Genomic DNA, 72,089 nt, shown 5'->3' on the forward strand with positions numbered 1-72,089 from the left:
TCTTGATTCCCAACTTCCTTCTTTCACCTCTTTCAACATTCCTCTTGATTTTGATCATCCAAAAACCTATGTTACATCAAAACAAATTAAAATTAAAGCATTGAAATCAAAATTAAAACAAGTAATAAATAAAACAAAAAGATATGGACTAGCTAGTCTTTAGAAAGACTAAGTCCATCAAAAAATTTGATCCTGATTTAGCTTGCCCGGATCCCATATGAAGTTTGCATCTCTCACTTGAGACTTGGTTTGTATGATTTTCTCATACAAAGCTTGGGGGAAAAGTGGAGGCATGTGTTTCTTCGTCAATTCTTCCTTGATGACTATCCTCTGTGGTTCTTCATCTATATAGTCATCTTTCTCTATGCTTTTCCTCTTTTTCTTTCCTTTGATTTTCTCCCTCTTTTCTTTCTCTGTTTCACTCTCTACCTCATACTCTAGCTTGGATGTGGGCAGATTAACCTCTTTACCACTCCTCAAAGTGATAACCGTTTTAACTTCCTTCACCATTGAAGATTCTCCCTTTTGAGCTTCCACTTGATGGATACCCTTGGAATTTTGATGAGGTTGAGAAGGAAAGTTTCATTTTTCTTGCATTGTGTTGAGGTTGGCAAACCTTGAGATTGAATCTTGGAGATTATCTATCTTCTAAGATAGATCATTTTGCACTCCATCCATCTTTTTGTTCAATGAACTCTCTACACTGTCAATTCTTTGACTGAGATGAGCATTGATGGATTTTTGAGCTCCAACAAAGTCTCCCACGACCTTGCTAAGATTCACCATAGCTTGTTCAAGATTTGAGGCTTGCGAAAGTGCTTGAACATGTTGCTTGTACTGAGGTGGCTGTGGTTTCCAAGAGAAATTTGGATGGTCCCACCAATTGGAATTATAGGTGTTGCAATCACCAAACAATTCCCTCACCGCTGGAATGGTAGGACACTCTTCCACCAAGTGCTCAAAAGATCGACAAATGGAACAGGGCATAGGTTGCAATGGTGTCTGAAAGATGGCTTGCACTTCTTGCATCTTCTTCATTTTTAGCTCTTCCAATCTCCTTGCCATAGCTGCAATCTTTGCCTTCATGTCTATGCCATCATTTAAAATATACATCTCACCCATAGCATTAGGTTGAGACTTCATTCTTCCCATATCTCTAGCATTTGGTTCATCCCATCCTCTTGAAACTTTAGCCACATAACTCATGAAGTTCATGGCTTCCTTTGCTATCTCGTATTTAATATAGCATGCACAATTAGCAATTTGAGAATTAAAAACAGAGAAAACAAAAGAAAAGAAAAGAAAAAAAAAATTCTAGAGAAGAAAAAATTATTAAGATTAACTAAAAGCTATACTAAAATATGAACAAAGAAAAAGAAACAAATAAAAAGAGTTAGTAAAGATAAAAGAAAAGTCACCAAACTTGTGATGAAGATCACAAGTACTCTGAAAAGGTGATATCACTGTAAAGTGGCACCATCCCCGGCAACGGCGCCATTTGATACGTTCCCAATTGGTGTCTCAGCTCATTCATGTTCTCTCAATGGTCCCTGACAGTGGTACCATTTGATTCGTGTCCAACTGGTGCTCCTTGATTGTGGTCCTCAGAAGGGAGTAATCAACAAAATTTATAACCTATTCCACCATGTACTAGGATAGCCTTAGCTAGCATAGCATAGTGGCTCTAGGGTCGTTCATTGGGATGGGTTTTCACTTCACAATTGATATTAATTCAAAGCTGAATTGGTGCCTTTTCATTTCAAGGTTAGCTTTAAAAGAAAACATAAAGATGTTTGAAAAAAGATTGGTTTTAAGCTAACCAAAAATAGTAGTAACTGATTTTAATTACAAAGAAAAGTGTTTCTTGGAGTTTAGATCACTAGGCTCAGGTTCCTCATACAAAAAAAAGGAGTTCCGGTCACTTGTTTCTTTTCCTCGCATTAGAGAATTAACATATAGTTAATTCTCTAACCGGTGTGGTATAGATGCTTCCACTTAATGGGTTCAAACACTAAATCCCTCTCACTGATGCATCTTGCAATGGCTCATGCCTCTCACCTAGCATTTACCATTCAAGGTGATCTTTAACCTTGGATTACCCATCAAAAGCTCGCAAGAGATAACTAATGGATGTCTCCTTAGAGTCCAAAAGCTTACCAAGTGTTGGCTATTCTAGAAAATCCTACCTTCAAACCACCTCCCAAAGGCTCGTAAGAGATAAACTAGTGCATCTCAATGGACGGAGACCACTTGCCTTATCAAGTGTTGGCCCAGGTGATTTAAAGGCATTTTAAGTTAACTAAAAAGATAAAAACCATTAACAAGTCACACTTTCTCTTCATTAAAAACCAAAACAACAAAACTTCCAATTTATGCATGAGGAAACTTATCCGTCTTTCTTCACTCTAAGAGACGAAGAGCCTAGCCTCTCATCCTTTGAGGAAAAATCCTCAGAGTTTGATTGGCTAGAAAGAAAAATAACGAGAAAACAAAAACAAAAATATATGAAGGAAAAACAGAGCAAGTGCTCTGTAAAATATATTTCTTCCTTTTGGCCGATTACATGATGATATGTAAAGAAAATTATAAAACTATATATAAGAGGTTATTCACCCTTTGTTCTTACTTAAAGACTAAGGAATCCTATGATAGGTGGGTTACAAAGAGAGTTTGGGGATTTAGACATCAAATATCTAAAGCAAAGTATCTCAAAATGTCGGTCACAAATATGGGGAAGCTTCAGGAGAACACCGCAGCTGTGCGTGCAAGAGGGCTGCGAAATTTCGCAGCAAAAAGGATAACATTTCGCATCCTAAGGCTGATTTCACAACCGTGTGAAATTTGCCTTCAACTTGAAGTGATCGGCTTCCAATGGCTGTAACTCATTCATTTCAACTCCAAATTGTGCACTGTTTGAAGCATTGGATTGTCGACTTCCTGAGCTTCGAAACAACATATAGCATACATAAATTGAACTCCAGGAAGTGCTCCAAAAGTGGCTGACATGATTGTCATCTAGAATGCTTCATGGTAGATTTCTCTTTGCTTCCCCTCCTTGCATTCTAGATTTGCTTATGGCAAAGGATTTTAATGCTTCGGTTCTTCATGTTTCTGAGCTTTCCATTGCTTTGCCATGGATTCCAAATAACTCTCCTCAATCTTGGATTGCTTTGGTGACCAAATTACTAACAAAAACACCAAAACTTACACACTTTGATTAGAAATGATTGCAAAGGTCCTTAATATGTTAATTGGGTTAAAAGGCAATAACTACTACTCAAAAGTGTTTAAAAGAGTTAATTACAAGCTATCAAATAGCACTTGTTGAGTAGTAATCAGTAGGCATGCACGTGAAAAATGCGAGTCCACACTAGCCATCCCTCTAATTAGGAAGTTGTACACTACAACCTTGAATGGATTGCTTAAGCCCATAAAAGCAACTATGAACAAAGCATCTACTTGCAAGGAATCTATGACTTGGATCTTCTGTGCAAATCCTAATGCACCTAAGTCATGTATAATATAAGAAATGTTAGGTCAAAATGCTAATAAAGTATAACGCATAAAATAAAGATAGATAAAAGTAAACCTAGAATATCATTATATTAATAATGAATTCCAAACCTATTACATCATGCCATGCTTTTTAAGGGCTATCTTAACAATCTCTCATAGCCCTCAAAACATTATACTATCTATGCATACTAGATACTCATATGAAACCTATGCTATCCTTATGACCAATAAAGACACCCCTTGTCAATTTCATGGTTAAGGGATCTACTAGGTTGTCCATAGAAGGTATCTTTTCAACCCTTACATCACATCTTTGAACTATCTCAACACTTTGGAACACAAGTACATAATCTTTCATTCTTCTAAGATACTTGAGTATGTGCTTGAAACTTTCTAGTTTTTGGACCTATATTTGACTAATATCTACTCACCATACCTACAATAAAGTAAATATTTAATCTAGTACGTAGCATCACATATATAAGGCTACCCATTGCAGAGGCAAAGGGTACCAACTCAATGCAATCTTAGCTTTGAAATATTTTTAACCCCTGAAGTGTTTTTTCAAATCAATCTTATCACGACAGTTTTAATTATTTTTTATATTTTTTCTATATTTAAATAATCTTGTAGGATTTTTTTTTTTTTTTGGCTCAAAAATCATTTTCTAAGATTGTGAATTAATTTCATCCTTTCATGCTTGTTGTGTTGATCTAAACCTGAATCTACAATTTGTTCTTTGAAATCTAGGATAATTGATTTATTTTTAACGTGTTCTAAACATCTTGAACATGCTATAGGATATTTCAAATGAAAGAACAAAATCTTCATTTTTCATCAAGCATGATATTAAAAAATTCATAATACAATTTAAAAAGAAAAAAAAATCATTCATGTCATAAAATCAAAATAGTATATTCTATCAATCTCAAATCTTCAAAAATTCTAAAATATGTCAACATAGATATTCTTGTACAAGATCTTATGAAATGATATATATTTTCTAAGATATACCAAAAATAATACATATTTTCAATATTATAATATTCAAAATGAGATCTTTTCATATTAAATTGAGATCTTTTCATATTCAAATATGTATCTTGAAGATTCAAAAAAAGAAAAAACAAATACGTTAATGTGTCTAAAAGTAGACAAAATTTTAAAATCTCTCCTTATAAATATAATACTTTCTTTCCATATTATTGATAAATATTATCCATAAAAATGAAAATCACACCATAATAAATGATGTGTTATGAAAACTAAGGGCATAATTGTTAATTATTTTTAAAAATTATTTTATGTTTTTCAGAATGAAAAAATAGGAAAACATTTTTGGTAATAAAAAGTAGAAAACTTTTTTCTATTCTTATAAATATAAAGTGGGGTGTTTCAAATAACATCTTTTAGTTGTTTTGAGTTATTTTCACTTATTTTCTAAGGACTGTTTTAAAAAATAATATACAAGTATAAAAAATGATTAAAAATAAAGCACCATATATATAAAAATATTTTTAAAACATACTTAAAAACTTTAAAAAAAAAATGGGTTAAAATTATTTTAGGTTCCCAAACAAACATTTATTTTACAAAACATCAAAGACTTGATTTTTCATATAATTTTCAATATTTTTAGCATGTAATTTCAGTATCAAATTTTCAATGCATAAACCCAAACCTTTTTATTTTTTTATTTTTTTTCTTTTTTTCATTAGAGGAATTCTTATACATGCTTCTTAGAATATTTAAAAATGGAAATTGTGTACAAACAAATAAAAAGATATTATCTATAATTTTTTAAATGTAAGTATTTAGGTTATGAAAATCTCAACTTTCTATATGAATAACAAGCATATTTTAACATTACGAAAAAGTACAATATAAATTTATGATAAAATATTTTTCATATAGCTTCTAGCTATGAATTTTAATATTTATTAATTTACTTACCTTTTTTGCACAACATCAGGCTATGAATACTTCATATTTGAGTGATGTTGTAATAACATAAAACAATTTACAATTATATTGTAATATAACTTCTAATTATACAACAAAATTAGATATTGTCTCTATAACTTTTGGCATTTTTGTTTTGTACAACTTCAAATTATATAAGAGAATTAGAAATTGTAAATGTAACTTTTGGCTATAAAGTAATTGTCAATAGAGATTGTTTCCATCACTTTTGGTTATGAAAACAATATCTATGTAATTTTTGGTTATGACAAAATTAAAATATCAATGATTACAAATTTTTGGTTTGATTATATAAAACAAGACTTACGTGGCTTCCAACTATGAAATAAAGTAAATAAAAAATTATAAAAATTAAAATATAATACAATAACATACCACTTTTCAAACATCTTTTTAAATAAGAGTGTATGAAGAAAATAAGATTACCTACCTATAAAGATTCTTATAAATAAATTCTTCTCTTTTTCTACCCAAAGCATCATGTTAATAACATATTATAAATTAAAAGAATGAGAAGAATAAATAAGAAGAAAATAAATTGAAATGCTTGAAAAATGGAATTGTTATTTCATTAGTATGTCTCCTTTAGAGAGAGTTTAGAAAGATTTATATCAATATAAACGACCATTTATAAGCACCCAAAATCCAACAAATTCCTATATTTTATAACATTTTAATTGTTTTTTATGGACTCTTCATTAAAATAAATTTTCTAAATTTTTAAAAATTTCTCGTAGTAACTTATTAATGGAATTGTGAATTTTTAACATAAACACATAAATTGAGTGAAAATGAATTAATAAATAAATCTTAGCTTAGTTGTAACAGCATTGATGACAACGTTATTCAAATATTAACTCTTGTGGAAGTCTATTTCATTATTACTATCAAGAAGTGCTCCATTTAAGCTTATTTACTATTTATATTACAATTAGTTTAAAAATATGTCCCCATGCACCGAACAAATTCTTGGCTTGCCTGATCATCAATGAAAGGGAATAATAATTTTCTATTGACTGCTAAAACTTTTGTAGATGGGATGTATTACTTGACAACTTAAATTTATAAAAAAATAGATTTTAAATAATATGTATCTATTATTTTTAATTACTCAGTTATTGTATTATAAACATATGAAACAACAATTTTGTTATCTCAAACATTGAATTTCTTAGATATCATCAATCAATTATTTGCATTTTAAAATCTATTTGCTTACAAATAGGAGTTGCTAGGTAACGTTTTATTCATTTGGAGGATGATGAGATGTATTACTTAACAACTTAAATTTATAAACAAATAGATTTTAAATAATATGTATATTTATTTTTATATTATTTTTAATTGTTAAGGTACTGCATTTTATCACATAAAATAGCAGTTTCATTATCTCAAATTTTTACATTCATCTTAAATTAGAGAAAATATTAAATTTCTTAAATATCATAAACCAATTATTTGCATTTTAAAATCTCTTTGCTTGCAAACTTGAGTTGTTAGGTAAAGTCATATTCATTCGAAGTATATGATGGGATGCCTTACCCAACAACTTAAATTTATAAACAAACAGATTTTAAATAATGTGTATTAATTTTAATTATTAAGGTATTGTATTTTAAACATAAGAAACAACGGTTTCATTTTCACAGATTTTTACATTCATCTTAAGTCAAAGAAAATATTAAATTTCTGAAATACCATCCACTAGTTGTTCCCATTTTACAAACTTGAGTTGTTAGGTAAAGTCATGTGATGCATTACCTAACAACTAAAATTTATAAACAAATAGACATATGAAACAGTCTCATTATCTCAAAAAATTTATATTCATGTTAGGTTAAACATTGACTTTCTTACATTAATTAGCTCGTCATACCTTTGGATGAGGTTATAAAGAGAAGATATATAACTGTTGTGTTGGATGTCCATTTGATGAGTAGATGGGAGTTGAAAATAACAAGCACCTAAGCCTTTCGGCCTATTTATGGCACGTCTTGGAAGGGCCGGGTGGGTGGGGTTTCTTGTTACACAAACAGCGGACCTTGTCTTCTCATTCAGTGGACGCTTACCCTCTGAACCATTCACAAATCAATATACATATGAAAGCAGGATAACAATTTGGTCGGTCCAAATTATTTTCTGCATGAATTCCAGTCCCCCCCACCAAGTTTTCTTCAAGCGTGAGAATATGTAGGAGTCCATAATTTGCAACTGTAAATTTGACATAATGACTGAGTGAAGAATTGATGATTGTCTACTTCTTCTCCTCTTTTAAGCTGTTGGAATTAAATGTTGGTCCTATACATATACATATACATATAAATGAATGAAGTGAGCCAATTCATTGGGGCATTGAAAAAGGCAACCTGTAACTGGAAGAGGTAATGATGAGTTAAATCCAAATTCCTTGAGAAAAAGAAAAATAGTCCGGTACAGCTGAGGAAGCCAGCAAGGGGTGACCCGCAAATGAAGATTGGTCGAGTGAAGAGTAGCTGATGAGCAGTGGAGAGCCACGCACTAGATTAGCTAGGCATATGGTGGGTGAGAAGTTGGGGAGAAGTGGAAGCATTTGGTTCACAGAATATGCAGCACCTGTCATAACATCATCAACAACTGGGCATATGATATGTATTGATCTGAGGCCTTTTTCTGCATTGACTCTGTAGATATATGGTCCCAGAAAATACCGGTTTGCACATGGCCATGGTGGATCCAATCCATAAAAGTCACTTATATTTATGGGTTCAAGAACATTGACTTTCTTACAAATTTAAGTTGTTAGTTAATGTGAGGATAAGATGGGATGTATTACCTAACAACTTCAATTTGTAATAAGCAAATAGAGTTTAAATAATGTGTATATTCACTTTTATATATATTAAACAATGATTTCATCATCTCAAGTTTTTATATTCATGTTCGGTTAGAGAAAATATGCAGTCAACGGTTTTTGAAGCTTGAAACGGTTCGATTAGCAAATGGAATCCGATAGAAGACCGGTCAACGGTTTGTTTGGCCACTCCCATCCAAGTTTTATAAGATTGCTTATAACCTTATGAATTGGGAAAACGTGATGAAAAGATTATTAATACTCATCATTTCGGAGTGACTCCAAGCATGATTCAGATTTGAGACTCCTCCGGCAACCGGCACCAACCATATCTTCGTAAACCCTGTGGCATCATCATGCTTATGGGCAGCCTCAAATTATATTAAAGGGATTTTGCAGTGACTCTGGAACGCTGTACGAACCCCATCCCTCTCCAAAGACGCTCTCATGGCCGACACCAACCCTATCGACCAACAGGTACTCCAAGCTCAATTGTTCTTTCACTTGATCAGCAAAGACGACAAGAAGGTGACCCAACTCTGCAGTTCTCATCGTGAAGGCCCGCTACAGAGAATTAGTGTTTACAATGACACAGTCCTCCATATGGCCTCTCGCTTCAAACGAAGTAAACTGGTACGCGACTTACTGGAAATGTTGCCTAAAGACTGCAACCATGAACTTGCCGATACAGAAAACAACGCCGGCAGCAATATACTCCACGAAGTAGCCGCCAGTGATACTATGATAGATGTGGCGGAGTTGATGTTGAAGAGAGATCCAGAGTTGCTAATTGCGCGTAACGACTTAGGAGAGACGCCTATTTTTTGTGCAGCCCGCTACGGCCAAACTGAAATGTTTAAGTTTCTGGCTGGGGAAATGAAACTAATGGAACGAAATCCAGAAGATGGTAAACACTATTTGCAGAGGAATGATAGAACCACAGTTCTTCATATTTCCATCTTCACCGAGTGTTTTGGTGAGTTCTTCTCTCAATTCATCTGCAAGTTTTTTCCTATAATATCCATTTCTATTATTAAATATAGAAATCATAGGCTATCCCAAGTGTAGGTTAAGGAAGGCTAACCCCCAACCAATCTAGGTACGTTAGGTGAGGATGTTTCAAGTTCTTGCAAGATGTGACAAAATAGGAGGATGATGGAAAATATGTTTGAGATATGCAAAAATAAAAATAAGAAAAAGTCCAGAAAATAAAATTTTGAATAAATATTAGAAAAAAGGTTCGACATAATAGATTTTTCTTATATCATTCTCGCAATTTTTTTTTCTTCTTTCTCTCCTGTATATATAAACTTTAAATATTTTTCATTCTATTTTATTTTTTTGGCAAAATGTATTTTCATACTCAAATGAAAAAAACCATAAAATGATAATTCAAGTTTATAAAATATAAATTTCAAATAGTTATATAAAAATAATTAGTATTTATACACCTTTTGATCGAAGTTAGTATCTTTGACCATTCAGGTGCTACATTTTAATAATATAGATACTACTTTCAACCATCTTAAATACTACCTTTGACCCTTAAGTGCATAAAACTTGAATTATTTTTAGAGGATTTATATTTTATAATTATTTTTACATGAGTGTATGAAAACTTATTATTTTCTTCTTTTTTTCAAATTATTTTTTATTCTATTTTATTTATTTTTCATTATTTTCAAGATAAATTAACTTTTCATTTTTATTTTTATTTTTTCTACTATATTTTACAATCCAAACAAGTTGCAAAATTTTTAAAGATATAAGGTTCTATTTTTTATATAGAATTTATTACTATATTTTACTCTTAAAAAATACTAAAAATGTACCCGGACACTTAATGTTTGGTTACCAAATTTAAATGAAGTTATATATATATATTTTTTAAAAAAACTTTGAAAGAAATATTAGCTTCCCAAAGCCCTTTTTGGCCAAAAGTTACTATATTGTAACTTTTGCTACTTTTAAGTCTTAATATTTTTCTCCAAACAACTTCTTAAATGTAATCAAATGTACAACAAAAGAGTTTATTATTCAAAACCTCTTTTCATATTTAATTGGTTAAGCTTTAAAGGCATGTGATGGGATGTGATGGGTTTGTACAAAGGGAGTTTATACTTTAAGGGGACATGTCATATCTTGTCTTCTTTTTAAAGTTCAAAACATATATGTTACTTGTAAAAAAATATTAAGTTACACGTTTTAGATAATTTACATATACACTTTAGTCTAGGTGCATGCCATGTGGATCTTAGAAATGGAGAAAGTAGAAAGGAAAGAAAATAAATAAAAATCCAAAAAATAAAAAAATAAAAAAAAGTTAATAATAAGTTTAAAATCAATAAGCTTTACTTAAATATCATCTTCAAATTTATTTTTCTTTGTTTATAAGAATTAAATAGTTTATAAAAATGTATAAATTTTAAATAATTTTGATTTCATTTAATTAATCAAATAAGATAATTTATGTATATTTTCTTTTTCAAATATTTTTTTGGGATGCAAAGACAACATTAGTTTACTAATCTAACTTTTTTGTTTTTTGTGTTATCTCTTACAAAATTAACATGAAGTAGAATTGGCCCATTTTATTGCGGAGACCTTTTCCTATTTAATTGAAGAAAGAGATCAAGATTCAATGACTGCTCTTCAATATCTTGCATGCAATCCAATTGCATTTGAAAAGAAGAAAATAAAAACGAGACGAGGATTCATGGAGGAACTCATGATCTCAACAGTACCGACACAAGGACTCATGGAGATACTCATTAAATCCAGTATAGTACATTTAACTCCCTCATCAATATCTATTCTTCATTTACTGAATTACTCTTGTTTTTTTTATTTAGATAATAACATTTTTTTTAGAAATTGGGTATGGGCATTAACATAATTTTGGAATGCTAAATATAGTTTTATATATTTTTCACCTTTTTTTTTTTTTTGAAAAATATAGTTCGGAAACAAATTAATTAGCTATCTTATAAAACAATGTATGGTTTACATTCAAGCTTTCAAGTTAATCCAACTCAATTGAAAATATTTTAATGGATTTAATATTTATTCGCTCAATAAATAAAATAGAGCCCATGCATGGTGTAGAATGGAACTTGAGCAAGTAAAATTCAATGTCTATAATTTCTTCCATATTACGAAATGGGGCTCTAATGGATGTAAACTTTTTCCCCTCAAATTTTCCTGTCCAATAAAATAAGGATTTGGTCTGATGGATTTATTTAATAAAATTTGGTTCTTTTTTATATCCATTCACCATTAATTATTTTCCTCAACTTCTTATAATTGTTAAGTAGTGCTTCTTTCCTTTTCTGTTACATATGTTTTTTTTTTTTTTTTTTTTGCCTAAAAAATAGTGGCCTAAACATCTCACAATTGAAGTTCTTTTCCAGAGTGGCCCCCCAAGGATAACAGCAAGACAAGTGATGAAAGGTGAGATATGAAAAGTTTTGGTAAGCACCATACTTATTTATTTTGAAGGTTAGTGTTCTTAAAAGCTCTTGCATAAGAAATTTAAAATATAATTAGAAATTTAAATTTTAGTGCTTCATTTGGACATACTTCCTAAGTAAATAAGATTTTGTTTCAATTTAATGCATCTATCTAAGAGGAGGAAGAATAGGATCAGTCATTTGTAAAAATGCCTCATCCATGGTCTGGCCAAGAAAACCTCCTTTCTTGATTCAAATGTCAGTTTTAAAAATTATATCTATTGTAACGATCTCATCCCAATCGTGTAGATATTGTTTACTTTGGGCTTAAAGGGACTCTTACAACTTTAAAATATGTCTACGAGATTAAGAGAAACTCATATATATATTCCTCTATCCCATGTGAGATATCATAAATACCCCAATCCCTCCTCCATCATCTAGATACAATATCCTCGTTGTATCTCACGAGATTGTAGGGTCAATTAGAGAAACACTTCTTATGAAGCCAAAAGAAACCCTCACATAGGAGTCGAGGATCAACTTTGATACATCTGTAACGACTCACTTTCAATCGTGTAGATATTAACCACCATGGACCTAAAGGAGCCCTCGCGACTTAAAAATGTGTCTACAAGGTTAAAAGAAGTCTATATATATATATATATATATATATATATATATATATATATATATATATATATATATATATATATATATATATATGTATATATATATAATACTAAAAACTTTTTCCCTTATCCAATGGTAGGATATCACATTTATTATTTAGTGGCCTTGAAACCACCCACTATTTCCATTTCCTATATATATATATATAGATAATATGAGACATCTAAATAAAAAGTATAAACTTTAAAACAAAATGTAAACATATCTTATGTCTTTAAAAATTACTTTAATAAATTTTATAATTTGAGATAGTAAAATTTTTTATTATCTCAATTTTTCAATCAATTTTTAAATCCATAAAATATTCAATATAAACCTCTAAGAAATCCTATATTTTATATATATATATATAGAAACTATTACTATTTTCTACATTTAAAAATAAAAAATAGTAAGTGTATCCAATATACAATAAGGTGTAATTTGGGTAAACTTTTTGTTTCTCTTTTCTAAAATAGAATGTAATTATAATACCTCTATAAAATATAAGAACTCTTTGAAACTTAATTCAAAAATAGAATGATTTTTAAAAATTGTTAAAAAGATGAGATGTCAGAAAAAAAAAAATTACTACTTCAAATTTTAGAAAATTTAAAAGTAATTTTTTAAAATATAAGTTAAGTTTATATTTTTAAAAACATAAGTTAAGTTTGTACTATTTATATAAGAGTTATTGTATTTTATATATTTCATAGAAGTTATTATTATTTTCTACCCTTCAAAATAAAAACCAAGAAGCATATCTAAATGAGCACTAAGGCATCAATTGGATATACTTCTTATTTTTTATTTTTAAAATTAAAACATGGTAGTTATTTACATAGATTAAAATTTCTAGAAATATAATCAAAATTTCTAGAAATATAATCAAAATTTCAATATATCATACTAGCCTTGATACAAAAAAAAGAAAAAAAAAAAAGGTTGAAATCTTAGCTTGCCAAAAATTGGCCAATATTGTTGAATATATCAATAGAATATTAGTCCACCAAGAAAAAGACCAACTATTGATATTTATGATATTTCAACATCCCATGCAAAAAAAAGGAAATATTAAAATAAAACTTGATTAAATTAATTAATTTTAATTATTTTAACTTAATTAAATTGAGAAAATAAAGGCTAATCTTAATAGAGAAAAACATCCAAGAGGTGGAGTGAATTGGGGTTTAAAAATTCTTTTTCAAACATAATAAATTTAAACACAAGAAGCACGAATATAAATAGATAAGGTTAGAGAAAGCAAACTTAGATTTTATAGTGGTTTAACACTTCCTTGCCTATGTCCACTCTCTTCAAGCTCCTAACCAAGTAAGGGTTCCACTATACTTGAAACTTCAACTAAGCTTCTAATCACCTTTACACTTGGATTCCGGCTCCAATGGGCTCTTACACAATCCCTTCAAATCTCTACTCACTTGAAGCTTTTAACACTCAAATAATAAGCTTAAATCTCTCAACCTAACTCAACAAGGGATCAAATACAACCTGAAAGCTAAGAAGAATCACAAGGGTGCATTAAGGAATATGCAAATGAAGGTTTAATGCACCAAAGAAAGAATGAGAGCTTTTGCGGCAAGAACAAGTAGGTAAACAAATAAATGCAGGGAACTCCTGCTCATAAATGAAGTGGAGCTCTCAATTTATAGGTTTCTAGCGTTGGGAGCCAAAATGCCAAAAAGCAGCCTCAATCGGTCAAGTTAGGGGTCGACTGGTTCACTAGCCGTTGAGCATTAAATGCATGGTAGGTGACCATTAGGCCTTGACCGGACCTCGATTGGGAAGACATATTCCCCAACCGAAAAAGAAAGGCTACTGAAAGAGAGAGAAGATTTTTTGCATTTCTCGATCAAAACTCAACCAGGAAAGTGTAATCAATCGACTGGTACCTTAGTCGATTGAGCCGGCTGGTCATTGCCTCAACTGGTTCACTTTTTTTGGCCCAAAAACCTATCTTTTTTTTTTTTCTCTTCTAACACTTGGCAAGGTCTTTAGGTAAATTAATATGCCAATTTTGAAATCATTTGCCTAAGGTTCATTTGATAAAACTCGGGTTTTTGATGGAAATGTAACTTTAATGCATAAATCAAGTTTTTAAACATGCATGAAAAGATATGAAAATCCCAAGTGCACTCATGCATTCATCTTACATATATTTCTTATGATTAAAGGTTTTCCAAATGTCTTAATTTTGCATCCATTGAGTCCTTTGATGAATTTCCAAACTAACACCTGAAATTCTTTATAATTCAAACCAATTAGCCACTTAACCATGGTTTACTATCATCAAAAGATGATTAGGAGAACCCTTGGGCTAACAATCTCCCCCTCTTTATGATGAAAAACCTTGGTTATCTAGGAGGAAAATAATCTTGCCCTTAAACCAATCATGGATTAACAATCAAAATTTAAGAATTGAAAACAAAAAAGATCAAGACATGTTAAAGAGTATTGCAACAATAAACAATATAAGTCATCAAATATATAGGCATATCATATATCATAAGTCAAATGTATCAATCAGTACATCATATGTCCAATCAAACTAACATAACTAAAGATAAGCAATGTATTATCCAACAAAGATGATATGCATGTATGAGTCTCCTATATCTAGCCTCCTATATCCTAAAATATCTCCCCCTTTGGCAACATAAAAAAGGAACAAGGGGGGTGTCCAACAAATCAAGGTTGAGGAGGTGGAGATGGAAACATGGAATGCAAGTAGGCCACAATCTCATCATACTAATGCACCTTGTAATCCTTAATGCAATCAATCCTTTACTGGAGATACTCAAACTGAGAAGTGAACCCAATTTGATATTGTCCATCCTCCATAGAATAAAATCGTGTGTCACTGACCACTGCAAGCTCCTTCATGAAAAGTACCAAGAAAGCTAATCTGAGCAGATAAATCCATCCAAGGAGCATGGTCAAGAGTATAAGGTGCCTAAGGCTATGGTATCTCAGTATAGGTGGGCTTAGTGAATGTTGGTTTAGAGAAGGAGGGCTCGGTGTATAATGGTTGAGTAGATGGTCCATCTATAAAAGCCGACTAAGTCATCATCGGCTCATAGAAGGTGAACTCAAACTAAACACCCTCAATCTATGAAGGAATCTCTGTCTAAAGCGAGGGAATATCAAGCTTGGGCCCTCTCTGCTAGTGGCTACTCTGAGGGTCTAGTCCACCCTAAGGGTCTACTCTACTCTCCATCTCCCAAATCTTTGCCTCATTCTCAACTCCATGGTGTGTTTATCATTGTCCCCATAGCTATTCTCTCTCTGTTTTTCTGATCCAAAAACCATCTGGAGTCTTCTCAAATTTCATTCACCCCATGGACTGATCATCATATGTATCATATGTACTAGGAGCCTCAAAGTTCATCTCTTTACTAAGGTCAATGCTAGCATCCTTGAATACTTGGGAAAGGAAGCAGCCATAGGGGAGTACTCGAGTGGTGCTCTCGCAACATGCAATCATATGCATCATATAGAACATCATATAGACATATACTTAGAAAATGGTCAATTTTTTTTTACCAAAAATCAAAATTCCCTTGGCATTGGCCATAAAAATTTGGGGAATTCATTAAAAATCCTAAGTGCACTCATGCATTCATCTTACATATGTTTCTTATGATTAAAGGTCTTTCTTGGGCTAACAAATTTTATTTGTAAATTTCATTGCCTTATCATCCAAAATATAAAAACTATCATAATAATCTTCTTAATGAATATGTTTATATTTTTTGTGTAATAATTAAATATCAAAAAACTAAAATTTATAAAAAAAAATTATAAAAAAATTTAAATTAAAAAATTATACTATATCATTATTTCTCTTATATCCTTAAATATATTCAAAATAAATACTTCATAAATTTTATCATACATAATTCCTTAAAGGAAAAAAAATTAAAAAAACACACATGGGTAGCTTCTCACTACAATTTGTAACTACCAAAATGTTATTAATAGGTTTTGCAAATTGCTTCTCAAACTACATGAATTCTTTCTTGAGTGTACAACAATTCTTGATTGACCAACATCTGAAATGCTCAAAAGACTCAATACTCAACCCAAGCCTATTGCTACGCTAAAAAAGGCTTCAATTGTTCTTTTAGATTTCATAGAAGAAAAATTTAGGATATCGATTTATTATTTTATTAAATTTTGAATTTTAGAAATTAATGTGTATAGGTAAATCTAGACCATTGAATAAAGAAATGAAGAAACAACATTTAGTTATAGAAAGGAATGAGAGTTAAATATGTAAATCATAATAATCAAGTACAAAGTAATGATGTTTTCTAAACCATATGATGCCAACTTCTAATGGATGACAAAAAATCCCTCATAAATCTATATTTAAACTCAAATTTATTAAGTGATTATTGAAAATGGTAACTGAAAATTTTATAAGTTATATATATAATTTTTTGTTCAAAAATATTTGGTTCTATAAATTAAGTTATGCTAGGTTACATAAGTTGTATAAGAGATTATTCAATAATTTAGGTATATAACTTTCAGTCATGCTATGTGAAATTTTTGGTAGATAAATAATTATATGATTAGGAGTGACCAAAAGGGGAATCCTTCACATGCACACATTCTAGAATCCATTTTTATTTTACTCAGTGAAATAAGGAAAATTTAAAAAATAAATATTTTCATACAAAGATCACACTTTTAAAGAACAACTCTAGGTATAAACAAATAGATATCAGACTAAGGCAATGTTGAATAAATTAAATATGTATAAAAAAATTGATATTTCAATACAAAGGCAATGTAGAAAAGAAATGAAACTATTTTTCCATGTAACTATTTCTCCTTTTTGGCAATTACCCAATTTTTAATAACTTTAAAAGGCCTTTAGAAAGTATTAAAAAAAGACAAAAGACAAAAAGAAAAAAAAAATCTTCTTTATAGATCCATCTACGCACTACTTGTAAAAAAAATTGTAAAATATTCCTCACCCTTTATAATCGATTAAATTACAAATGTATTATTGAAAGCTATTGTGGTTGGACTAATATGTACTATTAGACTTCAATTACTCTCTTCAATATAATAATATTTCATATCTAAACATCATATAATACTAGATTATTTACTTGTGATACATTTTTGTATTTCAATATATTATGTAAAAGTAATCTAACATGTCTCATATTATTAAAAGCAGATGCTATTCACTTCAAGGACTCGTCAAGCTTTTGGTAAAGAATGATAAATCATGGCATGCTAGTGTTAATTCTCAAGAAGTTGGCTTAGGTGAGACTAAGGAGTTGGATATAGAAAAGGAAGAAAAACTATCCCAAGAAAAGAAAGGACAAAATTTCCAAGAAAATGAAGGGCAAAACTACCAAGAAAGTTCAACCAACTACAAGTACAAGAAGAGCAATGAAGCTCCATTATTTTTGGCAACAATATCAAACATTCAAGACATTGTTGAAGAAATACTGGTTTGTCATCCTCAAGCACTTGAGCATATTAATAAGGAGGGAATGAACATACTACATGTGGCAATCCTTTACCGTCATATTGAAATTTTTGATATAGTATCAAAATCTGAATTGCTTGCAAGAAGTCTATTATTAGCTACAGATAACAAAGGGAACTCCTTACTACATATGGTTGGCCTAAAAAGAAAAAGTCAAGCTAGTGAAAAGATGCAAAGCCCTGCATCCCAACTACAAAAAGAGTTGCTGTTGTTTAAGGTGCACTTCTACTTACCCATTAATGATAACCATAAACATTGTGCTCATGCATACACTTGTACCAAGTCATTTGATTATTAATCTTCATTACTACTACTACTACTACTACTAATAATAATAATAAAAATAATAATAAGTTATTAAGTAATGGATGAAAAATATGTATCCAAGTTAGGAAAATGATAAGGTACTTATTAGGTACTAAATTTCAAATTTGAGTCATTAATGTATTTAATAAAATTTAGATCATCATATTCCAAATAAAACCAAGGTACTAAGAAATAAAACCTAGAAGCAATAAATAAGTCTTAATTAAATAGTGTTAGGATTTTAACTATACCAACCTAAGATAATTGCCCGGGGGAGGGTGAATAAGGTGATGGTTGCTTTTAACAAATTTAAATATAAAGAGCAAGTGACAATTGTATGTAATAATATAACAAGTATAATGAAATGCAATTGCATATAAAGTAAAGAAAGAAAAGGAAAAGAGAAATGCAAACTTAAGATTTTATAGTGGTTCAAGCAACATAGCATACATCCACTCTCTTTAAGGTTCAATCCTAAGCTTTAGATTCCACTATCCCAAAGCTTCCAAATCAAGCCTTCAAGGTTTACACTTGGATTAATTGGCTTCAGTGGGCACTTATAATTTTCCTCAAGAAATGCTTTACTCTTGAAGATCCCCAAGAGATACCTCACACTTGGAAAACCTTAAGTGATACCTCACACTTAAATTTTTCCCTCAAGTGATACCCTACAATTGAGCCCAACTCACAAGGTATATAAAATAATATTCAATAAGAATAAAACTTCTAGTTTACAATTTTTGCATAATGGAATATAAGGAAAAGAAGGTTGAATGGTGCACTAAGATGAATTCTTTAACTACACTTTAAAAACACTCCTTCAAGCTTAAATAATATTTAATAATCATTTAAAACTCTTTCCCATTAATACAAGAATCTTGGAGCCTTTAAATAAGAGCTGGAAACCTAAACTAGTCATGCTTGTTAAGCATGGTTTAGGTTTAAGAAGTCAATGAACCAATCGACCAACTACTAGCCATTGCGATTATCGTTGGCCAATCGGCTCAACTATTTAAGGCTTAACCTCAATGGTTGAACACATGCTACTAAAAGAAACAAAGTGCAAGTGCACCTCAACTGAACATGTTCTTCCTTATCTCAACCAATTGCACTGTAAAGTGCATAAAAGACCTATTTTGAGGCTTGGAACCTCTAACAACTTATATTCAACTTCATAAATTTTTAAAAACAAGTTTAGAAAGAATTAGATTCATAGTTTTAATCAAGATCATGAAATCATTAAGTTTATAAGAGAATAAAATTGATTTAGATACTTAGATGAATTTATGTGCTTCAATAAAAAAGTAATGTAATATGAACCTAGTGCACTAACAACTTTACAAAAAGATCCTAGATAATAGGTCTTTATTCCTCTTCTCTTTGAAGTCTTCTCCTTCTTCTTGATTTTCCTTTGACTTGATATTTCTTTTATTGCTTCTTTAGATATCTTTGTCTAAATATACTTAGAATAAATCATTAGTGTCAAACTTTGTTTTATTATCATCAAAACCAAAATTAACCAAACTTTAGTTTCACAATCTCCTCCTTTTTGAGATGACAAAATCAAAGTTGCTCGAATACTTCCCCCTTGAATATATGCTCCTTGATTTTTAGAAAATGTTCAATTTTAAGAATCTTAAGGAGTATATTTAGGGTGCTAAAAAATAATATAACCAAATATTAACAACACAGAGAGCAATTAGCAATTGGGAAGATAACAAATAGGATGCATGCATGTATGTAATAATTGAAGTATGAAGCCTCAATATTCAAGATTGTTGAAACAAATATTATCATCCTAGTACTATAATAACTTATTACTAATTTTCCTCCTTTTTGTCATCAACAAAAAGTCTCAATTAAGTATGATAAGAGAATTTATTAATCAATCATAAATGATGTCACAAAAAATAAATAATAAGCATAACATTATTTTTCCTCTTTCTTTTCTTTTTCATTTGAAAATATATTTCAAATAAAAATTTTCTCAATCTTAGAGCATTTTCCAATTTAAAGCATTATTTGCTAAAAATGGAAAGGAATAAAATATTTTTCATGTAAAGTATATCGTTATTTCCCAACATATGCAATTTAAACGATGCAACACATAACATGCAAAATTTAATATCATTAAAACATGCAAGCATGTGATCATTTTATTTCACCTAAGGTTTTCATAAATGATGACTTCTTATTAATCCAAACCTTGGGATAGCAATTATGTCAATTATATTAAAATGATATTTCTTAGTATGATCAAAATTCAATACATTTTCAATTGTTCTTTATTAAAAAATTCAAACCAATACGATAAGATAGAAAAAACAATTTGAAGCATTTCTAAACTTCTTATGCCAAATTGATCATCCTTTTCATGATGATTGACATTGTATCCATTCCTTTAGAAGAGTTTTTGATTCTTTAGAAATGAAAAAAAATCCATTTAGGAATTTAATTCTGAATCTAATTACATCATATCATGCTTATAAGGACTCTAGTCTAGCAGATGACATATAGTTTTAGCATTTAATTATGCATTTTTCTTTTCTTACTCATTTCACTCATGGATTGACTTTGGAATGGACACCTCATTTTCAATTTTTGTTGGAATATTATATCTATTTTGAATGACTTTCCATAAATCAAAATCAATAGACTTTAAAAACCAAGTCATTTTTGTTTTTGAATACCTATAATCATGTCTAAAAAAGAATATGATATATATTTTTGTTTTCAATTTTGGTTGGAATCTGACATCTATTTTGAAACTGAGAAATCTCCCATGAGTAGAAACTTAGGTTGATTTTCTATTCCTTACAGATTATTAAATTTTAAGCAAAAGGCCTTACTTTGATATCAATTGTTATGATTCTAGTTATACCAACCTAAGGTAATCACCTTAGAAGAGAGAGGAAAGGGAGGGGGGGGAGGGAAGGGGAAGTTGAATATGGTGATGATCACTGTTTATAAATTTAAACTTACAAAGAAAGTGACAATTGTAGCAATTGCATATAAAGTAAAAAGAGTAAGGGAAGAAAGAAATGTGAACTTAATATTTTATAGTGGTTTGAAGCAACTCAACCTATATCCATTATCCTCAAGCTTCAATCCAAGCTTAAGGTTCCACTATATTTATGCTTCCAAACGAAGCCTTCATACTTTACTCTTGGATTAACTAGCTCTAATGGGCACTTATAATTTTTCTTAAGTGATACCTCATTGTTTAAGAGATGTCTCACTCTTAAAGATCCCCAAGTGACACTCCACACTTGGACAACCCTAAGTGATACCTCACACTTAAATTTTTCACTAAATTGATACCTTCTACAATTAAGCCTAACTCATAAGATGTATAAGAAAAAATTTGATAAGAATAAAACTTCTAGTTTACAATTTTGGTACAATGAAATACACAAAAACTAGAATTGAATGATGTACTTGTTAGGATTGAGCCTTATAAAGCATGACATAAAGTAACAAATTGAGATTAATTTATAAATTTATTTATTAATGTTTTTTGGTTTCCCATATGCATTTATTAGTCATTTGAGCATACATGCTCACATCACTTGCATTGTATATGACTTAAGTGCATTTGGAGTTGCACAAAAGATCCAAGTCATGGGTTCCTTGTAGAGTGATAAGTAGTTCACAATCGGTTCACGGATTTAGGAAATCCATGTGAGATTGTAGTGCACTATCTCCTAATTGGAGGGATGACTTGTCTTGGTTATCAGGATGGTTTTCCCATAGTGAGTGCACTAGTGTATGCAATGCACACTGGATAGAACTTATGGTGAATCATGATGTAAGACTATTAATTAATTATCATGATTCACCAAGCTACCATACTGCATAGACTCTCAACCTTGAGAAGGTATTGAGGCTTTAACCTATGGGTGAGACCCTAAGGTGGTCATATATCCTTATGGATAGGGTCACTGTTGATGGAGGCTAGTGGTGGTAACAGGTATTCTTAATAGAGGCACCATAATATCTTATGGGTTTGAGACAGTGTGTCTCCTTAGGTCATTCAAAGGACATGTGATCTAGAAGACTTTGGTCATAACATTTCCACTAGTGGAAATTAGACATATGCTTTTTGAAGGTAGAGTATGTCAATTAATCATATAATAGGTTAGATATGTAATTAAGGATTGGAAGGCCAATCTTGATAGGTGATATAACATTAACCTATTAGATTATGGACACCGGTTCATGGGGAGCACTCTACATGCAATGGATAGTAGGTCACAAATCCAAGCTTTGTCTTATTGTTATTTACATAGGGTACTGAAGTGAAGTTGATTCTCTATCATGGGATGTTGAATCAACTTCAAAAGTGAATTCTTATGGAATTAATTCTCTTATGGGTTCCCAATGGTCCCTGTTCAAGCTCATATACCTAGATGACATTGTCTATGAGAGTTGGATTAGATCTTGGTTCACTTTTATGCATACAAACATTTTGATAATTAGACAAGATTGCATATGAGTTAGTGAACAAGGTTTCTAAATTGAGTTAATTAATTAATTGTATAGCCCTATTTTATTAATTAATCAATTAAGAGCCTTTTTAGGCTAGATTAAGTGACCCAAGCCCTTAATGGGCTCTAGTCACTTAAGCCTATGGAGAACCTTATAAATACCCATTTAGGGAGGATTTCTAGAGAGTTGTCTTCCATCATCAAAGAAAGAGTCATAGCCTCTACCTTCCTTTTCTTACCATCGGTTGAGTGCCAAGGTTTAAGGAAGAGACATCAAGCGGAAGACGAGTCTATGAAAGTTCCAACGACTTCATTCAAATACTTCACTGCATGGATTTGATTTGAAAACATTCAAATTAAGTTAAAGTTTTCTTTTTTGATATCTAAATCATATTATTATTTAAAATTGATTTTTTTTACTAAGTATAAGATTTAGATAAAGCCTAGGAAAGATTTGCATGTACCTAAACTGATATAGGTATAGGGAACAGAGAAATATGGGTTTTCCTATAGTACTAAGATGAATACAAGTTTGAAAGCAAGTCACTCTGAAAACACTTTAACAAGGCTTAAATAATATTTAAGACTGATTTAAAACTTTTTCCTAATCAATATAAGAAATTTGAAATGTTTAAATAGGATTTAGAAACTCAAACTAGTTGTTAGACACAATCTAGGTTCAACCAATCAATTGGCTACTAGTTATTGGGGTTACCATTGTTCAATTGGCTCAACTGGTTAAGGTTTATCCTTAACCAATTTAGATTTAACTTTGATCGGTTGAATGTATACTTCTAGAAAAATAAAAAAATAAAAAAATGCAAGTGCACCAAGTCGAGCCTAACTGGCTTAATCAGTTCCTCTCTACTTCAACCAATTATATTGTAAAGTGTATAAAAGACCCTAGCTAGTTGGAGGACTGAAATTCTTAGAAACTTTTATTCAACTTCATAAACCCTTTAAAAAAGCTTAATTAGGAAGGATTAGATTCAAGAAAATAAAATCCATTTAGACATTTGGATGATTTTATGTACTTCAATAATAATGTAATGTGCTATGAACCTAGTGCACCAATAGTTTTACAGAAGAGATCCTAGGGAATGGGTCTTGACTCTTTTTCTTTTTGAGGTTTTTTTCCTTCTTTTTAATTTTTATTTGATTTAGAATATTTTTTATTATTTTTTTGAAAATCTTCTTACCTAAACATACTTAGGATAAATTATTAGTTTTAAATTTTATTTTATTATTATCAAAACTGAGATTGGTTTCACAAATAGAGATAAATAGAACCTTTTTAACAAATATAAATAAGATCATTATTACCACCTATCAATTTTTCTTTGGCCATCACTTTTGTGTATGATATGAAAATTAGCTTTTCAATGTTGTAAAATGATCCTTCAAGTTATCACTATAGCCTTTTTAGGCTTACAAAAGGTTAAATTAATGCATAGAGTAAATAAACAATACACCAACGAACACCAACGAGATTCAAACTCAAGACCCAGTTACTCTTACCATGTTTAAATCCACTAATTGACCTTAAAGTTTTTAAGTTATTAGAAACGTACTAAAGAAAGAAAAAAGTATTAAAAAAAATTTCTCATTTTTGTTTTAATATATAAAATAAAAAATAAAAAACAAAATACAATTAAAATTAATAGAAAAAAACTTGAATATTTTGAAATTATTTAATCTTTAGATAAGAGCTAAAATAAGTAAAATGAGTTCAAACTCATTTTTAAAAACGATTTTTGATTTTAAATCTTTTTTTTTCCTTCACTTGTTATTTCCTTATATTTTTTTCTCTCTATTTTTCTCCACTTCCCTCAAATTATTTAAGAATCATCTAAGAATCAAAGACAACCTAAAAGTTCATGAATAATTACTTTGAAGGTTTTTTTTCTTTTTTTTCCCTAATATTTTTAATTTAGTCTAATGATAAATGGAGGGATTAGAAAGAACAAAAATGTTTGTATGTGTTACATTAGAATAACGGTTCAACTTGTGATTGTATGTGTGGGTGCAGAAAGTGAAGTCAGCCTGTAAGATGCATTTGACCAAGCCTCTCAACAAAGATAACCAGACTGCTGAAGAATTATTTGCTGCTAGGAATGAGAGACTCCATCGAGATGCCAAGGAATGGCTAATGCGCACCACTGAGAATTGCACCATTCTTTCTATTTTCATAGCCACTGTTGCCTTTGCAGCAGCCTACACGGTACCAGGAGGTCCTAATCAAAACACTGGTATTCCAATCCTTAACTCTAAACCCTTCTTTTTGGTTTTCATATTAGCTGATGTGTTCTCCCTCACTTTGGCTTTGACATCTGTGGGTATATTTCTCTCCATCCTTACATCCTCATTTCCACTACAAGACTTCGAAACATATCTTTTTAAGAAGCTGACACAGGGAATTATATGTATGATCCTCTCGGTCTCAATGATGGCGGTGGCATTTGGAGCAACAATCATCCTGATCATGATGACACATAATTGGAAAAATGCTGTTTGGAGTGTGGTTGGATTTCTTCCTGTCCCCATTTTTTTTCTCTCATATTCACCTCTACGTTCAGCAGTCCTGGGACGTTGCACAGAATCTTCCAAATATTTTGTTGCAAAATTCCTCAAAGGTGTTGCCATTGGGGTTGCAATATTCGTCTTTGTCCTCTTTTATTGTTTATATCTAGCTTTCAAAGGACTGTTCTGGACCGTGAAAAAGGCTTTTGAGTTTATTATATGTAAACCTGTTCGTTGGATTTGTGGGAATAAATCCGATACCCAATCTCCACAGCCAACTGCAGCTCCTATTACTCAAGTTTGAAAGAAGAAACCAAATTTCGTTTCAGAACTCTTTTCAGAGCATGTTGTCCTCTCTTCTTTTTCTATAAAGTAACAGAACTTGCCTGTGTGAAGTTAATAATTAGCATATTGAGAGTGTAGTATTAGTTGCTGACTCATTCTGATGCATGTATGTTTTAAATTTTAATTTTAGAGGCTATATATATATATAGAGAGAGAGAGAGAAGGTTTTCTCACTCCTTCCAAGATTTTCTCTCAGCAAAATGTTCATTTGTTCATTTGCATCAAAACACCCTTTTAGTATCGAAAATACCAAAAAATTAAAGTTCATTTGTTCTAATTTTCTCTTCATTCTACCTATATATGACTTTTAATATTTTTAATATTTGAAAATTTTTATAATTCAAATGTCAGAAAAACTATAAATACTTTTCACAATTATTCTCAAATGCACTTTTACTTGATGGAAAGAAGTAGCTTGAGAGAAAACACGTGTAGAAGAGTTGGGAAGAAAAAAAACTAAAAACAAAAAACAAAAACAAAACCGAAAACGAAAAACAAAACAAAAAATGGATTGAAGCTGGTTTAGCGAACCTGAGCAGTCCTGCGCATTTGCTGAAGAGTGAGCATTTGCTGGACATTGAGTATTGTTGGTCCATTTTGATAAATGGCCTCGCCTTGGTTTGCAAGATTGACTTGGGGTAGAATTGGAACCATCGGGGGCGCAAGGTGGTTTGGAGGATTGACTTGGGCGAAGACTTGTGCAGGAACCCCTGGTGGCACAGGGTGGTGGTTCGAATGATTGACGTAGGCCAAGACTTCTGCAGGAACCACTGGTGGCACAGGGTGGTTCGAAGGATTAACATGGGGCTAGACTTCTGCAGTAATCACTGGTGGCACAGTAACAGAAAAGATAATGCTTAGCCACTAAGTGATAATGTCCATCTGTTGTAAACGTTTATTAGTTATAATGTTTATCCTTTTAGTTAAACTAGGAGTAGGAATGTTTATCCTTTTAGTTAAACTGAGAGTAGGAGTCTTTATGTAAATATCCACCTCTCTTTCTATGTAAGTCGTACGTGTTTCACATTCTGGATAATAAGAAAATTTTAGCCTTTATTCTACAACTTTTGTCATTGTATCAGAGCCAGATACCTGAAGAAAATATATCATGGCAGAAAAATCTTCGATTCACACAAAGATGATAGAACCATCTTCACCTCTTTACCTACATCCATCTGATAATCCAGGGGCTACCATCACGACATGTGTGTTCAATGGTGAAAATTATGATATGTGGGAGAAGGCTGTTAGAAATGCATTGAGAGCAAAAAAACAAGCTTGGGATCATTGATGGGACAGTAAACAAACCAAAAGGAGAAAATGGAAACGAATTGAATGCATGGGAAGCATGTAACTCGATGGTTATATCATGGATGTTTAATGTGATCGACAAGAGTTTACATTCGAGTGTAGCCTATGCGCAGACTGCAAAAGACATGTGGGAGGATCTCAAAGAAAGATATGCTGTTGGAAATGCTCCGAGGGTTCATCAACTTAGAAGTGAAATCGTGAACTTGAAACAAGAAGGAATGACAGTTGCTGCATATTATGCCAAAATAAAAGGCATGTGGGATGAATTAAATCAATACATCGAGATACCTGAGTGTACTTGTGGAGCAGCTCAAGCAATAATGAAAAGTAGAGAAGATGAGAAGGCACATCAGTTTCTCATGGGTCTAGATGAAACTACATTCGGGACTATGAGATCGTCTATCTTAGCCCTTGATCCCTTACCTACTTTGGGAAAAATATATGCGATGGTTACACAAGAAGAACACCATCGTAGCATGGCCAGAGGAGCTGATCGTGCTGAAATAACAGTTTTTACAGCAAAGACAGAGAAACATGAGGGACAAACAAATAAAAGTGGGAGTTGTACATATTGCGGAAAGACGGGACATGATGTTGCAGATTGCTAAAAAGATATCCCGACTGGTGGCTAACACGCCAGATGGGATGAGGAAGGGGATGTGGATGTGGCTACAACAGTTATGCTGGAAGAGGAGCAACTTCAGGACGCGTTCATTATGCAAATGCAGTTGCTGAAGCAGATACGCAAGAAAAAGGACAGTGCATTGGACATGATGTGGAACGTAGTATGATCCCAAGACTGAATGATGACAACTTCTAAAAACTCATGGCTCTACTCAGAAATGGAAGCAGTAATGCAGAAAAACTGACTGATAAGAATAAAATTATGGAAGAATGGATATTGGATAATGGTGCATCCATGCATATGACAGGAAGGAGAGATTTGTTCGATTGGCTACGTAAAAGGGAGATAGCATGTGTGGGACTGCCTGATGGAACAAAAACCATAGGAAATGAAATGGGATATGTGAAGCTCTCTAAAGATTGATGCTTAAAAGATGTTCTATACGTCCCTACCTTGAAATGAAATTTAATCTCTATAGGCCAATTATTAAAAGAAAAAGATTATCTAGTCACATTTACTAATTCGTTTTGTGTGATACAGGACCGTAATTCGAGGAATCCGATTGGAGTGGGTAAGCTAAGGAATGGAGTGTACTACTACAAGCCATTACAAGAAAAGAAGGTGAACGCAGTGAAAGTAGAAGAAAAGTATGAATTATGGCACAAGAGGTTAGGGCATCCTTCAAGTTGTGTTTTAGCTTCCATTCATAGTTTAGGAAATAATGTGATGAAGAGAATTGAGGACTATGTTTGTGATTCATGTTGTCATGGAAAACAAGTACGAAATTCTTTTCAGTTGAGTAATAAAAGAGCATCTGAAATTTTTAATCTCATACATGTAGATATATGGGGTCCATATCGAATTCCCACTACTTCAGGGGCACATTATTTTCTTACCATTGTAGATGATCATAGTAGAGGGGTGTGGATATATCTCATGAAAGAAAAGAGCGAAACCAAAGATATTTTACAAAATTTTTGTTTTATGACCAAAACGCAATTTGATAAACCGATTAAATGCATCAGAAGTGATAATGGATTAGAATTTTGCTCAGGACAAATGATGAGTTTCTATAAGAGAGAAGGAATATTAAGGGAGAGCAGCCTGGTAAACACCCCGCAACAAAATGGGAGAGTGGAGAGAAAACACCAACACATTAAATATTGCTAGGACATTGCGATTTCAAGCTTGTCTACTAATAGATTTTTGAGGAGAATGTGTTTTAACAGCAGCATACTTGATAAATCGAACCCCAACACCTATATTAGATGGAAAGACGCCTTATGAAATATTATTTGGTGAGAAACCGAATTATGAGCACTTGAGAGTCTTTGGTAGTTTGTGTTATGCCCATAAAAAGTCACATAGTAATGATAAGTTTAATGCTAGAAGCCGGCGATGTGTATTTTTAGGTTATCCCTATGGAAAGAAATGATGGAAACTTCACGATCTAGAAACTAAAGAACAGTTTGAGAGTAGGGATGTAATATTCCATGAAACAATTTTTCCTTTTTGTCAAAGCAGCAAGGGAGATAAGGAACAAAAATTCCAAAACAATGGGAACATAGAATCTTACATTGAAGATGATAATGTCATAGTAAAGAAAACATGTGAAAGAGAGAGTGAGAAAAATAGTGAAAGGAAGAAAGGGGAAGAAAATATGAAGACATGAGAGGATCAAAGCCAGGGGAAGATGCTTGGTAGGGGACATAGACAACACAAAGAACCGAGACATCTCCAAGATTATATATGTTATTCGGCTAAAAGCTTAAGTACACTTTGTTCCAAGGCAAGCTCAATCCAAAAGGTACCCTCAAGTGAGCCTTATCCTATTGCGAATTATGTGACTTATACAAAATTTTATGTTGGCCATCGAGCTTTTCTTGCAGCAATAAATATTGAAAAGGAACCAAGAACTTACAAAGAAGCGATTACAGATAACAGATGGAGAGAAGCCATGGCAAAGGAAATTGAAGCATTGGAGGCTAATCAGACATGGAAAGTAGTTGACCCACCGCCAGAAAAGAAAGCAATAGGATGCAAGTGGATATACAAAATAAAATACAACACAAATGGATCAATCGAGTGGTACAAAGCGAGGTTAGTGGCGCAGGGATTTACACAGATTGAAGGAATAAACTATCAAGAGGCGTTTGCTCCAGTGGCAAAAATGACAAGTGTAAGGTGCTTTCTAGCTGTTGTAGTGGTGAAAAGCCGGGAATTACACCAAATGGACGTAAACAACGCATTTCTACACGGAGACCTTGAAGAAGAAGTGTATATGAAGCTGCTAGAAGGGTTCAAGGCCACTGGAAAGAACAAAGTTTGCAAGTTACAAAAATTGTTGTATGGATTGAAATAGGCATCGAGACAATGGTTTGCGAAACTCACGACAGCTTTGAAAGAATATGGTTTTCAATAATCATTGGCTGATTATTCACTCTTTACTTATCGACGTGGAAACATAGTGATGAACCTATTGGTATATGTGGATGATTTAATATTGGCTGAGAATGACAACAAAGTATGCGAAGCTTTCAAAAACTTTCTTGACATAAAATCTGGAATCAAGAATCTGGGACAACTGAAATACATTCTTGGAATCGAGGTGGCAAGAGGCAAGGATGGATTATTTTAATCACAACGAAAATATGTTTTAAACATTATACAGGAATGTGGGCTGTTAAGAGCGAGACTAGTGGAATTTCCAATGGAAGAAAACCACAAACTAGCACTTGCTAATGGGAGATTTCTAAATGGCCCAGGAATGTACAGGCGACTTGTGGGATGATTGATATACTTGACTATAACAAGGCCAGACCTAACGTATGCTTTTCATGTTTTGTCACAATTCATGCAAATCCCACGAGAAGAACACCTAGATGCAGCTTATAGAGTCATTCAATATCTGAAGAAAGGACCAGGTCAAGGAATAGTTTTGAAAGCAGAAAATGATCTTCAACTTTATTGTTATTCAGATTCGGAATGGGCAAGTTGTCCATTAACAAGACGATCAATTAGTGGATGTTGCGTTAAACTTGGGACATTACCAATTTCGTGGAGGTGCAAAAAGCAAGGAACTATATCAAGATCTTTAGCAGAAGCAGAGTACTGTTCCATGGCAATGGCAACAAGAGAGTTAACATGGCTAAAATCTCTTCTTACATCATTAGGAGTGCTTCATGATAAGCCAATGAAATTATATTGTGATAATAAAGCTGCTTTACACATTGCAACAAATCCCGTATTCCATGAGAGGACCAAACACATCGAAATATACTGTCATTTTGTTCGAGAGAAGGTGCAATCAGGTGAGATAGTGACAACATATCTTCCTTCAAAGCTGCAGGTAGTAGACATATTCACCAAAGCACTTGGAAGACAACAATTCCTTTTCTTATCAAGCAAGTTGGGCATTCGAGATCTTCATGCACCAACTTGAGGGGGAGTAACAGAAAAGATAATGCTTAGCCACTAAGTGATAATGTCCATCTGTTGTAAACGTTTATCAGTTATAATGTTTGTCCTTTTAGTTAAACTAAGAGTAGGAATGTTTATCATTTTAGTTAAACTGGGAGTAGGAGTCTTTATGTAAATATCCACCTCTCTTCCTATATAAGTCATGTGTGTTTCACATTCTGGATAATAAGAAATTTTCAGCCTCTATTGCACAACTTTTGTCACACAAGGTGGTGGTTCGAAGGATTGACATGGGCCCAGACTTCTGTAGGAACCATTGGTGGCCTAAGGGATTCATCTGTAGTTGGGAACTTTGGTTGTGGAGGATAATAATAAGGAAAAACCCCATTTCCTGACATTTGAAGCTAACCTTCAACTGCAGGCGACATGGGTGGATAGATACAAGCAGAGGGTAGTGTTCCATGTCCAACTACAGCTCTTAAAATGTTCATTTGTTCATTTGTATCAAAACACCCTTTTAGTATCGAAAATACCAAAAAATTAAAGTTCATTTGTTTTAATTTTCTCTTCATTCTACCGATATATGACTTTTAAAAAGTGCACTATCATTTCCAAACCCAATATTGCTTGATACTTCCATTTAACTTTTACTCTTTGAATCAAGTACTAAATGCTACCCATTCCTTATTTTCGTCACTCTATTGGCAAACATATCCCCATAAGTTTTGTCCCTTCCGATCTTGTTATTAAGTTTCAATAGTTGAGCAAACAATCCCCAAACCAAATTTTTATATTCATTTTAGGTCAAATAAAAAATTGAATTTCTTAGATATCATCAATCAAATGTTCATATTTTAAAATCTAATTACTTACAAATTTGAGTTGTTAGGTATTGAATTTCTTAGATATAGTCAACCAATTGTTTTGCATTCTAAGATCTAATTTATTTGAAGGATAAAATAGTATGTATTATCTAACAACTTAAATTTATAAGCAAATGGATTTTAAATAATGTTAGTATTTATTTTTATATTATTTTTAATTATTAAGATATTCTATTTTAAATATGAAACAACTATTTCCTCATCTTAAATTTTTATATTAATCTTAAGAGAGAGATAACATTAAATTTCTTAAATATCATTAACTAATTGTTTGTACTTTATGATCTATTTTCTCACAAATTTAAGTTGTTAGGCAATGACCTATTCATTTGGTGGATGAGATGGGATGTCTTACCTAATAACTTAAATTTATAAACAAGTAGTTTTTAAATAATATTTGTATTCATCTTTATATTATTTTAATTATTGGTTATCTTGAATTTTTATATTCATATTAGGTTAAGCATTGAATTTCTTAGATATTGCCAATCACTTATTTGCATTTTAAAATCCATTTCCTTATAAAATTGAGTTGGTAGGTAACGTCTTATTCATTTGGAGGACAAGATAGGAGGTATTACTTAAAGGATGTACCTAGGGTTCCAAAGTTCTTTTATGAGTAGGGAACAACCTCTAATTATTTCTTAAAGATCCCTGAAGAAATAAATGAACCATGGGTAATAATATAGAGGTCCTGGTAGCTCATGGATTGGATGTACAAAATTGTTTTAAGGATGTGCCAAATTTTATGAACTATGTACCAAATTTTGTAAATGATGTACCAATTTGTCTTTAGGATGTACATTGGGTTCCAATGTCCATTTTAGGGTGGGGAATAACATCTAATTCCTTCTCAAGGGTCCCCAAATGAATATATGAACCATGAAAATGAAAATAGGGGTCTTGGTTCCTCTAAGAATGGATATACCTAGGATCCCAAAGTTCTTTTTGAGGTGGGCAAAGACCTCCAATTACTTATCGAGGGTCCCAAATGAATATATACACCATGATAAGTATGTAGTGTTTCTGGTTCTCCTAAGCATTAATTTACCTTTTTTTTTTTTTTAAGTATGTACCTATTTTTTATGAAATTAATATAAAAGGTTAAATACAATTTTTATGAAAAATATACTTTATTTTATATTTTATTTTTATTAAAAATTAAAGATTTTAACAAAAAAAAACTTAGATCCACAATCAATTTAAAATCATAAGAAAAATTATAAAAGCACCATCACTTATTGTGATTTTGATATGATAAATTTAAAATAAAAGTTAAAAGAAAAATAATGTAAATAATAAAATAGTATTACAATGATATTTTTACTTTTACATGTGATAGAATTTACAAAATAAATAAATCTTTTGTTTAGTATTAATATAAAAAATCTTATATTATAAACTTCTAAATAATAAAATGGAAATTTTAAATTTAAACCTTAATTTATAAAATTTATTATTATAATTAATATTTAAAATCATTATTATTTGTGGGATAATATTTTCATTTTTGTCCATTATATATATATTTTTTTATTTAATTTTTTATATTAATTATTTATTATATATTATCATTTTAAGTTTAATATGTCAAAAAAATAATTAAAATCAATAAATATAGACAAATTAGAGAGTAAAAATAAATTAAAATTAAAGAAGTTTTATGAAAAAAATGCACAAGCATATTAAAAATAATATAAATGAAGAAAAGAAAAATAATAATAAAAACTATAATAGGTGACAATGGATTATGGTGGCAGGAGAGGAAAAAAAAAGAAAAAAATGGAAATGTGGAAAATGGTAAGAGAGATATATTGATGTGATAAAAATAATAAAAATAAATGACACATGTACTTGTTAACAGATGGTATTAAATTGGTGTGTACTTTGTCCTTTACTTTTAAGAGTAATTGTGGAATAAATTTGAAAACACTATTGGAGTGCATGAATAGACAATATTTTTTCCCATTTTACACTAAAATTAAAAAGAAAAAAATGAAAGTTTCAAAATCTCTTTTTTTTTTTTTTGATAAGTTTGAGAGTTTTTTTTCTTTTTTTTCTTCAGGGAATCTCACTCGCAATCAAGTTCAAAAGACCATCAAAGAAGTTTTTTATTTCATGTTCTCGTTGGAAGACTCTTAGAGATCTAATTAACAATCAAGTTCTTACGATCATAGTCCAAGTATGTGAAAATTTTATTCTTTTGAAGACTTCTTTTGTGTATTGTTATGAATTCTAAAAAACTCTAAATTTAATCAATAAAAAATGAAGTGATATGCTTGATAAAGATGATTTTATTGAAGTAACAGTAGATAAATTTAATATCAAACAAGATATAAAAATTTAGGTTATTTTAATGTGCTAAAGAGGTTCACCTTTTCAATAAGATTTCATTATTTTGAGTTTTATAACTGATGTCGTTATTTTGAGGAGAGGATTAAGTAAAAAAATCTTCCTGATAATGTCTATTATCAAAACAAATCATTTCCTTATCCGTTAATAAATGAATTTAATACAAATTCTGTTAACTACCATCTACGATATAAATAAAACCAAAAATTAAGATAAATAATAATTATATATAAAATTATAAGAAAATACAAAAATAAAAATAAAACTAAGTGATTAAATAGGATGATGGAAGATATTGATCTATATTTAAAAATTTATCATTTTCTTAATAATAATATATGAAAATAATGAAACTAAAATGATAAAATAAATGTGTAACTAAAAGTAAAAATAAAAAATGAAAGAAAAATATAACAAATTAGGAATAATAATGATCAAATACACAATTATAAGAAAATAGAAAACTAAAAATAACGCTGAATGATTAATTAGAATGATATATGAAAATAATGAAATTACAAAGATAAAATTAAATATATAATCGAAAAAGAGATTAAAGAACAAAGAATGAAGAATATGACATGATTGTATATATTTATTGCAATAAATAATGACACCTTATTTACAAATAGTAGTCTTACACAAGTGTCACCTCACTAATTTATCTTTGGATGGCTATAGAGATTTATTTAGACCTTGAGAACTTAGTTGGGAGACTAAGAATAGAAATATAATAATACTATATAAAAAGTCTCCTAAATATCTTAACACATGAATAGGAATGTTGTAGTGTCATATCAAAAAATAAAAAACCAAACAAAAAGAAAATCTATTTTACTCTTGCAATAATCTAATTTCTTTTTATATTCAATTTTTAATCTCATGCTCTTATTTACAAATGAAGTAGTGAATCTATTTGATGCATAGCCTTTTATTTTGAAATCCCTAATAACGCACTCATTCATGCCTAGAAAAGTAACAAAAACAAAACCCATGCGATAATGCTAGCTTTAACACTCATTATTGATACACTCTTGTAGTCTTGTTATCGCCTTTTCTTTATGTTCTTATAGTCATTTTTACAAGAAACTTTTTTTCTTCATAATTTAAATTATCTTTAATGTCTATTTTCTCATTTAAAATATGTATTTATTTATTTGTAACACTCACATTTTCTAACATATTAAGGTATGAATGTGTTATTTGGCGATGGGCACAAAGGAAAATGCATGTGGTAGCCATTGGTACATTTGTTCAAGAAAGTGGTCCCAACCACCTAGTAGCTATTGATGTTGCTTATATTGTTGATGCCATGATCGATTCTCTTTGTTGTACCAAAATACTTAAGCCTTGAACATAGCAACTCTGGCCAAGAAAAACCAAAAAAAGAATCACCACAGTTCTTGTAGTATTCTAGGTGTTGTGCTTAGGGATTGGTTTGTGGAATTTGTCAATACTCAGATAAATGAGTTATTTTTATTTTTATTTTAAAGTGAAAAATAATATGTGAATTAATTTTTTTATGAAATGAAACTAAGTAAAGGAAACTAAAACAATAATAAAGTGAATACTGATTTTTAATTCAATTGATTCAAATTTGAGGCCTTCCATAATCCAACTTTAGGTATAAAAATCAGAGGGAACAAGGGTTTCTTAGGTAGAGTGATCTTAGGGGTTGGTATCCTCGGTCGCTCGCGATCAACCTAAGCTCTATAACTCATAATTGTATCTAAAAACTAATTTTTTTTTCCTTTTTAAAATAGATTCCTAAAACTATCAAATGAATGAGATTGATTAACGATTCAAGGTTTGGCTTTTTAACCCTTGCTACTCCTTATAGCTTTGTTTTGGGGTAGATAATGATAGAGAAGACCAAGATAACTAATGATTAAGAGTTACCAAGAATCACTAATATTAGGTAATAACCTACCATATCATTCCCTAAAATAACTAGGAAGGATAGGATTGAAAATTCATAAATTGTAACCTAACTATTAATTAATCTCATTGTTACAATAATTTACCCAATGTCCCTATAAGTTTTCTAGCCCTTAGGTTTTCATGCTTCAAGCCCCAAGTTGGCTTGGGTAATGTCACATTCACAATCCATAATAGAGTAAAAATCCATAATTTGAATATAAAAAAACTATAAACAATGTATTCAACAAAGAAGAAAAGAAACAAACCACCGTCTTTTTCCACCACAAATGTAAACAACTCGGAAGACAACTCTTAAACCTTAGAATTAAGAGAATTTATATAGTAAATTCAATAACCTAACACATGGCATTGGCCACTTATTACAAAGAAAAGTCATAAACAAACTAAAAAAAACTCCAAAAATTATGAGTTCTAAATGAGTATGATGCATTTTGAATTGGATAAGGCAATTCGAATTGGTTTTGACGTGTTTCGGAGCTCAAAATCAATCAACAGTGGTTGAGTTGAAAATTTTGGTGAGTTCCAAATCAATTTCAAACTCATAGGTGAGGGAAAAAATATCCAATTTGAAATCAACAAGGTAAGTTTGAAATTCATAGTGAATTTTGAACTCACCCACTATCCATGCGTGTTCGAAATGTTTTCAAGTTCAAAATGCGTGCTTCTTGTTCGAAACAGGTAGGAGGATTGAGTCACTATTGATAAAGGTTAGTAGCAACAGGTATTCTCAATAAAAGCATCATGAAATCTATGGCTACAGTAATACCTTTAGTAAAATTTGACATATGCTCCTTGGAGCTAGTGTATGTCAAGTAATCACATAATAAGTGGGATTTGTAACTTAAGGATTTGAAATTTAATTTTGATAGATGATAGCACTACATTGTTAGATTAGGGATACCAGTTTATGGGGAGTTTGTATGTAATGGATAGTAGGTCATAGACTCGAACTTCGTCTCGTTGTTATTTACATAAGGTACTCAAGTGCAATTAATTTTCTTTAATGAAATGTTGAATCAACTTCAAAATTGGATTATGAGAGATCCAATACTCCTATGAGTCCTAGTGGTCCCCGCTCTAAGCTCATATACCATGATAATATGGTTTTTAAGGGATGGATTGGCTCTAAATTCATTCTTGTGCATAAGGGCATTTGGGTAATTACGAAGGTTGCATAGGGAATAATGAACAAAGTCTCTAGATTGGACTAATTGATTAATTAGATGACCTTATGTGGTTAATCAATTAATTAGGACCCTTTTTAGGTTAGATTAAGTAACTCGAGTCTTGATGGGCTCAAGTCACTTAAGTCTAGTGGGTAACCTTATAAATACCCTATAGGGTTTCCTAATGATTTTCAATTAGTTGTCTTCCACTTTCAAAGAGAACGAAAAAAAAAAAAAAAAAATCCAAAGTTTTCTCTCTTCCATTGCCCACACTTTGGAGTGCCAAGATCATGGTTTGAGTCATCGAGTGAAAGATCTTAGGTGTACGAGACCTCTAGATTTTTTAGGCATGTTCTTCATCAAATAGATTTTAATTTAGGAATATCCATATCACAAGTATAAGTTTCAAATCTCTAGATCTTTATTCTAAAATGGTTTTGAAGCCATTTTTTTTTCTGTTGCATTAGATTTAGAGATCCCTAGGGATAAATGCATGCCCCCTATGAGATCCATGACATGGGAATGAAGTAATTCAGGGTTCCCAACAATATTTACCTAAACATTAGGCATAGTTTTTTTTTTTTTTTTTTGTTAGTTTTGGATTTATGCATTTCATCAGCTTATATTTCCATAATGTTGGGAAGTTTCTTCTACTAAATGATCGTATGTTATTGTATATACTTACTTGCTATTCGCCTATTATAAATGATTCATGTATCCATTACCTGATATCTTGTATTGATTTTCCAAATATCTTCTTCACTTTAATTTCTTTACATTCTATACTTTCTATAATTTATAGAATATTTTGGTAGTAACCATCAGTTGCACTAAAAGCTGGTTGAGCCCACTAGTGGATCACCCAATTCAACCAATCAAGCATGTTTGCATTTTAACAATTACTTATTATGTCTGTACCTCCAATGGCTAGCATACTGGTGAACCAGCTAAGGTTAACCGGTTGAGGTAAACCATACCTAACAGCTACTTTGACTTTCTATCCCATATGTAAGACCTTATTTAAGCTTTTATTCTTAGGAGAGCTTTATGATTTTACCACTCCTCAATCCAAAGACTTTCAACACCTTGTTTAAGTGCATTGCCTTCATTCTTGCTTTTCAATTCTGTCATGTTCAACTTAAACTTGTGCTAGGATTTTGTGACATTAACTTTATTAAATTATTACATTTTGAGTCTATTCAAGAGTGAGAAATGTCTTGAGGAAAAGTGTAAGAAGGTGCCTTGGAATCAAGAATCTAAGTGTAAAGAATTAAGGCTTGGTTGAAGTATTAAAAGCTAGTTTAATCCTTAACTTAGAGTTTGAGAAAAGTAGACATAGGACAATATAGGGCATAACCACTATAAATCTTATATTTATGAATTTCTTGCCTTCTGTTTATTCACTTTATTATATATTTAGTTAGTCATTGTTGGTAATTATATTCATTTGCATCCATTTCACTAATGATGATAATCAAGAAGGCAAATTAGAATGAAATTCGTGTTTAATAAATAGTGAAATTGGATTCTTATTGTTCATTGTTTAGTGGTCGATCATATGAATTTTTTTTTAAATTTATTTATTTATAATTTTGTTTAATTTAATGCAATTGAAGGCTCTTTGAGCTGCTCAAGTGACAGTGATCAAGCAACAAAAGGTTTAGCAGATGCTTCAAATGATGCTCCAAGATCGAGCCAAAGGCAGGATATTCTTGAGGAAGCCAAAGTTGTTCCACTTGGGTTAGGGATGGGAGGTTTGAAATTTCTGGTTTTGTTTCTTGTAAGTGTACATGGGATTTGAAGTGCTTATATTTGAATTGCATGGAGGTAGCAAAGGAATTCACCAACCTTTCTTATGTCTTATTGATTATTATATGTTCATATTTTCTAATATACATAAAATTGTGTGATGAGTAGCTAAACAACACTTTTATTTGTTGAAGATCTCTTAAAAATAAGCTACCAAAATCACAAGGCAAGAATAATGATTTTGGAACTTCTAGTGTCCTAGTGGCGGTGGCATGCAGTAGGGGAAAATACTAGACCGCAACCAATTAAAGTGGTTGACTGACTAATATACCCATTATCCACATAAAGTGATAGTGGTTAGCGGTAGAGAAAAAATTCGACCGCTCCTCACTAGCGGTTGGTCGGCTAATATGCTCATTGTCCACATAAAATGGCAGTGGCTAGCAGTAGAGAAAAACATTCAAACGCTTCTCACATGTGGTTGTCTGGTCCTGATTGAATGTTGAAGTTTTAAAAAATGCATACCCTAATGAGAATCTCCATTTTTTTTGAATTTTTTTTTTTAAAACAAAAATCACGTTCATATGGCTTTCATATTGTATAAATAAGCTTGTTAAACTTAGGTGGTGTTTGTTTTTTTGGCTTTTTGCTGAAAACCATTTAGTTTTAGAATTTAGGTTGTTTGTTTTTTTACTTTTTCATGACTTATTATAAACTTTTTACTAAATAGAAAAAACCAAAATATGTGGCTTTTTCTAAATAGAAAAAATAACACAATGGTGTTTTTTTACTTTTTAATACTTAATAGAAATAAAATACTACAAAAACAAACAACCTAACATTTAATACTATTAAGTATTAAGTTTCTATTTAGAATTAAGTAAAAAAACAAACACCACCTTAGTTGTCAAGAAGTTGAGAATTTTTTTTTCATATTCTCTATATCCTCCCAAATCTCTACTTCCTTGAATTTTTTATAATTTTTTAGATATGGGTTGGATATTGTTTAAATTAATTAATTACACTTAGAGGATATGAAATTGAGACCCAAAAAAAATCAAAATCCAAAAATACTTAAAAACTAGTAAGGATACGAAAAATATGAGAAATCCTCACCTTCTTCGCACCCTTCCAAATCTCCACTTCTTTTAATTTTTATTTTTTTTTAAATTTGGACCTCATATAACTTCTCTATTGTTTTAATAGGTTAATTACACTTAGAGGGAGTGGAAATGATGTCTCACATTCTTCATATCCTTCCAAATCTCCACTTTGAATTTTTATAAAAAAAAATTGACCTCATATGGGTTGAATATTGTTTAAATAAGTTAATTACACCTAGGGGGTGTGGAATTGATGCACAAAAAAAATTGAAATCCAAAAATAATAAAAAATTAGCAAATGTACGAAGAATGTGAGGAATGCTCACATTATTTGTACCCTTCTAAATCTCCTCTTTTTTGAATTTTTTTTTTTTAAAAAATTGGTTCTCATATGACTTGTATATTGCTTAAATATATTAATTACACATAGAGGGTGTGGAATTGATGCCCAAAAATATTAACAAATTAGCAAGAATGTGATAAATCATCACATTCTTCGTATCCTCCCAAATCACTACTTTTTTATTTTTATTTTTTTACCTCACATGGTCTCTATATTGTTCAAATAGGTTAATTACACTTTAGGGTTGTGGAATTGATGCCTAAAAGAAATCAAAATCCAAAAATACTAAATAATTAGTAAGGATACAAAGAATGTCAGGAATCCTTGCATTCTTTATACCCCTCAAATCTCCACCTCTTTGAATTTTTTTTAAAAAAATTTAGACCTCATATGACTTGGATATTATTTAAATAGGTTAATTACACTTAAGGTTCCCAAATTCAAGCCCTAAAAATTCAAGGACAAAAAATACTATAAAAAGAAAAAGATCCAAAGAATTCGTGGATTCCTCACAGTAATTGGTTATTGTAAAGATCATATATTTTTGTGTTTGTATGGGATTATTTCCTCGGCATGTGATTGTTGCCTGGTTGGTAACCTGGAGGATGAGCTTTTTTGTATTTTTTTTATTCACCTAAACCCCACAACGGCCACCAAAACCCAATGATTATGTCTACTTTCCCTTCTTCCATCCAGCTTCAAGGGCATGAGTCTTGCTTCGATAAAGACACAAAAGGCAACGATCATAATTGGGATCATTGGTATAAGGTTGTTGAACCATCAACATTCAACAAAACTAGAAGATTTTCAAGCTTCATTCGACAATGGCTCCTAACTTTGATGATGGCAATTCACTGTACAACTTTGTGGTCAGAGATGTCAATGGAGTCAAAGGCATGGTGGATCTTGGCCTGGAGAAGGTGCCAGAGCAATACATTCAGCCACAGCATGAGCGCATAGACAAGCTCAAAGCAAGTTCCTATGATCGACTGCCAATAGATTTATCAATGCTTGATGGACCTCAGCATAGCCAAGTGGTGGGATTGATATATCTATATACTAAAAAAGGAATGATAAACTTGCGAGATGGTAGAGTGGTCCACTTACATGGAGCACTTTTTAGACCTTGTTTATGATAAACTTCATGGCATGTAATTTATACATATTTTCCGTAGGAAAGTAGCGCTAGAGTTTCTGAAGGCATCCATCTCAATGGTGAGAAGAATACTAGAAGTGTTAATGGAGAAGCTTGGAGTAACACTAGAGGAATCAAGAATCGACGACCTCATTGGTTTAAAAATGGTGAACATGAACTTCTACCCCACCTGCCCCAACCCTGATCTCACCGTTGGCGTGGGACGCCACTCTGATATGGGCACGTTAACGATGTTGCTACAAGATGGTATCGATGGATTATACGTGAAAATGGAGGAAGACATCACGAGTGGTGGAAAGAAGGGAGAGTGGGTGGAGATACCACCCATACCAGGTGCATTGGTCATCAATGTTGGTGATACATTATAGGTTAGATTAATACTGATATACTTACAAAATTTAGTTATAGAGGTACATAAAATCATTCTCAAATGGACATTTCTTTGATATGAATGTATGCAAATTTTCAGATATTAAGCAATGGGAAGTACAAAAGCGCAGAACATAGGGTGCGTACCATAAGCACTCAATCTAGAGTGTCGATCCCTATATTCACCATTCCTAAACCAAATGAGAAGATCGGGCCATTGCCTTAAGTGGTTGAGAGAGATGGGGTTGCTCATTATCGCGAGGTTGTCTTTGAGGAGTACATGAAAAACTAGAGAAATAGTCACTACGGCTTTTGTAGTACTTCGGGTATCGTCCTCAGGGACAGACTTATGGAAATTGTTAATACTATAACAAATGAATTGCTTTTGTTTAAATCCTAAAATGAAAAATAATATGTGAATGAAGTGAAACTAAGTAAAAGAACTAAATTAATATTAAAAAAAACATAAATTGATTTTTAATTCAATCGATTCAAGTTTAGGGCTTTCCATAATCTAACTTAAGGTATAGAAATAGAGAGAACAATGGTTTCTTAAGTAAAGTGATCTTAGGGTTTTGGGATCCTTGGTCGCTCATGATCAATTTGAGTTCTATAACTCAAAATTGCATCTGAAACCTAATTTTTCATTTTTAAAAACAGATTCCTATAACCATCAAATAAATTAGATTGATTACTAGTTTAAGATTTGACTTTTTAACCTTTCCTACTCCTTATAGCTTTGTTTTGGGGCAAATAACGATAGGGAATACGAGGATAACTAATGATCAAGAATTATCATGAATCACTAGTATCGGGTAACCTATCGTATCATTCCCCAAACTAACTCACAAGGATAGGATAAAAGAAAATGATAAATTGTTACCCAACTAATAATTAATCTCATTGTTATAATAATGTACCCATTACCCCTATAGGTTTCCTAGCCCTTAGGTTTTCATGCTTCAAGCCCCAAGTTGGCTTTTTAGCCTCTCATGGAGGTGATGTCACATTTACAATCTATAATAGGGTAAAAATTAATAATTTGAATAAAAAGAAACTAAAAACAATATATTTAATAAAGAAGAAAAAGAAAACAAACCAAAGTTCTCGTCTTCTTTCACCTTCAATGTCAAACTCTCCGGAAAAAGATTCCTAATATAATATTTATATAATATTACCAATTACCTAATATGTGGCACACTCTCATTGGCCACTTATTACAAAATAATTACCTAAAAATGATTAAAATAATAATAAAATGGTGATTTCTAGTCGTGTTGTGTCCACTTAGGGCGGATAGAATGTCCTAGATGCAATTCCCGAGGTAAAGGAGGCGAAACATCAAAGTGACAGTAGGTGAATTTGAAATTGGGGTCATTTTGAATTGGATTTCAAATTCATAAGTTGAATTTTGAAATCATTTCGAATTCATAAGTTGAATTTCGAAATCATTTGGAAATGGCTCTTTAGATTTGCATAGTTGTCTTCAAATGATCATAACTTCTTCATTTCAACTTTGATTTACACATCGTTTGAAGCGTTACACTTCTGACTTCCCGATCTTCGAAATGATATATAGTATGTATAAAATGGACTTTGGAAAGTGCTCCAACTTTGTTCTCAAATTCAGAGTATATGTTGTCATCAGATTTTGAGTTATAAATTTCCATGCAACTAAATATTGCTTCATGTCTCATTTCTTATGTTTTCTTGCCTTCTTTCTTGCTCCATAATGGTCATTTCTCATCTTCCAAACTCATGATATCCTCTTCTTGCCTTTCCTCATGGTCCATGAGTCTTGGCTTACTTATTTCCTCATTTAACCATTTCTTGATCTTTCAAAATCTAAAGCCACTCAACTTGCACCGTTTTCTTCCCTTGAACCTGAGATAAATATTCAAAATATAAGTTAAACTCATGACTAGGGCCTTAGCATCGATTTAGGTCAAGGTGGGTGATTTGAATGTCCTTTGATGCATAAATCATATCGAATATGTGTCATTAGAGCACATATTTTGGCTCCAATTAGGGTGTGGAAATGATGTCCAAAAATATTGAAATCATAAAATACTTAAAAATTAGTCATCACATTCTTCATACCCTCCCAAATCTCCACTCTTTTTTTGTTTTGTTTTTTTTTTGTTTTAGACCTCACATGGGTTGGATATTGTTTAAGTAAGTTAATTACACCTAAGGGGTGTAGAATTGATGCCCAAAAAATTTGAAATCCACAAATACTAAAAAAAATTAGTAAGGGTACAAAGAATGTGAGGAATCCTCACATTATTCGTACCCTTCTAAATCTCCATTTTTTTTATTTTTTTATTTTTTTAAAATTTGGATCTCATATTGTTTGTATATTGCTTAAATAGGAGTTCATGCCAAAAAAAAAAATCAAAATCCAAAAATACTAACAAATTAGCAAGAATGTGAGGAATCTCCATATTCTTCGTACCCTCCCAAATTTCCACTTCTTTGAATTTTTATTTTTTATTTAATTTGAATCTCATATGAGTTAGATATTGTTTAAATAGGTTAATTACACTTAGGGGTTACGGAATTCATGCCTAAAAAATTCAATGATAAAAAATACTAAAAAAATAGAAATGATCCAAATAATTTGTGTCTTCCTCACATTTTTCTTACCCTCTCAAATATCTAATTCTTTGAATTTGAAAAACAAAAATTCACTTTCATTCTTTAAAAAGACTATTATACAATTAAAATTTATCAAAATGATGCAATTTATACAACTAAAATTTATGGAAATGATACAATTCATTTTTGCACTTCAAATACTAATTATATTATTTTTGGTATTTTCAATATTTTATCTAATATTTTTTATAAATAATTTTAAATTGTAAGAAATAATTTATTAATACAATTTTCAATCAATAATTAGTACAAAACCATTTTAATTTTTAACAATGTATACTTATTTTAATTTATTTACATTTTTTTAAAGTGTAATTATACTTACAATTAATTGAAATGATTCAATTTTTTTTCCACTTCAAATACCAATTATATTGCTTTTCACACTTTCAATATTTCATCTAATTTTTTCCACTCATAATTTGAAATTAAAATAATATAAATTAATTATGCAATTCTCAATTTATAAATTATATCACCATTTTAATTTTTAACCATGTATACTATATTAGTTTATTTCAAATTTAAATTTATTTTTCTTAAGGTCTTAAGTTTATCACTTTATATCCTACAAATTAAATTGTAACTTCTCTTTCACAAAATTTTTATTTTTACAAAATATTAAATATTTTACAACTTTTATAAAATAATTCCTGAAATTATATAATTGGTTATTGTAAAGATCATATATTTTTGTGTTGGCATGGGATTATTTCCTTGGCATGTGATTGTTGACTGGTTGGTAACCTGGAGGATGAGTTTTTTGTATTTTTCTATTCACCTAAACCCCACCACGGCCACCAAACCCCAGTGGCATTATGTGTACTTTCCCTTACTCCATCCAGCTTCAAGGCCCTGAGTCTTGCTTCGACACCACACAAAAGTCAACGATCACTAGACAATAATAATTGGGATCATTGGTATAAGGTTATTGAATCATCAACATTCAACAAAACTAGAAGATTTTCAAGCTTCATTCGACAATGGCACCTAACTTTGATGATGGAGATTCAGTGTACAACTTTGTGGTCAGAGATGGCAATGGAGTCAAAGGCATGGTGGATCTTGGCCTGGAGAAGGTGCCAGAGCAATACATCCAGCCACATCATGAGCGCATAGACAAGCTCAAAGCAAGTTCCTATGATCGACCACCAATAGATCTATCAATGCTTGATGGACCTCAGCATAGCCAAGTGGTGGGATTGATAGCTGAGGCAGCCGAGAGGGTTGGTTTCTTCCAAGTTGTGAACCATAGGGTGCCCATTGAAGTTCTGGAGTCGGTTAAGAGCGCAGCGCATGAGTTCTTTGGACAAGCGCCTGAGAAGAAGGCGGTGTATCGGAAGGGCGTGAGCCCTAGCCCATATGTGAAGTATGGGACGAGCTTTGTGCCTGAGAAAGAGAAAGCATTGGAGTGGAAGGACTATGTTAGTATGGTGTATACCAGCGATGGCGAAGCACTTGAATTTTGGCCTAATGAATGCAAGTAAGAATTTTCAACTGACCCTAATCCTATGATATTATATGTTATTTTGTGATAACTTGATAGATGTGTATACTACTCATGCCTCATGATTAAGTCCATGGTTTGAACGAAATAGACATAAAACTAGGAATGGCAATGGGGCGGGTTTGGGACGGGTCGCCCCCATCCCAACCCCGCCCCGTTTATTCAAAGCAATTCCCATTCCCATCCCATTTAAAAAATTAAATGGGGCGGAGCGGGGCTGATATGATAAATTCCCATACACGCCCGCCCCGCCCTGTTTAACTTATTTTCAGTTTTTTTTTTTTAAAATTACTTTTAAATTTTTTAATTACATTAAAATAAATATATTTTATAAATAATTAAATCATTATATTTTTTATAACTTATTTTATTAAAATTATTTTTTTACTATCTACATATTAAAAATAGTAAAATAAAATTTAAATTAAATTAATTTTAAAATTTAAATTAAATTAAAATTTAAAATTTAAATTTAATTTTATATATAATCGATGCGAGCCCAAACCCATCCCAAACTCGTTTATTAAAATTGAACCCCATTCCATTAGGGGAGGGGCAGGTACTCGAAAAAACCCGCCCCATTGTCATCCCTACATAAAACTTTGAATATGTGAGTCTTTCAAATTTTCACATAAAGTAAAAGTCATCTATATATATTATAGAAATATTTAATTAAAAGGGATAAAATAATCTTCAAATTATGAATCTAACCCTTCTCATGTTTTTTCTTGAAAAGTAACTTTTTTTTTATAAAAAAATAAATATCTTTTACCATTTCAAGTATTAACATGTAGGTTTCAAACCAAAATGTTATTTTTACAAGAAAATAATGAAAACAATTTTATCAAAATGAAATAAAAATAAAAAATTGACAAAGGGTTAAATTTCAAATTTTGGGTTTTCACTTACCCTTTTAATCAAATAGCCCTATATTTAACAGGTTGTTTCTTTGAAGTGTTAGAAACTTCTAACCATGCATTGTGGAATATTGTAGTAATCTTTTCATGCATCTTCATCATGACCCATGAATTTATGTGTGGCTTAATTACTATATTTTCGACTAAGAATTAATTTTGATATTATTTAAGTTCCATATAGCTTAATTATTATATTTTTGGCTAAGAATTAATTTTGATATAATTTATATCCCATATAAATATTATCTACTTTAAACCTACTAACCTTCGCAATTTGAAAAAATGGGTCTAAGCATGTTAAAGAGTCTTCTTTAGTAACTATTACTAGACCCTTCAAGTGACATACAACAACAAGATTCTTATATAAATGGTTCATATTATATAGAAATATTCATTGTAGTAATTTATGAAATGTACAAACAAATCTAACTCCAGATTGGTAGCTGATTAGATCTATATATCAATATACTAAAAAAGGAATGAGAAACTTGCGAGATGGTAGAGTGGTCCACTTACATGGAGCACTTTTTAGACCTTGTTCATGATAAACTTCATGGCATGCAAAATTATTCATATTTTCCGCAGGGAAGTAGCACTAGAGTACCTGAAGGCATCCAACTCAATGGTGAGAAGAATACTAGAAGTGTTAATGGAGAAGCTTGGAGTAACACTAGAGGAATCAAGAATGGATGGCTTCATTGGTTTAAAAATCGTGAACATGAACTTCTACCCCATCTGCCCCAACCCTGATCTCACCGTTGGTGTGGCACGCCACTCTGATATGGGCATGTTAACGGTGTTGCTACAAGATGGTATCGGCGGATTATATGTGAAAATGGAGGAAGACATCACCGATGCTGGAAAGAAGGGAGAGTGGGTGGAGATACCACCTATACCAGGCGCATTGATCATCAATGTTGGTGATACATTACAGGTTAGATTAACACTAATATACTTACAAAATTTACTTAGTACATAAAATCTTACTCTAATGGACATTTCTTTGATATGAATGTATGCAAATTTTCAGATATTAAGCAATGGGAAGTACAAAAGCGCAGAACATAGGGTGCGTACCACAAGCACTCAATCCAGAGTGTCAATCCCTATATTCACCACGCCTAGACCAAATGAGAAGATCGGGCCATTGCCTCAAGTGGTTGAGAGAGATGGGGTTGCTCATTATCGTGAGTTTGTGTTTGAGGAGTACATGAACAACTTTTTTGGGAAAGCTCATGAAGGGAAGAAGTCACTAGATTTTGCTCAGATCAATTCCTTTTGAAGCAAATAATAATCGCATATATGTTGTTATGGTTTTGTTTTTGCATGGTTGTTCATTCGAAACTGATTTGCCTCAAGTTCAAACAAATGTAGCATAAGGCTAAATAAATTCTCCTCAAGCATGTCTTTCTTTAGTAAATTAAGAATCCCTTCCCTTAATAAAGTTATGTGTTTTACTTGGGTCTTAGTTAAGTTCTTGTGGTTCCAATTAAGGTAATATCTTTGGAAAAAAGACAAATGTTTTCTCCCTTTTGATTAACATCATTTGCAAACAAATTGATAAAATGATCAAAATCCATTACTTATGGTTGTGTCTTCAATTTTTATGTTCACATTTAGCGGGCAAAAAATGCATGTTCAAAGCTTAATCCCTTATGTAGAGAAATTTCATTAGAAAGACAAAACTGTAAGTGTGCTCTCACTTGTAATATTTGCAAGACCAATATTGACCTAGACAACTATAACTCAATAGTCATTAGATTCAACATTGAGTCAATAGAATTAACCCATGCCCTCCTCATGGATTATGGGGTAGTACATCAATTAATTTTCTCTAATCTTGAGCAAACTTATGGGTTTGGAAGAAAATTAATAGTATGTATTTTAAATTCATTCATTCAAGGATTCAAATCAATTGAACTTATCATTGAGAGCAAGCCTCCAAAGTGGTCAAACGATGGAGGAGTTTACCCAACTCAATATATTATTTTCCTAACAACTCGTTCAAGAAAACATCATTTGTTTGGTACAAAGGTCTCTTGGCCCTATAAATTCAGTCGCAAAAAATAAATTCGACATTGGAGATCAAGAATGATTACAAAGATTTAGATTCTGATAATTATAGTTCTTCTAACTATAAACTCATTGTTGAAGACAATATTAAAAAAATCATTTCTACAAATGTCTTTCCTAAAGTCCATTTTCTTTTCCAAACTAAATTCTTCTATCTTGTGGATATGTACAAAAGAGAATACGTCCAAGAGAAGCAAGCTAGAAGAGAATGTGAAAAACCTTTCTTAGGAATGTTCAGCTAAAAGATTTCAAGAATCTTTTTGTGCAATTATATATTTCAAGAATCTTTATACATTTGTCTCCTTGTATTTATTCAATAAAAATAATCAAAAATCAAAAATCAAAAGGGGATATGACAAGAAAGTTTACTTTTGAAAAGTAACTCCCACTAGTCATTTGCTCTCCTGAAAGAGAAAACATGCCAAATGTTTTTTTTTTTTTTTTTTGAAGACTGCTTGAAGGTTCTCTAACAGCAAAGAATTTTTCAACCTTCAGCAACAAGAAAACAACAAGTTGTCTACTCCAATAATTTGTGGATTTCAACACGTTTCAATTATGCGAATTCCAACAAGTTTCAAGTCCTTCAAATTTCTCTATAAATAGAGTCATCAACTCATCAAGTTCATCATAAGGCAGAGACAATCAGAGTTAGCAATAGTGTTCCAAAAAATTCTTTTAGCTTTTTTGTAATTCATCTCCTTTCAAAAACCTTTCCTTTGTAATCAAAACCTTCTGTTGTCAAGAAGCTTGTAATCAAGATTCAACCTCTCTGTAATCAAGGTATAATTTTCAATACAAAGTTTATTTCAGATTCAATTCTATGTTTATTTTTTATGCTTTAACTTATATTTTCAGAATTTATCTTTTGATTTATGAATTGTTTTATGTCTTGGGTCAAAATGCTATCAGAGTCAAGTTCTACTTAAGAATTGAGTGATATTATGACTTGGAACAATCTATAATCATTGATTTATTCATGAGTTAGTTCAAATTGAATTTTCTGTAAATGGCTTGGTCAACCTAGATAGTGGTGTTTGAAGGGCAAAAGGAGAGTAAGTTCTATGTTGATCTGCTTGTGGTGGTCCTTGTTCAAAAAATTATTTGAATTAATCAAGGATAAGATTGTGATTATTTTCTATGACAATGAGTAATATTATAAGGAGATTAAGTAGATCTACTTCTTCCAAATCTCTAGTTTTGCTTCTCATGTAGCTTGGGTCTTTACTTTATCATCTATTTAAGGTTTTGTGGAAGATTTAAAATCTTTTGTCGATGAAAAGAAAATCTTGTTTTTTGATATTCTTGGCCTTCTTTTGAAAGTTGTAGAAATTCATTTTGAAAATATTGAAGAGTCTTTGAAAATATAACTTTTGACTCTTTACAAATTTTTCTTTGCTTCCTACAATTGAAATTTTCAAGATTTGTATCCATTGTGGTGCAATGTCTACTAGAACTTCAAGTGTTAGAAAATCTGTCTAAATTATCATTAATCTATTTAAAGTAAAAAAGATAACACATTTAAAGTTTCTAACTTTTGAATATCACTTCATGTACGTATTCGAGAGATTTTTAATCATGCACAAATACGATTACATTCCTTTTAATCATCTGATTCATCTTGATTTGATTTGACTCTTCACTTGATGTTTCTTGAGTTATTAATATTTGATTTTATTCTTTTATTTCATAGTATTCAATTGAATCTTCTTCTTCTTTATTAATCATTAATCCTATCGTTAATTTTTTTAGTTTATCACTTATTTCTAAAGAATTAATTTTGTTTTCTAGTTGACAATCTTTTAAATAATGACCTATTTTTCCACATTAGTAACATGTTGGTGTCTTCTTTTTTTAAAGTTGTTTTGTTGGAGAATTTTGATTTATTATTATTTTTTTACAAATTTCTTTTGAAATTTTGACTCAGTTGATGACTTCTTACCTTCTATATTATTTTGTTTATTTTTTCATTTTAAATGGGCTATTATAGTGTTGTGCCCATAATATGAACAAAATTTTCCTAATTCTCTCTACTACCATGTTTTTCTTTTTTCATTTGACTCTTTAATTGATAAAGGTAATTAATTCTCCATATGTTAATGACTCATAAGGAATTCTTCCATTATAAACATTTCCAATTCTTTGTCTAACTTTTTCAGCAAATAAAATGGGTAAACCTTGTATAAATTTTTCTTTCCAATAATGACTTCCACAATCAAATCTGGTCAGGACCTTGACTAAAAACATATCTTTATACCACTTAAAATCTTGAATTTTTAGACACTTAAGATTATCATGAATTTTAGAAGTTCTTTCTTGAAAGATAAACTGGATCTCCTATAAAATGTTTTGTTATTACAAATATTAAAGTATTGACAACATTTTCTTCATAGGTTTGGGTTCCTTCTTCTTTAATTATTGTCTTTTTTGTATTTAATATATATTCTTTATCAGTTGGACTCAAATAATGATCCCACCATCCTTTAAGTAAACCAAGGAACCTTATTACCAATACACCAACAACATGAAAATCAGAATTATTAGTCTTGATTCTATAGGCATTAACAGCCATCATCATTTCATGAAGTAAATTAATAATTTGATGTTCACTCAGTCAATCTATATTCCATTCATAAAAGCTACTATTATCATAGTTTGCAGCTAATTGATAATTTCATTCTTCTAATTATACATCAAGAAAAGAAGGGTTTGAATAATGATTTTTTCTACTTACAAAATTATTAGATATTGCATTAACTGTGCAAGGGGGTGTAATTATTGAATTTGAAGACATTTTGAGTTGTTCTTTTATTTTATTAATTTCTTATTTATCTTTTTTTTATGGTTTGAATTTGATTCATATTTTGATTAATACCATTAATGTTTTAGTTTATCTAATCTAAGTTGTATTTCTTTTAACAATATTGTTTTTATTAGAGTAAAGAGTTGTATTTTTTATTTAGCAACATTTATGGGAATAATGAAATGTTGGTCTTAAGACTTTGTAGAAGATGATGATGATGATGATGATGATAAAGTTGAGGAAAAGTAATTTTTTTATAATTTTTCTTATAAATAATATTGACTTGAGAAGGACACATATTAGAATGAGTAGGAGACATAAGTAGGAAATTCTTGTTGTTGATAAACATGAATAGGAATATTTGAAGCAAAATTGACACTATTTAAATTTGTACTTGAAGTAGAAGATCTGATAGAGAGAAATTCTTGAGTAAATGAATATCTTAAAGCTAGACTAAATTCTATTTGAACAATATCATCCATATGTTGTATAATTAACGAAAAAAAAAAACGTTTAAAGTTGTAAGACATGATGTGAATAGTAGAAAAGTGATGTAAATAGTAGAAAGGTGATGTGAATAGTTTTTTATGACAAAAAATCCAATATTTTTAAGAATTGTTCAAGATTCTTGATAAACTTCAAGATGTAAGAACTGCAACAAGAAACAACAAGTTGTTTACTCAAATAATGTTATGGATTCAAACAAGTTTCAATTCCATGGATTTCAACAAGTTTCAAGTATGTCAAATTTCTCCATAAATAGAGTCATCAAATTCTTTGCAAAACAAAGGTGAACAAGAGACGATAAGAGCTAGCAAGAGTGTTCTCAAAAAATATTATTTGCTTTTTTATAATCCCTCTCATTTCAAAATCTTTCCTGTGTAATCAAAATCTTCTATTGTCAACAAGCTTATAATCAAGACTCAATATCTCTATAATCAAGGTATAATTTTGAACACAAAGTTTATTTCAAATCCATTTTATGTGTCTATGTTTATTTTTATGCTTTAAATTATATTTACAGAATTTGTTTTTTGAACTTAAATTTATAAGCTAATAAATTTTAAATAGTATGTATATATTCATCATTATAGATATTATTTTTAATTTTTATGGTATTGTATTTTAAACATATGAAACATGTGCGATTTCATTATCTCAAATTTGTATATTCATATTAGGTCAAACATTGAATTTCTTTCGAATCATCGATTAATTATTTACATTTTAAAATCCATTTGTTTACAAAATTGAGTTGTTAGGTAATGTCTTATTCATTTGGAGGATAAGATGGGATGTATTACTAAACAACTTAAATTCATAAGCAAATGAATTTTAAATACTATTTATATTATATATATATATATATATATATATATATATATATATATATATATATATATATATATATATTAATTGTTAAGGTACTATATTTTAAACATATGAAACAACGATTTCGTTATCTAGATTCATCTTAAGTTAGAGAAAACATTGAATTTATTAAATATCATCAACCAGTTGTTCACCTTTTAAAATCTATTTGCTTACAAATTTGAATTGTTAGGCAATGTCTTATTCATTTGGAGGATAAGATGGAATGTATTATATAACAATAATATCATTATCTCAAAATTTTATATTCATATTAAGCTATAGAAAACATTGAATCTATTTGCTTAAAATTTTGAAATGTTAAGAAATAGGTCGATTCTTATCCATTTGGAGGATAAGATGGGACGTATTACCTAACAATTTAAACTTATATAATAAGCAAATAGATTTTAAACAATGTGTATATTCATTTTTGTATTATTTTTAATTATTAAGGTACTATATTTTAAATATATGAAACAACATTTAAGGTTTCTTAAATGTAATTCAATTATCAAATTTCTATATAATTTTTTTATTTTTCAGTTTTTATAATAATAAAAAAAAGGTTTTATTTAAGCTACAAAGCAGCTAATCATCTTATTGTTATAAGTTTCATGACCTTATTTTTCATACACCATCTTCAATCATATGCATGCTGATTTGAAAAGCCTATAATTTCACTGTTGCTTACAAGTCTCATATGGATAGTCAAGAGAATCATAAACAAGAAGTTCTTTAATTCTTATCAATAGACCATAAACATTTATTTTGCTTCAAAACATTAGCGTATCGTTTCATAAATGCATTAATGGACAAGGAGTACAAAAATGTAACCCATCGTACTTGAACTTCTTGAATAGAGAATTTGTATTTGCAACTCATTTAATAGAAAAAATTTCAACACTAAATTTGGTATAAAATACTCAAAATAATTAGATAGTAAACATGTTCCTTAGTTAATAATAATAATAATAAATGGAAACAAAAAGATTATTTATACATTTTTAAAAAGCTATGTACATCTTTTAGAATTCATTTTAAATAAAATATTATTAATCGGTATTTTTTTTTAGAAAAATTATTATTTATTTTAACAAAAAAAATATAACTTATATTTTTATTAAAATATTAACATTCATTTTGTATACTCTTGGTTCTCACTACACTATTGAATTGTGCAACATATCAAAATTGCAACTAATCAAATTGCACCACATGTGCATAGATCCCATTATTTTGAATTTCTTATTGTTTTATACATTTGTTTCATCCTTTAGTACTTCAATTTCATTGTTTGTACCCATTTCTGTTCTTTTCTACTTAGGTTTTTTTATTTATTAATTTATTTAACAATTTATATTTTATCATATATTTTTATTAGTTTGGATTAAATATATCCCATAATTATTATTATTATTATTATTATTATTATTGTTGTTGTTGTTGTTGTTTTATTGTATCTGGAAAATATATTTAGAAATATTGACAAATTGGCCTCAAGCAATTAGGTTACCAATTTTTTCTTCTTTTTAAATAGTCAATTATTACCTTATGAATTGGAAAATTGTGACGAAAAGATTATTAGTACTACTTAAAGATGAATGGGTCAAAGCATGGACTAACACTAGTCCGACAACATCACCAACCCAAGGTTTGAAATATCGGTAAATACTGATATATCGGACTTGAATTTTACGGATATATAAAAAATATTTTAACAAAAATATCGATTAAACATAAATAGTTCAAAATTCATTAAAATACTTAAAAACTTAAAAAAAAAATGATAAAATAAAGAATACATATTTTAAAGTTATTTTGTAAATGTAATTGACAAGTATGATTAAAGATAATATTTATCAAATTTTTATAAAAAAAAAAATAGCTTAAATTTCTTTAATATATTTACATTCATTTATTTAAAAATTTTAAAAATATTTTTATTATACCATGTTTTATTACATTTAAATAAAAAATTAAATTGATTTATATAATATATTTTATTTGAGATTTAATTTCTAAAATTTTATTACAAATCTTGTGGTGATAACTTTTTCTATTAACACTAATTTATTTAAATAATTAAAATTATTAATAATTTATCTTATTAAATTAATTTTAATTTATAAAATATTAGAATTTCATTATTTTTTTTATATTGTAGTAATTTTTTTAAATTATATTTTTTATTTTTTAAAACAAAAATATGTAAATTAAATAAAATTAAATTAAAACGATAAATATAAAAAAAAAATATTAAGATTGAAGTGATAGTAATTTTTTTTAAATAGAATTAATGAGATAAATATGGAAAATAGTTAAAAATAAAAGAATAATATAAAATAAAATGATAAATTAAAAATGAATAATTAAAAAATTTTTAAAATAGGATAAATTAAAAAAAAAAAAAAAAAACTGCCGCCCATTTATCGATGATTTTTTGACACTGCCCCATCGCCCACGTGCGCATTGCCACACGTCCCGACTTGTCGATAGCCGATTTTTCAAACACCTTATAAAACCGATGTTGGAAATTGCCCAAGCTAAATGGAAGGGCATTTCATTTACAGCCATCTGCTAAATTCATGATTCCACCAATATTATCTACAGGATGAATAGAGTTTGGCCATTGCATTTTATCTTGGGTTCATTAGGTAATGTTAAATCACATTAAAAGATGCTCCAAATTTTAAAATAAATAAAAAGGGGATTTTTCTTGTGTCTATTTGAAGAATCAATTCAAGTAACATTTTTTTTTTTTTTTAATTTATAGCATCAGCATATAGGTAAACTAAGATGTTTCCAAAATGGTAGAATGCATGGACTCCATGATTTATTCTTTCAAGAAAACATAAGGGATTATTCCAAGTTCTACACAAATATGAACTTCAAAAGAATCACAAAGAAAGTCTATGGTCTTTTATATAATTACTTAAAAAATAAATATAATACAAATAGAGTTTAAACAAGTTTACAATCAAAGGAAATAAAAAGAAATGACTAATTTACCTTTATTCCTAAGAAGAAAGATAATAATTTTAATATAAAAAATAAATAACTCTTAACAAATAAATAAGTCTAACATCCTCTCACAAATTCATGATGCAGCTACAAGAAATATCGAGAGTTTGCCAATCAAAACCGAAAATGTGGAAGTGGGGTGTAACTTGGTAAACAAGTCTGCAATCTATAGGGAAGATAGAACAAAAAGCGAAGTAAGAGTGTCATGATAAAGGAGATGACAAGTAAGGTGGCAAACAATCTCAATATGTTTGATCCTTTTATAAAAGACAAAGTTGTGTGCAATTTGAACAATACTCTTGTTGTCATAGTAAATAGGAGTGAGACAAGGAAGAGAAATACTCGTATCAGTAAGTAACTGATATAATCAAACTATCTCACAAGTGGTAGATGTCATAACACAATATTCAACTTTTGTGGAAGATAAAAAAATGATAGCCTATTTCTTGCTCTTCTAAGAAATAAGAGAATCCCCACAAAAAAAAAAAACACATACAAAATCTAACGGTAGACTTGCAATCTTTGAGATCACTGGCCCCAATAAGTGTTAAAATGTGCATAAAGCTCCAAAAAAGAAGTGGATGGAAGGCAAATACTCTAAAATAGAGTGCCCCAAAGATACAACAAAATAGGAAGAGCAACAACCCAATAAAATGTGGTAGGAGAAGTAACAAACTAACTAACAATATGAACAACATAAGTAATGCTCATACTTATAATGGTGGGATGAACTAAGCTGCTAACAAAAGTATGATATAGTGCAGGGTCTGGTAAGGGGTTATCATAAGAACAAGATTATCAAACATTAACTTGAATCAACAGTACTTTTAGTATCAATAAGGTGAGCACGATCAAGAATATCAGTTGTATATACTTAGACTACAAGAGAAGATAACCTTTTGGAGAAAAAGTTACCTCCCAAAAAGTATCGTAAATAACCTAAATTCTTTATTTCAAAATGAAAAGCCAAATATGATTTATACAGAGAGTAGAATAAAACCAATAGTAGTGTATTTCAGAAAGAATACATGATCATGATGATTGGGATGAAAACCAAGAGAAGTAAACACAAAAGAGAACTTTTCAAATCAAGCTTGAAGTACTTGTTTGAGACGATATAAAGCTTTCTTGAGCTTGCAAACTTCTTCAGGGTTAGGAGAAAGATCAAAAGAGGGTACCATGTAGAATTCTTCTTAAAGATCATGATTCAAGAAGGTATTTTTAACATTCATATGAGATATATGTCACTAACAAATAGAGGAAACTGCAATAAGAGTACAAATAGTAGTCATCTTTATAACAAAGGCAAAAGTCTCCTCATAATCCATACCATACTGTTAAGAGAACCCCTTATCAAATAATCAAGTTCTATACCACTCAATTGAACCATTAGAATTATTTTTAATTTTATACCATACTGTGTAAAGCAGAACTTAGACGTAGTGCACCTGTGTTGTTGCTATAGAGCTGGTATACTTGAGTTATTTCTGTGGGGCTAGTACTGCATCTCTAACAATTGGCATGGAGTGAAATTGATGTCCCAATCAATAAATCTCCTCTTTTCACTATCTTTTCCACCATTTGAACTTCAGATTTATCCATTAATCTCAATATTTTGAATTATATTTATATATTATTTTAGAATGGTATGGAACCATGGAGATACTCATTAACTCCAGTATAGTACATTTAACTCCTTCCTCATCAATATCTATTCTTCATTTACTCAATTACTCTTGATTTTTTATTTAGATAATAACATTTTTTTAGAAATTGGGTATGGGCATTAACATAATTTTGGAATGCTAAATATAGTTTTATATATTTTCTCCTTTTTTTTTTTTTTGAAAAATATAGTTTGGAAACAAATTAATTAGCTATCTTATAAAACAATGTATGGTTTACATTCAAGCTTTCAAGTTAATCCAACTCAATTGAAAATATTTTAACGGCTTTAATATTTATTCGCTCAAGAAATAGAATAGAACCCATGCATGGTGTAGAATGGAACTTGAGCAAGTAAAATTCAATGTCTATAATTTCTTCCATATTACGAAATGGGGCTCTAATAGATGTAAACTTTTTCCCCTCAAATTTTCCTGTCCAATAAAATAAGGATTTGGTCTGATGGATTTGTTTAATAAAATTTAGTTCTTTTTTATATCCATTCACCATTAATTATTTACCTCAACTTCTTATAATTGTTAAGTAGTGCTTCTTTCCTTTTCTGTTACATATGTTTTTTTTTTCCTAACAAATAGTGGCCTAAACATCTCACAATTGAAGTTCTTTTCCAGAGTGGCCCCCAAGGATAACAGCAAGACAAGTGATGAAGGGTGAGATATGAAAAGTTTTGGTAAGCACCATACTTATTTATTTTGAAGGTTAGTGTTCTTAAAAGCTCTTGCATAAGAAATTTAAAATATAATTAGAAATTTAAATTTTAGTGCTTCATTTGGACATACTTCCTAAGTAAATAAGATTTTGTTTCAATTTAATGCATCTATCTAAGAGGAGGAAGAATAGGATCAATCTTTTGTAAAAATGCCTTATCCATGGTCTGACCAAGAAAACCTCCTTTCTTGATTCAAATGTCAGTTTTAAAAATTATATCTATTGTAACGGTCTCATCCCAATCGTGTACATATTGTTTACTTTGGGCTTAAAGGGACTCTTACAACTTTAAAATATGTCTACGAGATTAAGAGAAACTCATATATATATATATTCCTCTATCCCATGTGAGATATCATAAATACCCCAACCCCTCCTCCATCATATAGATACAATATCCTCGTTGTGTCTCACTAGATTGTAGGGTCAATTAGAGAAACACTTCTTATGAAGCCAAAAGAAACCCCCACATAGGAGTCGAAGATCAACTTTGATACATTTGTAACAACTTGCTTTCAATCGTGTAGATATTAACCACTATGGACCTAAAGGGGCCCTCGCGACTTTAAAATGTGTGTATATATATATATATATATATATATATATATAATACTAAAAACTTTTTCCCTTATCCAATGTAGGATATCACATTTATTATTAATGGCCTTGAAACCACCCACTGTTTCCATTTCCTATATATATATATATAATATGAGACATCTAAATAAAAAGTAGAAACTCTAAAACAAAAGGTAAACATACCAGCCTTGATACAATAAAAGAAAAGAAGAAAAAAAGAAAAGATTGAAATCTTGGCCAATATTGTTGAATATATTGATAGAATATTGGTCCACCAAGAGAAAGACCAACTGTTGATATTTATGATATTTCAACATCCCATGCAAAAAAAAAGGAAATATTAAAATAAAACTTGATTAAATTAATTAATTTTAATTATTTTAACTTAATTAATTTGAGAAAATAAAGGTTAATCTTAATAGAGAAAAACACCTAAGAGACGAGGTGAATTAGGGTTTAAAAAATTCTTTTTCAAACACAAGAAGTACAAATATAAATAGATAAGGTTAGAGAAAGCAAACTCAGATTTTATAGTGGTTCAGTACTTCATTACCTACGTCCACTCTCCTCAAGCTCCTAATCGAGTAAGGGTTCCACTATACTTGAAGCTTCAACCAAACTTCTAATCACCTTTACACTTGGATTTCGGTTCCAATGGGCTCTTACACAATCCCTTCAAATCTCTACTCACTTGAAGCTTTTAACACTCAAATAATAAGCCTAAATCTCTCAACCTAACTCAACAAGGGCTCAAATACAACTTAAAAGCTAAGAAGAATCACAAAGGTGCACTAAAGAATATGCAAATGAAGGTTTAATGCACCAAAAAAGGAATAAGAGCTTGTGCGGCAAGAACAAGTAGGTAAAGAAATAAATGCAGGTACCCTCTTGCTCATAAATGAAGTAGAGCTCTCAGTTTATAGGTTTCTAGCATCAGGAGCCAAAATGCCAAAAAATAGCTCAATCGGTCGAATTGGGGGTCGATCGGTTCACTAGTCGTTGGGCATTAAATGCATGGTAGGTGATCATTAGGCCTCGACCGGACCTCGATCAGGAAGACATATCCCTTGACCAGGAAAGAAAGGCTACTAGAAGAGAGAGAAGATTTTTTGCATCTCTCGATTGAAACTCGACAGGGAAAGTGTAACTGGCCGACCGATACCCTAGTCAATTTAGCCGATTGGCCACTACTTCAACCGGTTAACCTTTTTTGGCCCAAAAACCTATCTTTTTATATTCTTTTCTCTTCTAACACTTAGCAAGGTGTTTAGGTAAAATAATATGCTGATTTTGAAATGATTGGCCTAAGGTTGATTTGATAAAACTTGGGTTTTTTTTTTATGAAAATGTAACTTTAATGCATAAACCGAGTTTTCAAAAATGCATGAAAAGATATGAAAATCCTAAGTGCACCCATGCATTCATCTTACATATGTTTCTTGTGATTAAAGTTCTTCCAAATGTCTCGATCTTGCATCCATTGAGTCTTTTGATGAATTTTCAAACTAACACCTGAAATTCTTTATAATTCAAACCAATTAGCCACTTAACCATGGTTTGCTATCATCAAAACATGATTAAAAGAACCCTTGGGCTAACAATCTCCCTTTTTTTATGATGAAAAACCTTGGTTATCTAGGAGGAAAAGAATCTTCCCCTTAAACCAATCATGGATTAACAATCAAAATTTAAGAATTGAAAACAAAAAGATCAAGACATGTTAGAGAGTATTGCAACAACAAACAATACAAGTCATCAAATATATAGGCATATCATATATCATAAGTCAAATGTATCAGTAGTACATCATATGTCCAATCAAACTAACATAACTAAAGATAAGCAATGTATGATCCAACAAAGATTATATGCATGTATGAGTCTCCTATATTTAGCCTCCTAGATCCTAAAATATCTCCCCCTTTGGCAACATAAAAAAGGAACAAAGGGGATGTCCAAGGAATCAAGGTTAAGGAGGTGGAGGTGGAAACACGAACGCAAGTAGGCCATAATCTCCTCATGCTAACACACCATGCAATCCTTAATGTAATCAATCCTCTACCGGAGATACTCAAACTGAGAAGTAAACCTAGTATGATACTGGTCGATCATATCCTCCATAGAATAAAATCGTGTGTCATTGACCACTGCAAGCTCCTCCATGCAAGTACCAAGAAGATAATTTGAGCGGATAAATCCATCAAAGGAGCATGGTTGAGAGTATAAGGTGCCTGAGGCTGTGGTATCTCAATATAGGTGGGCTCAGTGAATGCTAGTCTAGAGAAGGAGGGCTCGGTGTATAACGGTTTAGTAGATGGTCCATCTATATAAGCTGGCTAAGTCATAATCGACTTAGAGAAGGTGGACTCAAACTAAACACCCCCGATCTATGAAGGAATCTTTGTCTGAAGTGAGGGAATATCAAGCTCGAGCCCTCTCTGCTAGTGGCCACTCTAAGGGTCTAGTCCACCCTGAGGGTCTACTCCACTCTCCATCTCCCTAATCTTTGTCTCCTTCTCAACTCCAAGGTGTGTCTATTGTTGTCCCCCTGGCTATGCTCTCTCTGCTTTTTTGATGCAAAAACCATTTGAAGTCTTCTCAAATTTCATTTGCCCATGGACTAATTATCATATGTATCATATGTACTACGAGCCTCAAAGTTCGTCTCTCGGCTAAGGTCAATGCCAACATCCTTGAATACTTGGGAAAGGAAGCAGCCATAGGGGAGTACTCAAGTGGTGCTCTCGCAACATGCAATCATATGCATCATATAGAACATCATATAGACATATACTTAGAAAATGGTCAATTTTTTTTACCAAAAATCAAAATTCCCTTGGCATTGGCCATAAAAAATTGGGGAATTCATAAAAAAATCCTAAGTGCACCCATTCATTCATCTTACATATATTTCTTATGATTAAAGGTCTTCCAAATGTCCTGATCTTGCATCCATTGAGTCATTTGATGAATTTCCAAACTAACACCTGAAATTCTTTATAATTCAAACCAATTAGCCACTTAACCATGGTTTGTTATCATCAAAACGTGATTAGGAGAACCCTTGGGCTAACAAATTTTATTTTTAAATTTCGTTGGCTTATCATCCAAAATATAAAAACTATCATAATAATCTTCTTAATTAACATGTTTATATTTTTTGTATAATAATTAAATATCAAAAAACTAAAATTTATAAATAAAATTATAAAAAAATTTAAATTAAAAAATTATACATATATCATTATTTCTTTTATATCCTTAAATATATTCAAACTAAATACTTCATAAATTTTATCATACATAATTCCTTAAAGGAAAAAAAAAATTAAAAAAACACACATGGGTAGCTTCTCACTGCAATTTGTAACTATAAAAATTTTATTAATAGGTTTTGCAAATTGCTTCTCAAACTACATGAATTCTTTCTTGAACATACAACGATTCTTGATTGACCAACATCTGAAATGCTCAAAAGACTCAATACTCAACCCAAGCCTATTGCTAGGCTCAAAAAGACTTTAATTGTTCTTTTAGATTTCATAGAAGAAAATTTTAGGATACCGATTTATTATTTTATTGAATTTTGAATTTGAGTCATTAATGTGTATAGGTAAATCTAGACCATTGAATAAAGAAATGAAGAAACATACTTAGTTATAGAAAGGAATGAGAGTTAAATATGTAAATCATAATAATCAAGTACAAAGTAATGATGTTTTCTAAACCATATGATGCCAATTTCTAATGGATGACAAAAAATCCCTCATAAATCTATAATTAAACTCAAATTTATTAAGTGATTTTTGAAAATGGTAATTGAAAATTTTATAAGTTATATATATATATATAATTTTTTTGTTAAAAAATATTTGGTTCTATAAATTAAGTTATGATAGGTTACATAAGTTGTATAGGAGATTTTTAAATAAATTAGGTATATCTCTTTCAGCCATGCTATGTGAAATGTTTGGTAGATAAATAATTATATGATTAGGAGTGACCAAAGGGGAATCCTTCACATACACATATTTGAGAACCCATTTTTATTTTACTCAAAGTGAAAGAAGGAAAATTTTAAAAATAAATATTTTCATACAAAGATCACACTTTTAAAGAATGACTCTGAGGTATAAACAAATAGATATGATACCAAGGCAATGCTGAATAAATTAAATATATATATATAAAAATTATATTTCAATACAAAGGCAATGTAGAAAAGAAATGAAACTATTTTTCCATGTGACTATTTCTTATTTTTGGCAATTACCCAATTTTTAATAACTTTAAAAGGCCTTTAGAAAATATTAAATAAAAAAAAAGAAAAAAAATTCTTCTTTATAGATCCATCTACGCACTACTTGTAAAAAAAAATTGTAAAATATTCCTCACCCTTTATAACCAATTAAATTACAAATGTATTATTGAAAGCTATTGTGGTTGGACTAATATGTACTATTAGACTTCAATTACCCTATTCAATATAATAATATTCCATACATAAACATCATATAATACTAGATTATTTACTGGTGATACATTTTTTGTATTTCAATATATTATATAAAAGTAATCCACCATGTCTCATATTACTGAAAGCAGATGCTATTCACTTCAAAGACTCGTTAAGCTTTTGGTAAAGAATGATACATCATGGCATGCTAGTGTTAATTCTCAAGACGTTGGCTTAGGTGAAACTAAGGAGTTGGATATAGAAAAAGAAGAAAAAATATCCCAAGAAACTGAAGGACAAAACTCCCAAGAAAAGAAAGGACAAAATTTCCAAGAAAATGAAGGGCGAACCTACCAAGAAAGTTCAATCAACTACGAGTACAAGAAGAGCAATGAAGCCCCAATATTTTTGGCAACAATATCAAACATTCAAGACATTGTTGAAGAAACATTACTACTACTACTACTACTTATAAGGAAAATAAGGTTGAATGGTGCACTAAGATGAACTCTTTAAGTACACTTTAAAAACACTCCTTCAAGCTTAAATAATATTTAAGAATCATTTAGAACTCTTTCCCATTAATACAAGAATCTTGGAGCCTTTAAATAAGAGCTAGAAACCTAAACTAGTTGTGCTTGTTAAGCACAGTTTAGGTTTAACAAGTCAATGAACCGATCAACCAACTATTAGCCATTGTGATTATTGTTGGCCAATCACCTCAACTAGTTGAGGCTTAACCTCAATGGTTGAACACATGCTACTAAAAGAAACAAAGTGCAAGTGCACCTCAACTGAACATGTTCTTCCTTACCTCAATCGATTGCACTGTAAAGTGCATAAAAAACCTAGTTTTAGGCTTAGAACCTCTAACAACTAATATTCAACTTCATAAATATTTTAAAACAAGTTTAGAAAGAATTAGATTCATAGTTTTAATCAACAACATGAAATCATTTGGTTTCTAAGAGAATAAAATCGTTTTAGATACTTAGATGAATTTATGTGCTTCAATAAAAAAAGTAATGTAATATGAACCTAGTGCACTAACAACTTTACAAAAAGATCCTAGATAATAGGTCTTTATTCCTCTTCTCTTTGAAGTCTTCTCCTTCTTCCTGATTTTCCTTTGATTTGATATTTCTTTTATTGCTTCTTTAGATTTTTTTTTTGTCTAAATATACTTAGAATAAATCATTAGTATCAAATTTTAGTCATCAAAACCAAAATTACCAAACTTTAATTTCACAATCTCCTCATTTTTTAGATGATAAAATCAATGTTGCTCAAATACTTCCCCCCTGAATATATGCTCCTTGATTTTTAGAAAATGTTCAATTTTAAGAATCTTAAGGAGTACATTTAGGGTGCTAAAAAATAATATAACCAAATATTAACAACACAAAGAGCAATTAGAAATTGGTAAGATAACAAAGAGGATGTATGCATGTGTATAATAATTGAAGTATGAGGCATCAATATTCAAGATTGCTGAAACAAATATTATCATCCTAGTACTATAATAACTTATTACTAATTTTCCTCCTTTTTGTCATCAACAAAAAGTCTCAATTAAGTATGATAAGAGAATTTATTAATCAATCATAAATGATGTCACAAAAAATAAATCATAAGCATAACATCATTTTTCCTCTTCTTTTTCTTTTTCATTTGAAAATATATTTCAAATAAAAATGTTCTCAATCTTATAGCATTTTCCAATGTAAAGCATGATTTGCTAAAAATGGTAAGGGAATGAAATATTTTTCATTTAAAGCATATCATTATTTCCCAACATATGCAATTTAAAAGATGCAACACATAACATGCATAATTTAACATCATTAAAACATGCAAGCACGTGATCATTTTATTTCACCTAAGGTTTTCATAAATGATGATTTCTTCTTATCCAAACCTTAGGATAGCAATTCTGTCAATTTCATTAAAATGATTTTTCTTTGTATGATCATAATTCAATACATTGTCAATTGTTCTTTATGAAAAAATTCAAACCAATAGGATAAGATAGAAAAAACAATTTGAAGCATTTCTAAACTTCTTATGCCAATTTGATCATCCTTTTCATGATGATTGACATTGTATCTATTCCTTTAGAAGAGTTTTTGATTCTTTAGAAATGAAAAAATTTATTTTTGAATTTAATTCTGAATCTAATTACATCATGTCATGCTTATAAGGACTCTATTCTAGTAGATGACATATAGTTTTAGCATTTAATTATGCATTTTTCTTTTCTTACTCATTTCACTCATGGATTGACTTTGGAATGGACACCTCATTTTAAATTTTAGTTGGAATATTATATCTATTTTGAATGACTTTCCAATAATCAAAATCAATAGACTTTAAAAACCAAGTCATTTTTGTTTTTGAATATCTATAATCATATCTGAAAAAGAATATGATATCTATTTTTGTTTTCAATTTTAGTTGGAATATGACATCTATTTTGAAACTGAAAAACCTCTCATGAGTAGAGACTTAGGTTGATTTGCTATTCCTTACAGATTATTAAGTCTTAAACAAAAGGCCTTACTTTGATATCAATTGTTATGATTCTAGTTATACCAAACCTAAGGTAATCACTCTAAAAGAGAAAGGAAGAGGAGGGGAGGTTGAATAAGGTGATGATCACTTTTTATAAATTTAAACTTACAAAACAACTGACAATTGTAGCAATTGCATATAAAGTAAAACGAGTAAGGGAAGAAAGAAATGTGAACGTAATATTTTCTAGTGGTTTGAAGCAACTCAACCTATATTCATTCTCCTCAAGCTTCAATCCAAGCTTAAGGTTCCACTATATTTATGCTTCCAAACCAAGCCTTTATACTTTACTCTTGGATTAACTAGCTCTAATGGGCACTTATAATTTTTCTTAAGTGATACCTCATTGTTTAAGAGATGTCTCACTCTTAAAGATCCCCAAGTGACACTTCACACTTGGACAACCCTAAGTGATACCTCACACTTAAATTTTTCACTAAATTGATACCTTATACAATTAAGCCTAACTCACAAGATGTATAAGAAAAAATTTGATAAGAATAAAACTTCTAGTTTACAATTTTGGTATAATGGAATACACAAAAACTATAATTGAATGGTGTACTTGTTAGGATTGAGCCCTATAAAGCATGACATAAAGTAACAAATTGAGATTCATTTATAGATTTATTTATCTATGTTTTTTGGTTTCCCATATGCATTAATTAGTCATTTGAGCATACATGCTCACATCACTTGCATTGTGTATGACTTGGGTGCACTAGGAGTTGCACAAAATATCCAAGTCATGGGTTCCTTGTAGAGTGATAAGTAGTCCACAATCGGTTCAAGGATTTGGGAAATCCATGTGAGACTGCAATGCACTATCTCTTAATTGGAGGGATGACTTGTCTTGGTTATCAGGATGGTTTTCCCATAGTTAGTGCACTAGTGTATGCAATGCACATTGGATAGGACTTATGGTGAATCATGATGTAAGACTATTAATTAATTATCATGATTCACCAAGCTACCATACTGCATAGACTCTCAACCTTGAGAAGGTATTGAGGCTTTGACCTATGGGTGAGACCCTAAGTTGGTCACATATCCTTATGGATGAGGTCACTGTTGATGCAGGCTAGTGGTGGTAACAGGTATTCTCAATAGAGGTGCCATAATATCTTATGGGTTTGAGACAGTGTGTCCCCTTAGGTGATTCAAAGGACATGTGATCTAGAAGACTTTGGTCATAACATTTCCATTAGTGGAAATTTGACATATGCTTTTTGAAGGTAGAGTATGTCAATTAATCATATAATAAGTGAGATATGTAACTCAAGGATTGAAAGGGTAATCTTGATAGGTGATATATCATTAACTTATTAGATTGTGGACGCCAGTTCATGGGGAGTACTCCACATGCAATGGATAGTAGGTCACAAATCCAAGCTTTGTCTCATTGTTATTTATATAGGGTACTAAAGTGTAGTTGATACTTTATCGTGGGATGTTGAATCAACTTCAAAAGAGAATTCTTATGGAATTAATTCTCTTATGGGTTCCAATGGTTCCCGTTCAAGCTCATATACCTTGATGACATTGTCTATGAGAGTTGGATTGGCTCTAGGTTCACTTTTATGCATACAAACATTTTGATAATTAAACAAGATTGCATATGAGTTAGTGAACAAGGTCTCTAAATTGGGTTAATTAATTAATTGGATAGCCCTATTGTGTTAATTAATCAATTAGGAGCCTTTTTAGGCTAGATTAAGTGACCCAAACCCCTAATGGGCTCAAGTCACTTAAGCCTATGGAGAACCTTATAAATACCCATTTAGGGAGGGTTTCTAAAGAGTTGTCTTCCAGCTTCAGAGAAAGAGTCATAGCCTTTACCTTCCTTTTCTTCCCATCTATTGAGTGCCAAGGTTTAAGGAAGAGCCATCGAGCGGAAGACCATGGGTCTATGAAACTTCCAATGACTTCATTCAAATACTTCATTGCATGGATTTGATTTGAAAACATTCAAATTAAGTTAAATTCTTGTTTTTGATATCTAAATCTTATTATTATTTAAAATTGCCTATTTTTGCTAAGTATAGGATTCAGATAAAGCCTAGGAAAGATTTGCATGTACCTAAACTGATCTAGGTATAGGGAATAGAGAAATATGAGTTTTCCTATAGTACCAAGATGAAATACAAGTTTGAAAGCAAGTCACTTTGAAAAATCTTTAACAAGGCTTAAATAATATTTAAGAATGGTTTGGCTACTAGTTATTGGGGTTAACATTGTTCAATTAGCTCAATTGGCTGAGGTTTATCCTTAACCAATTTAGGTTTAACTTTGATCGGTTAAATGCATACATCTAGAAAGAAAAAAAAAATAATGCAAGTGCACCAAGTCGAGCCTAACTGGCTTAATCGGTTCCTATCTACTTCAACCAATTATATTGTAAAGTGTATAAAAGACCCTAGCTAGTTTGAGGTCTGGAATTCCTAGAAACTTTTATTCAATTTCATAAACCCTTTAAAAAAAATCTTAATTAGGAAGAATTAGATTCAAGAAAATAAAATCCATTTAGACATTTGGATGATTTTATGTACTTCAATAAAAATGTAATGTGCTATGAACCTAGTGCACCAACAGTTTTACAAAGAGATCTTAAGGAATAGGTCTTGACTCTTCTTCTCTTTGAGGTTTTTTCCTTTTTCTTAATTTTTATTTGATTTAGTATATCTTTTATTGCTTTTTTGAAAATCTTCTTACATAAACATACTTAGGATAAATTATTAGTTTTAAATTTTGTTTTATTATTATCAAAACCAAGACCAGTTTCACAAATAGAGATAAATAGAACCTTTTTAACAAATATAAATATAAATAAGATCATCTTTACCATCTATCAATTTTTCTTTGGCCATCACTTTTGTGTATGATATGAAAATTAGCTTTTCAATGTTGTAAAATGATCCTTCAAGTTATCACTATAGGCTTTTTTAGGCTTACACAAGGTTAAATTAATGCATAGAGAAAATAAACAATACACCAATGAGATTCAAACTCAAGACCAAGCTACTCTTACCATGTTAAAATCCACTAATTGACCTTAAAGTTTAATTTATTAGAAAATTACTAAAGAAAGAAAAAAGTATTAAAAAATAATTTTCTCATTTTTGTTTTAATATATAAAATATAAAATGTAAAAATAAAATATAATTAAAATTAATAAAAAAAGCTTGAATATTTTGAAATTATTTAATTCTTAGATAAGAGTTAAAATAAGTAAAATGAGTTTAAAGTAATATGTAAAAATGATTTTTGATTTTAAATCTTTTTTTTTTCACTTTTTATTTCCTTATACTTTTTCTCTCTATTTTTCTCCACTTCCCTCAAATTATTTAAGAATCGTCTAAGAATCAAACACAACCTAAAAGTTCATGAATAATTACTTTGAAGGTTTTTTTTCCCTAATATTTTTAATTTAGTCTAATGATAAATGGAGGGATTAGAAAGAACAAAAATGCTTGTATGTGTCACATTAGAATAACGGTGCTACTTGTGATTGAATGTGTGGGTGCAGAAAGTGAAGTCAGCCTGTAAGATGCATTTGACCAAGCCTCTCAACAAAGATAACCAGACTGCTGAAGAATTATTTGCTGCTAGGAATGAGAGACTCCATCGAGATGCCAAGGAATGGCTAATGCGCACCACTGAGAATTGCACCATTCTTTCTGTTTTCATAGCCACTGTTGCCTTTGCAGCAGCCTACACGGTACCAGGAGGTCCTAATCAAGACACCGGTATTCCAATCCTTAACTCTAAACCCTTCTTTGTGGTTTTCATATTAGCTGATGTGTTCTCCCTTACTTTGGCTTTGACATCTGTGGGTCTATTTCTCTCCATCCTTACATCCTCATTTCCACTACAAGACTTCGAAACATATCTTTTTAAGAAGCTGACACAGGGAATTATATTTATGATCCTCTCGGTCTCAATGATGGCGGTGGCGTTTGGAGCAACAATCATCCTGATCATGACACATAATTGGACAAATGCTGTTTGGAGTGTGGTTGGATTTCTTCCTGTCCCCATTTTTTTTCTCTCATATTCACCTCTACGTTCAGCAGTCCTGGGACGTTGCACAGAATCTTCCAAATATTTTGTTGCAAAATTCCTCAAAGGTGTTGCCATTGGGGTTGTAATATTCGTCTTTGTCCCCCTTTATTGTTTATATCTAGATTTCAAAGGACGGTTCTGGACCGTGAAAAAGGCTTTTCGTTGGATTTGTGGGAATAAATCCGATACCCAATCTCTACGGCCAACTGCAGCTCCTATTACTCAAGTTTGAAAGAAGAAACATAATTTCGTTTCAGAACATTTTTCAGAGCATGTTGTCCTCTCTTCTTTTTCTATAAAGTAACAGAACTTGCCTGTGTAAACTTAATAATTGGCATATTGAGAGTGTAGTATTAGTTGCTGACTCATTCTGATGCATGTATGTTTTAAATTTTAATTTTAGAGACTATATATATATAGAGAGAGAGAAGGTTTTCTCACTCCTTCCAAGCATTTCTCTCAGCAAAATGTTCATTTGTTCATTTGTATCAAAACACCCTTTTAGTCTCGAAAATACCAAAAAATTAAAGTTCATTTGTTCTAATTTTCTCTTCATTCTACCTATATATGACTTTTAAAAAGTGCACTATCATTTCCAAACCCAATGTTTCTTGATACTTCCATTTCACTTTTACTCTTTGAATCAAGTACTAAATGCTACCCATTCCTTATTTTCCTCACTCTATTGGCAAACATATCCCCACAACTTTTGTCCCTTCCGATCTTCTTATTAAGTTTCAATAGTTGAGCAAACAATCCTCATACCAAATTTTTATATTCATTTTAGGTCAAAGAAAAAATTGAATTTCTTAGATATCATCAATCAAATGTTCATATTTTAAAATCTAATTACTTCCAAATTTGAGTTGTTAGGTATTGAATTTCTTAGATATCATCAACCAACTGTTCGCATTTTAAGATCTATTTACTTTCAAATTTGAGTTGTTAGGTAAGATCTTATTTATTTGGAGGATAAAATAGGATATATTATCTAACAACTTAAATTTATAAGCAAATGGATTTTAAATAATGTCAATACGTATTTATTTTTATATTATTTTTAATTATTAAGATATTCTATTTTAAATATGAAACAACTATTTCCTCATCTTAAATTTTTATATTAATCTTAGGTGAGAGATAACATTAAATTCTTAAATATCATTAACCAATGGTTTGTACTTTATGATCTATTTTCTTACAAATTTAATTTGTTAGGCAACGACCTATTCATTTGGTGGATGAGATGGGATGTCTTACCTAATAACTTAAATTTATAAACAAGTAGTTTTTAAATAATATTTGTATTCATCTTTATATTATTTTAATTATTGGTTATCTTAAATTTTTATATTCATATTAGGTTAAAAATTGAATTTCTTAGATATTACCAATCACTTATTTGCATTTTAAAATCCATTTCCTTATAAAATTGAGTTGGTAGGTAACGTCTTATTCATTTGGAGGACAAGATAGGAGGTATTACTGAAAAACTTAAATTTATAAGCAAATAAATTTTAAATGGTGTGTATATATTCATCTTTATAGATATTATTTTTAGTTTTTATGGTATTGTAAACAACATGCGATTTCATTATCTCAAATTTGTATATTCATATT

The 72,089-nt window shown here is 30.5% G+C and overlaps 4 protein-coding genes across 4 annotated transcripts; all 4 read left to right on the forward strand.

The window, feature by feature from the left end:
• Positions 1-8,587: 8,587 nt before the first annotated feature.
• Positions 8,588-25,620, forward strand: LOC104878893 (uncharacterized). The gene is made up of 5 exons (XM_010649806.3): positions 8,588-9,305; positions 10,909-11,109; positions 11,740-11,779; positions 17,663-18,197; positions 24,803-25,620. The coding sequence occupies exons 1-5, from the start codon at positions 8,777-8,779 to the stop codon at positions 25,595-25,597; spliced, it is 2,100 nt and encodes a 699-aa protein (XP_010648108.2). The 5' UTR covers positions 8,588-8,776; the 3' UTR covers positions 25,598-25,620.
• Positions 25,621-26,996: 1,376 nt separating this feature from the next.
• LOC109122167 (uncharacterized) lies at positions 26,997-27,557 on the forward strand. Its single transcript, XM_019218551.1, has one exon. It carries the CDS (start codon positions 26,997-26,999, stop codon positions 27,555-27,557), a length of 561 nt encoding a protein of 186 aa, XP_019074096.1.
• Positions 27,558-41,356: 13,799 nt separating this feature from the next.
• On the forward strand, positions 41,357-42,056 carry LOC100267970 (scopoletin 8-hydroxylase). Its single transcript, XM_010648990.2, has 2 exons — positions 41,357-41,556; positions 41,708-42,056. The coding sequence occupies exons 1-2, from the start codon at positions 41,357-41,359 to the stop codon at positions 42,054-42,056; spliced, it is 549 nt and encodes a 182-aa protein (XP_010647292.2).
• Positions 42,057-45,567: 3,511 nt separating this feature from the next.
• Positions 45,568-48,434, forward strand: LOC104877301 (scopoletin 8-hydroxylase-like). Its single transcript, XM_010648989.3, has 3 exons — positions 45,568-46,198; positions 47,725-48,073; positions 48,170-48,434. The coding sequence occupies exons 1-3, from the start codon at positions 45,699-45,701 to the stop codon at positions 48,419-48,421; spliced, it is 1,101 nt and encodes a 366-aa protein (XP_010647291.1). The 5' UTR covers positions 45,568-45,698; the 3' UTR covers positions 48,422-48,434.
• Positions 48,435-72,089: the final 23,655 nt, after the last annotated feature.

The sequence above is a fragment of the Vitis vinifera genome, chromosome 3, assembly GCF_030704535.1.
Source record: "Vitis vinifera cultivar Pinot Noir 40024 chromosome 3, ASM3070453v1".
NCBI lineage: Eukaryota > Viridiplantae > Streptophyta > Magnoliopsida > Vitales > Vitaceae > Vitis > Vitis vinifera.

Excerpts from the sequence above, each read along its gene's own strand:
- LOC104878893 (XM_010649806.3), top strand. The coding sequence starts at position 8,777 with ATGGCCGACACCAACCCTATCGACCAACAGGTACTCCAAGCTCAATTG. Across the intron at positions 9,306-10,908 it reads CATCTTCACCGAGTGTTTTG|AATTGGCCCATTTTATTGCG; the intron begins GTGAGTTCTTCT and ends AACATGAAGTAG. Across the intron at positions 11,780-17,662 it reads AGCAAGACAAGTGATGAAAG|ATGCTATTCACTTCAAGGAC; the intron begins GTGAGATATGAA and ends TATTAAAAGCAG.
- LOC109122167 (XM_019218551.1), top strand. The coding sequence starts at position 26,997 with ATGGTTATATCATGGATGTTTAATGTGATCGACAAGAGTTTACATTCG.
- LOC100267970 (XM_010648990.2), top strand. The coding sequence starts at position 41,357 with ATGGCTCCTAACTTTGATGATGGCAATTCACTGTACAACTTTGTGGTC. Across the intron at positions 41,557-41,707 it reads TCAATGCTTGATGGACCTCA|GAAAGTAGCGCTAGAGTTTC; the intron begins GCATAGCCAAGT and ends TATTTTCCGTAG.
- LOC104877301 (XM_010648989.3), top strand. The coding sequence starts at position 45,699 with ATGGCACCTAACTTTGATGATGGAGATTCAGTGTACAACTTTGTGGTC. Across the intron at positions 46,199-47,724 it reads TTTTGGCCTAATGAATGCAA|GGAAGTAGCACTAGAGTACC; the intron begins GTAAGAATTTTC and ends TATTTTCCGCAG. Across the intron at positions 48,074-48,169 it reads ATGTTGGTGATACATTACAG|ATATTAAGCAATGGGAAGTA; the intron begins GTTAGATTAACA and ends GCAAATTTTCAG.